Source organism: Mus musculus, chromosome 3, assembly GCF_000001635.26.
Source record: "Mus musculus strain C57BL/6J chromosome 3, GRCm38.p6 C57BL/6J".
Taxonomy (NCBI): Eukaryota; Metazoa; Chordata; class Mammalia; order Rodentia; family Muridae; genus Mus; species Mus musculus.
Window position 1 is genome coordinate 83,678,278 of NC_000069.6, and position 72,089 is coordinate 83,750,366.

General features: G+C 43.9%; 1 long non-coding RNA gene, 1 other non-coding gene and 1 pseudogene across 2 annotated transcripts; 2 read left to right on the forward strand and 1 right to left on the reverse strand.

The window, feature by feature from the left end:
- Nucleotides 8,402–8,877, forward strand: Rpl28-ps2 (ribosomal protein L28, pseudogene 2; annotated as a pseudogene).
- Nucleotides 23,975–24,081, forward strand: Gm24584. The gene has a single exon (XR_003954849.1). It is a non-coding gene; the product is annotated as a U6 spliceosomal RNA (small nuclear RNA).
- A 16,997-nt stretch (nucleotides 24,082–41,078) lies between these two features.
- On the reverse strand, nucleotides 41,079–49,090 carry Gm30293. The gene is made up of 3 exons (XR_867382.1): nucleotides 48,888–49,090; nucleotides 48,322–48,432; nucleotides 41,079–41,451 (listed from the first exon to the last, which is right to left on the reverse strand). It is a non-coding gene; the product is annotated as a predicted gene, 30293 (long non-coding RNA).
- Nucleotides 49,091–72,089: the final 22,999 nt, after the last annotated feature.

The window sequence follows — 72,089 nt, forward strand, 5'->3', positions numbered from 1 at the left end:
TGGAAAGTATATTGAGAGCAGTTATACTGATATATTGAGAGTTGGAATTAAGAGTTCTTTTCTTTTCTTTTTTTATCTTCTTACCATGGTTTTCTACACTAAGCACCTGTTGTTACCTTTATGGTCTAGGAAAAGAACACATGTATTCTTTTTTGAGAAAGAGATGCTCATAAAGGAAAATAAATCATCCCACTAGTCATGCATGCCTAAATTATTCCTGGTAGCAATTTACTAAATCTGCTATGCACTAAATTCAATATACATGTCTCAGGTACCTACTTTGAACACAGCATACAGAATACCAAGATGCACACAACACAACCTGTCAAAGATGTCATCATAGAGTTAAGTAGTAAGACATGTTACCTATAATGCATGCACACACATGCATATGCACATTCGCACACATGCACACTCACGTGTATATGCCCACACACATTCACACATTCATGTGCATGTACACATGTACACACACACACACACACACACACTCACACACACTTCTCACGCAGCTCTAATCTTTCTTCTTTCTACAACTTAGAAACCACTTAGAAGAAGAAGCAGAAGCCAATGAGCGTAGACTGCCCATTGAACTGTAAACTATCAAAGTAGGAGGAAGGAGCAGGGATCTGGATGGCTCCAGAGAGTGCTTAGGAAGAGCAGAAAATTGGGAGAGAAAAATATTACAGACTCTACAAATTTAACTAATCTTTCAGCTAAAAGAATGAACAGCAAGTCATGGTGTATTTCTATTACCATGGCAACCACCTCCTTCGTGACTTTAATTTCAGATACAGAGAAATTTAATTCCTTGAGGTTCTATAGCCAGGACCTACTTGAACTTCATTCGTTGTATTCTATGTACATCTTGTGCACCCTCAGGCCAACTATCAACACTCTAAGCTTCATTTCCCCCTCTAAGGACTGAATGAACAGGTGACACAGAGCACTTCACCCAGAGCCGAGTGGGGATGGTGGTGTGCCTGGCCTCTTGATGTAGTGGCTATTCCTGGTCGTCAACTTGACTATATCTGGAATAAACTACAATCCAGAACTGGAGGCTCACAAGTGATCCTAATCTGGGAGCTGGGAGATACAAGTTTCTGACCTGGATCTTGGCATGGAGATCTTGAGGCATAGTAGCTATAAATTCCAGATTAAGACAGGGAGATCTCTGAGTTCAAGGTCATCTGGGGTTAAAGGTGTGGTGTCACACACCTTTAATCTGGGCTACACCTTCTGCTGAAGACCTACATAAGGACATTGGAAAAAGGAAGAGTCACACTCTTTCTCTCCTTCACCTGCTTGTCTTGTGAGACTAAGCAACTGCTAGATCTTTGGACTTCATTCACAGCTGCTGCTGACCAACCATTGTTGGGAGTTGGACTGCAGAATGTAAGTCATCAACAAATTCCCTTACTATATAGAGACTACCCATAAGTTCTGTGACTCTAGAGAACCCTGAATAATACAGTGGCTGTGCTGAAGGAAGGAACATGGCCTTGACAAGGGTCTCATGCAGCCCTGCACACCAGTCACCTCCATCTGCCATCAGCTCAGCTCCCACACAACTGCCTTTTCTCAACCTCTGTGGGCAAAGCTGTAACTCCACACCATGTGGAGACATTTCCAACATCTGCTGCTGTGGAATGCATACATCTTTACTAACCCATGTTTCTTCCCTCCTGGGAGACCCTGCCTTTGTTTCTCAGATCCTATAATCTCATTTTGCCATTTTGCTTGTGTGCATGGGTGTATATATGTGAGTTTCTGCATATACCCACATCCTGTGCATATCTGCATATGCATATATTTATATGTGCGTGCATATGAGTGCATTGTGTATCTGTACATATGCATGTTTATATGTATATGTTTGTATGCGTGTATGTATCTATGTGTACATATATGCATGTGTGTATATTGTGCATGTATGAGCATGTATGTATATATGGTAATGTATACATGCATATACATGCATGTGTGTATATGTGTGCATGAGTGTTTTATTTGTGTATTCATATGTGTACATGTGTATATGTGGTACATACATGTATATATGATTGCATGCATGTGTGTTTGTGTATATGTGTGTATATGTTTGTATGTGGGTATATGTATATGTATGTTTGTATACATGCATGTGTATGTGTGCATATGTGTGTGGGGGTACTACCAGAGCAAGTAATGAACTTGAGTGGACTCACATGCCCAGTGAGTAAAATATCCTCAGGGGTCCAAGGGCTTGGGAAAAGTTTACCACAAATAGTTCTACTTTCCTTCCACCCTAAGATCTACAGAACAATCCTTTGAACTGATGCCCACCATGACAACATTCCTCCAGCCAACCAAAGCCCCTTAGATCAGTCATTTTCTCAGACAAGAGGAAGCAAGGCTTCCCAATTGTGCCAAGGAATGAGACGGTGCCTGGGTGGAGAGTCTCGGATGTTGGCAGGAGGCAACTTTGAAGGTGACACACAGAAGGCAGGACCCTTTTCCAGGGATCACTTGACCCCAACATTGAGGCTTCAGTATATTTGTAAGCAAGCCTTGCTCTTCCCAGAGTCCTAGAAGAGCAAGCAGAACATATGCTCCACAGATTTCTGGAACTCAGCCTTTCCCTTGTGGGACTACAAAGGTCAACCATATTCTGTGTCCCAGAGGGAAATAGAAGTTTGTGGTGTCAAACCACATGTGTTAGGCTATTTCCTGTGTTTGGATCTGAGACTATGAGGTTGGGAGACACTTGTATAGTAGAGGTGGGTCGTGTATCAATTAGACTCTATTCTGACCCCACTGAGCAAGTCTGGCTGCTCACCACTTACTGCAGTGAACACATCCTTCTTGCTTTGACCTTCCCACTCCAAGCAAAACTCCAAAACTATCATGTATTTTTAAAAAGAAGAAACCATTTTAAGTTTCTGGCCCCAAAACCAAATGCATTTTAAACTCAATTTTAAACCAATGTTGTTTCCTCTTGAACCTATCTCAAAACAGAACCATATCGAGTTTTCTAATGACTATTCTGGAATTAAATTTTTAAAAAATCAAAGAAAAAATACTGTTGTAGGAATTAAATGTGCCAAATCCCAACTCTTCATGTCATTTAAGCAAAGCAATTGTGAAATATCTTCATGTCACATGTTTCCTTTGTAACAGTGTAGACCATAGAAGTCTGAAAATAATTTGATATTACTTGTGTGAAAAGTTCAAAAGTGGTAAAAGATGAAATTTAAAGCCATTAGTCAAAAGTTGAGTCAATGGTCTGGAATAAACCAAATGAGAGCCCAACATAGCCCCATGCCCAAGTTGAACAAGACCATCAACCAACATCAGGTAGGCAGGTCATCCCAGGCCAGACAGAGACAACAGCAAAGACTAGCAATGGACTGGGTAAGCAGGAGAAGACCAGGTAATCATGTAGAGGGCCAACCAAGACAACCTCAGAAGCCTGGGTTTATATCCTGGAGGTTAGCAGGGAAAGAGAACAGTATGAAAGAGAATGAGCAGTATCAAAATGGCATTAATAATACCACAAAGTTCTCTAGGTGTGGAAAGATGAAAGATGACTAGTCTAGACAGGCTAAAAAAGTCAGGAAATGGCAGCCAAAGTTCCCCGAATGCCAGCCTGATATACCAAGGCTTCCAGAGGGCAAGAAGATTCTACATAGAGCACCTGCAGCTAAGACATTCAATGGCTGGATTAACTGATGGGTGGACGACTGGGAAGACGAGTGAGCAAATGAGTTACTGCATGTGTGAGCTTGATATCTGCTCTTGACTTTTCAGGATATATGTAGAACATAAAGCGCTCTCGGGAAAGGATAAGGCTTGAAAAGATGGTTTGCCACTGACCTGGTCCCCCTCCCTCCACCCCTGTCTCTGAACACTAATAATCAGCTATATTCCATCTGATATGTCTTTTCCATGGCCAAGGAAGTGTCTTTTAAGTATAAACTTGAGACAGGTGACCCAGGGATGTTTGCAAGGCAGTATGGCACCCCCTAGCCAGCCATACCTCTTCATGCCAGGCACCATAGTCGCTCATACCTAGGGCTCCTATTCCTATGTGGGTCATTCTTCCTCAGGAGCGGCTAAAGGAACAAGTTGTGGTACCACACATATTCCTGTCCACCACAACGCCTTGTTTGTCTTGATCATCCAATATCTTGCTAGTCAGACATGAGGCCATGCTCGCCCACTGTCAATTAAGTGAGAGCGGTGCTCTAGCATGCCTGTCCTCTCGCCCCACCCCATGTATCTTTCCACTGGCCAAGCAGAGTTACCACCTGCCATACACACACCTCCTCCCTCACACACCTTTGTGTTTCTCCAGCAATTCTCCAGCCTGGAGAGTCACTACCCAGGCATCTTCAGTTGGTTTAAACCCTATCCTTGTCTGGCCTCAGATGGCCTTTCCTGGTTCCTTACTGACATTACTCAGCTGACATTACACACTTTGCTCTGCACCCTTACCCTAATGTATTCCAGACCCCTGGCGGCGGAGCCTTGACTAGTGGTTTTCATTTTCTTCTTCCACCACTTAAAAAAAAAAATCTTTACTCAAGTAATATCAAATTATTTCAGGCCTCCACACTTCACCCTGCTCCACAGGCTGCAAGTCTGTCTCTGGAATATCACTACACTCAAGAAGATTAAGCTTTGAAGCTCTGCCCTGGTAAATTTTCTGAACCCCATCTTCTGGCACAGATGAGCTCGCTCAATCCAACCTCGTTTGGTTTTCAAGAAATTTGCAGTTGTCTGAGTCTCAGGAAGAGCTTGTGATATGTGCAAATAGACAAGAGGACAAGGAAGGAGAAAACACACTTTACCACAGTCCAAATGGAGAACTCCAGGACTCGCGTATGCAGGGGAACCCAAAGGCGGACTCCAGAACATTCTCTGCGTGGGAGCCCAAAGGGGGACTTAGAGATATCTTCAACAAAAACATGTAAGGTGGAGGCAGTACCTGGTTGCAATGGAACAGCACAATGGAGTTCTGGGGGTGACAAGACTGTCCTGTAATCTGAGACCATCCATGCTGGTCATACAAATTCAGAACTGTGTTAAAATAAATAGAAATGGCAGTGTAAACATTTTATGCAAATTGTACTGCATACATTTTAAGTTTTTTTATTCATATTTGGCTTATTGTAGAGGAAAAGTTCTTGTTATAATCTTCCTGCCTTCACTGTCTGAGTACTTGGACCCTAGGTGTTTGCCACCACCTTTTTAAAAATATTACACCAGATAATTTTTTTTTTATTTTTTTGAGACAGGGTTTCTCTGTGTAGCTCTGGCTGTCCTGGAACTCACTTTGTAGACCAGGCTGGCCTCGAACTCAGAAATCCGCCTGCCTCTGCCTCCCAAGTGCTGGGATTAAAGGCGTATGCCACCATGCCCGGCTATACTAGGTAACTTAAAAATATATATATATTTGCCAGAGAAGTCAACTGCATTAGTGATATGTCATTCTTTTTCTGAAAACAGCCATCAGCGAGGGTCTAACCAATGAGTCACTTTTTTTTTCATTTGCTCAGCTCTAAGGAGAAAAAATGGTATCAATTGTGTGTTGTGGATGGAAAATGTCTTATGCTGAACAACACTATGCAGTTCAAGAACATTGGCCTTTAGTAAGTGCAACGCCAGACTTAACTTGCAATTTCCTCTCTAGAGTACCTTAAAACAAGAGCTGAATACAAACCGGGCATACAGAAAACTTTCTTCAACTAATGCGCCCTCACGTTTGTTTCTGTGTATCCTTTTTTATCTGATTAGTTTCGTTATTTCAATTAAACCTGGCTGCAGGTGATGCGAGCACTTTGCTTGAGCGAGATAAAGCTGTGTATGCTTTTATTTTTGCTAGTTTTCCAAAGCACGCAATCATCTCATGATTGGACAAACTCTGTCAGGATCATAACTCATTTCTGGACTTTTAGGGATTCGATGGCTGCGTAAAAACCTGGCTGCGGGGATCTTAACTTTCCTTCCACAGTAACTTTCCCAGTTCGTCTGTACAGTAACTGAATTTCCATCCTCACTGGGTTCTGTAACAATCTTAATTGAAACCCAGGCTCAGGTGAGACAGGATTTAAGTGAGTTCTTAATGGAGGCCAGAGAAGTACCACATTCAAAAGCCACCTAATTCTCATCTGGGCAATGAAAGACTCTCAGCATAGGGAAGTTGCTCTGTCTATGACAACGGGGCTCACAGAGGCCAGAGGTGGCCCAGCCAAGTGTTGCTGTTTTGGGTTCTTGGTTTGGGTTTTTTCCACAGATCATGCAAAAACAAACAGGGCATAAAAGTTCCCTCTTTATTAGTGTTCTGAAAAGCATTGCTCCTTGGCCAGGTTACACACACTGCATGTTTTACAGCGTGCCTCTAGTTTGCATAACAATAATTGGTACATGTAATCCACAACAAAAATGACTGCAACGCAGGGCTGGGAAAAGTCTTAGCCAAGTGTTCATGCTACATTAGTGTCCATACTGAACCAATGTGCTCTCTATGCATGGTCTTAGAGAGGTAAGAGTCTAAGCTTTGGTTTTAGAAAAAGAAGAAGAAAGAGCTCCTGGGGGTGGAGAGATGTCTCAGTGGGTTAGAGCACTTGCTCTTGCGGAGTGCCCAGGTTCGGTTCCCAGCACTCACATGGTAGTTTACAACTATCTCAAACTCTGTTTCCAGGGTATCTGATACCATCTCTGACCTCCTCCAGTACCAGGCACACGCACACACACACACACACACACACACACACACACACACACACACAACACACTGTCTTAGTCAGGGTTTCTATTCCTGGACAAAACATCATGACCAAGAAGCAAGTTGGGGAGGAAAGGGTTTATTCGGCTTACACTTCCATAACTGCTGTTCATCACCAAGGAAGTCATGACTGGAACTCAAGCAGGTCAGGAAGCAGGAGCTGATGCAGAGGCCATAGAGGGATGTTCTTTACTGGCTTGCGTCCCCTGGCTTGCTCAGCATGCTCTCTTATAGAACCAAGACTACCAACTCAGGGATGGCACCACCCACAAGGGGACCTCCCCGCTTGATTACTAATTGAGAAAATGCCTTACAGTTGGATCTCATGGAGGCATTTCCTCATCTGAAGCTCCCTTCTCTGTGATAACTCCAGCTGTGTCAAGTTGACACAAAACTAGCCAGGACACACACATAATACATACATGCAGGCAACACACCTATATACATAAAAATAAATAAATATTTTTTAGAAACTTTTTGTTAAAGATAAAATAGTTTCCTCCATTCTTTGCTTTCATAGTGGGAGCAGTGTGCCATGAGAGGAATTTACTAGTGGCTGGACTAAAGTAAATTAGAAACAGACAAACAAACAAGCAGGAAATGCAGAGCCTCCGATCTTTTAGGTATATTCCCAAGAGTGGTATAGCTGGGTCTCCAGGTAGATCTATTTAAATTTTTTTAAGGAACCTCCAGATTGATTTCCAGAGTGATTGTACCAGTTTGCAACCCCACCAGCAATGGAGGAGTGTTCCTCTTTCTCTACATCCTTCCCAACATGTGTTGTCACCTGAGGTTTTGATCTTAACCATTCTGATTGGTGTAAGGTGGAATCTCAGGATCGTTTTGATTTGCATTTCTCTGACCACTAAGAATTTTGAACATTTCTTTAGGTGCTTCTCAGCCATTAAAGATTCCTCAGTTGTGAAATCTTGGTTTAATTCTATACCCCATTTTTTTTTTATTGAGCTGTTTGGGTTTTTTGGTGATTAACTTCTTGAGTTCTTTATATATTTTGAATATTAGCCCTTTATCAGATGTGGGGTTAGTGAAGATTTTTTTTCCCAATCGGTAGGCTCCTGATTTGTCTTATTGACTATGTCCTCTGCCTTACAGAAGCTTTCCAGTTTCATGAGGTCCCATTTATCAATTGTTGATCTTAGTGCATGAGCCACTGGAGTTCTGTTCAGGATTGGCACAACCCTGTGCCAATGAGTTCAAGGGCTCTTTTCCACTTTCTCTTCTGTTAGACTCAGTGTATCTGATTTTATGTTGAGGTCCTTGATCCACTTGGACTTGAGCTTTGTACAAGGTGACAAATATGTGTCTATTTTCATTCTTCTAGATACAAACAGCAGATCTCTCAAACACTGGACCACCACAGGCTGCATACACTAGCTGACATGAGGCCCCCAACACTCATAAAGTAGACGACTGCTAGGTCTGTGTTCATTCAGAGAAAATGCACCTAGCCCTCAAGAGACTGGAGACCCCAGGGAGTTTAGAGGTCAGGTGGGGTGCGGGTGGAGACATCCACGTGGAGACAGGGGTTTGGCGAGGAGGTATGGGATGTGGAACAGTCGGAGGATGAACCGGTGAGGGGAGTGAATAAAATATGGAGTGTAAAAAAATTAGCTCTTTCCGTCTCTGGCCGCCATAAGGAGAGGAGCAGCTGCCATGTCCGTGCATCTGCAATGGATGGGCGTTCGGAACTGCTCCAGTTTCTTGACCAAGAGGAATAAGCAGACAGACAGCACAGAGCCAAATAATCTGAAGGCCTGAAACTCCTTCCGCACAATGAGCTAATTCACCACAGGACCATCGGAGTGGAGCCAGCGGCTGATGGCAAAGGGGTCGTGGTAGTTATGAAACGAAAATTCGGTCAGCGAAAACCTGCCACTTTTTTTTTCTTTCTTTCTTTTTTTTTTTTTTTTTTTTTTTTTGGATTTTCGAGAACCTGACACTTCTTACGTGAGGACCACCATCAACAAGAATGCTAGGAATTTCTGAGTTCGAGGCCAGCCTGGTCTACAAAGTGAGTTCCAGGACAGCCAGGGCTATACAGAGGAACCCTGTCTCAGGTTACCTTCAGCAGCATCAGGCACATGATCCGAAAGTACAAGTGCTGCCCTGATCTGCATATGGCGGCCATCCGCAGGACCAGTGCCATCCTTCAAAGCCAGAAGCCTATGGTGTTGAAGAGGAAACGGACCCACCCCACCAAGAGCTCCTGAGCCCCACACCCCAGAAGCAATAAAGAGTCCACTGGTTGGTTGACTGCCCTACAAAAATATTAATTAATTAATTAATTAATTTTTAAAATTCAAGAAAAAAAAAGAAATCCCAATGGTTAGAGGCAAGAAGCTTCTCCTACAACATGCCATGAAATCTTTCCAGGACTCACTTACCAAATAGTAAGAAGAAGTAAGAAGTTTGAAGAAAGCTTTGGCCATATACAAATATCACCCTGAAATGAGAAACTCCAAACTCTTCAGTAAATACATAAATCCCTCACCACAGGCAATTAAGGCACCCCTGCTGAGATGGTACATTCCTATAGAGCACACTGGTAAAACCTAATTATGAAATAAAGCTGACATTTGTGGGACGGGAGCAGGCAGTGCCACTACACAGGGTAACTGCAAAAAAAAAAAAAAAAAAAAAAAAAAAAAAAAAAGAGGATCTGTCAATCATCAGCCATCCAGCTGTGAGAACCTGCTGCTGTGTCTGTGGCCTTGAAGAAACCAGGCCATGGAACTGAGAGAGCTTCTTTTATCTTCTTCCTCTTCCCTTCCTTCTACAGGTGAGTCTACTCTCGGCAGAAGCCACTCCGATCTCCCCTAGCAGACTCTCCGGTTCTGCCGCAGATGCAGCAGCACTGATGGACGTGGTCAGATCCATACGTATTACCCTGGGCTCGAATGTGAATGTCTACTGAAGTCATAAGCCCATAAGCCGTAGGGGACAAAAAAAAAAACAAAAAACAAAACAAAAAAAAAAAAAAAAAAACAAAAAAAACAAGGCAGGGCAACTGGCCTGGATGGAGATAAAGACAGACAGAAAACAGCAAAGAACAAAGAAAAAAAGGGAGTGAAAGAGAGGAAGGGAGATGAGTGAAGGAAAAGAAGGAGGAAGGAGGAGAAGAGGGGGAAGAGGAGGAGAATGAGGGGGAAGAGGATGAGGGAGAGGAGAAGGAGGGGGAGAAAAAAGGAGGAGGAAGAGGAGAAGGAGGAGGAATAGAAGAGGGAGAAAAAGATAGAGTCCCAATTATGAAGTAAAAGAAAGAGTTGAAGCCACCGTGGGAAAAAACAAAAGCCAACATAGCATTCCTCCCTCTCCAACCAGCAAGCCTGAGTGCATCCCAGCCCACCTGTTTCCCTGTATGTTTCAAATTCCCACAAAGCCACCAAGGATGCAGCACTGGGCTCACAAGACTAGAGCAAGCCACTCTGTTCAGGAAGGCATGTGGCCAGGGAGCACCCTCTCCTCTCACATAAGCCTGCTTCTGCTTCCTGAAGGCTCGCATACTCTAGGATCTGAGTGTGTGAGTTGGGCTGGATCTGGGATCAATAGCCCAATAGCCACTGACATGTGGAAAAGAGGCAGCTTTACTGCATTGTATTGCTATTACAAATTAACAGTATTCTGTATCTTCAAGACCCAGAAGACCCCCCCCCAAAAAAATAAGTTACTATTTAGGCAGCCTCTGGGTCAATTAGAAAGTGGTCCTACTTTGGAGAGTTTAACCCCATCCCCGGGGTGCATAACAGAGTCACCTTGCCTTGCATGGCTTTGCTTTTTACTAATGTCCATCGGCCACAGCTTAACAAACCTTTTCTAGTCTTTGAGGTTCTAAGTCCATTGAAGTCACCAAATGCTACCCTTCCCGAGACCTGAGTGGGCTTTCCTTACCTCACTGAGAGAGCCTCTGACCTCCACCAGCCTTAGCAACCCTTCTTCACTAACTGCCCTTTCCTAAACGGTGAGGCAGAGAACAGGATCTCAGTTCCCTGGCTTTTTGTGGCTTTCACCCTGGTTCCTCTTAGTTTTAGAATTTCTTGTACATTTTGGTGTGCCCCTGAGGCCCCAGCTATGTTATTAAACTATTATTGCCTAACAATATTCCCATTAATCACCATGACAGGTGGAAAACAGCCCTGGTCATGTTCTCTAAACTCAATGTCAAACACTCCCAAGGCTAACGGAGATGACGCCAGCCGTGAATTAGCCCTAAGAGCTTCTGTTTCAGCTCCGCCCCCTTCCTATTACTCTTCACTGTGGTGCCTTTTTCTTGTCACAAGACTCCATACTTCTCTACAGAGAAATTCCTCAAGGAATTCTGGGAAATGGTTTTCTGTTGACAGACACCATATAATGATGATAAACGATAGAGAAGTCAGACTCTCTAAAAGCCATATTCTCTGAGCAGCCAACTACTAAGGGCATAGAGCGCCCCCCCTCCACCCAGCCCCCCCCCCCCCGCCCCCGGCAACCACAAGCTGCGAACCTGGAAAAATTCTCTATCTGACCTCCTCTCGAAGATTAGGAGAAAGAAGTGATACTAAACAGAAAATGTAAATCACCTGTGAGGTAATATGCCCCAAATGACGCCTTAGGAGTGCTGACGGCACATAAGCAGTTCCTCTACAGAAGAGCTTTGTTTTGACTAAACTATGAAGTGGGTGTTGGTTCTGTTTGCTTTCTCAGAATAAGTTACAGCTTGGAGTGGGAGTTTCTCACAACTGTGAATGCCTTCCTCTGAAGAGATGGAAATTCTAAGTGTGGGCATGCTAGACTGCTCACTAAGTTAAAGCCATTTGGTTTTCTACCCTGTAAGATGCTATTGGATAGATAAGTACACATTGTGTGTGTGAGCACATGCTCTCTCTCTCTCTCTCTCTCTCTCTCTCTCTCTCTCTCTCTCTCTCTCTAATTGAGAAAAAGATTTTTCATACAATATATTCAGATCATGGTTTTCTCTTCCCAACTTCCTCCCAGATCCATCCCACCTCCCCTCTCACCAACCCCATGCCTCTTCTTTCTCTCTTTCTCTTTAGAAAGAAAACAGGTAATATATATGTAATATATATAACAATACTAGAATTTTTTTAAAACACAAGAAACATATGCACATAAACAAAAACCCATAAAATCACAAGAGTAGAACCATAAGATACAGACAAAAGAACAGGATTGGAAAAAAAAAAAAAAGCCCAATAAAGCAAGATGAGAGCAAAAATCTACAAAAATCCCTTTGAGTTCATTATATGTTGTCCATCTTCTGCTTGGCCTGGGGCCTAACCATAATTATGCATGGTTATTTACTCAGTGGAACTCCCCTGCAGAAAACTAACTAGTCCTTTGCAGACATGTGTTAATTGCAGATAGCTTCTTTGTTAAGGGTAAAAAGTTGTGCCCGGTTCCTTCTCTCAGTGTTGGGTCCCTATCTGGCTTGAAATTGTGCAAGCCTTATGTGTTCTCCCTCAGTCTCTTTGAGTCCATACATGTGAATCAGTCCTGTTGTATATGGAAGACCAGATAATGCAATTTTTAACCAGAGCAATACTGAAACTTGCCATGAGAAGCACAAGAAATTAGTCAAATCTCTGCCACATTGCTGAAGGATGCTAAAATCTTTTCAGAAGATGGTCCATCACCAGCTTGTTGAGTGAGTGTACTCTACTCCACTGATACCATTAAAAAAGGAAAAAGAAAGAATTTCAGAAGGAAGACTAGCCCTGAGCCAAGCACAGTACAACATCCCCATAATTCAGCACTCAGCACTCAGGAAGCCGAGATGGGAGAGCCGCCAGTTCAAAGCCACCCTGAGCTACACTAGGTCTTCCAGGCCAACCTGAGCAATATACTAAGACTCTGTCTTAAACAATCCAAAGAAGAAAAAAAGGAGGGAAGGAAGGTGGCTATGCAAAGAGAGGGAGGGGGAGAAAAGGAAAAGGAAGAGAAGAGAAGGGAAACAATAAAAAAGAATGCTCAAAGGTTAACTCTTACCGCTAACACTTCCCACATCTCACTTTTGCTTTTATAAAAGGCCAAATACACCTCAAAGTCTAATTTGATAGCCACTGGGTACATGGGATAGGTTAAATTCTAAATTGCCTTAAAACAAATTCATTAATTTTTTTCAGTCAGCAGTCTTACTTTGAGGATTCAGTGGATACATATGACAAGTGGCTGTCATTTTGAAACATGCAAATAACAGAACATTCACCTTGTCCTGGCTGGGCAGCACCCACAGAGAAAATGGGTTCATTTTCCCACATAGTCATGGTCTGTTTAATACACTCATCACCAAAGCAAAATCTGGAACTCAAGGAGTTTATAGTCCACAAGGTCAAGGCAGACAAGACACAAGTAAATGAGGGAACAAGACTGGTATGCCTCACATTGACTGCTATGAAGAAAATGTAACAAAGGCTGGGGATGTAGCTCAGTTGGTAGCATGCTTGTCTAGCCTTGGATGTGATCTCCAGTGCTGAACAAACCAGGTGTGATGGCACACACCTGCAATCCTAGCACTCTGGAGAATCAGGAGATCAAGGTCAGCTTCAGATACAAAGGAGCTCCTGGCCCACCTGGAATACATGAGACTGTCTGGGGTGGGGGGTGAATAAGGGGAGGAGAGAAGGAAGGGCAGGGGATGGTGTGTGGATGAAGGTTGCTTTTGAATGAGGCCAATGTCTCTATTCCCTGCCACCACCCCTCTCTCAGGAGGTCACACAGAAGCAGAGCCTCGAAAGATAAGAACAAGGCAGCCATGAACCTCCAGGGACAGAGCAGCCCACCCAAAATGCAGGAGCACCTGGACATCCAAGAGATACCTCTATCACAAACAGTGGCAGAAGACAACATCAGCCTTTACCAGTTCCAGCAGAACCTTGTTGGTCACAAGACAGATTTCAGATTTTATTCTCTAAAGAGCCAACCATAAAGTGCCCAGTCTTGGAGAAGTACACACTCTGTTGCTCCCACCCTTGAAGTGATGCTCAGGGCCTAGATTTGTGGGCAGCTGCAGCTAAGAAGAAGCAAAGCTTGCACGTCTCCAGCATTTTCTCTGAAGGTCAGGAAGGATGTATGAGCAGCTCGTGATCTCATCCAACGCTTCACAGGAGCTATGGCATTCATGGGGATAAGATACCTAGAACAGAGGAAACCCCACCCCTCTGCCACCACCACCAACAAAGGCAGCAGGTGGCTTAGAAGGAAAGACATATCCAGTAGTTGAGGTTGTGCAATCCAAGAAGCCACTCATGGCTCAGTGGTGAAGAGCACTGCTGCTCTTCCAGAGGTCCTGTGTTCAATTCCCAGCAACCACATGGTGGCTCACAACCACCTGCAATGGGATCCGGTGCCCTCTTCTGGTGTGTCTGAAGACAGTTACAGTGTACTCATATACATAAAGTAAATAAATCTTTTTTTTAAAAGAGTTAGAAGAAGAAGAAGCCACTCATCAATGACAGAAAGACAGGTCCATTTCTGAAAGAAACGATGTGTATTTGTTTGACTCTGTAACACTACAAGGAAGAGTACTACTCCCAGAGTTAGGAAGATGTTTGTCAAATCTCTCTTTTGCAGACACGGAATCCCAGAGAAGTTAAGCTTCTTCTCTGTTCCATGTGGCAAATAACTTCCTAGTCTTATCTAGATAACTTAGTGCTTGTTCTAGAATAGAGTGGCATTGGGTTTTATTCATGAGTGGAGCAAGCACACTTACAACCTAAAGGGGGATGATTGTTCTCCAGCATCCCCACACACTCTACTGTGGGCTGGGGAGGTGGCTCCACTAGCAAAATATTTGTCTGGCATGCAAGCATGAAGACCTCAGAAGTGACATGAAGTGGGTTGCGGTGCCATCTGTAATACACTGTTCCCGTTACAAGAGGGGAGCAGAGACAGGAAGGTCTGAAAGAGACAGAAGACTAAAATGCTGTGGGCAGCTAGGCTGGGGTACAAAGGACCTGTTTCAAACTAGGTGGGAGATAAGGACTGATGGCCAAGGTCCTCAGGCCTCTACAGTACACCAAAGTACATGTGCATGCCTGTGTATGGTATGTGTGTGTGTGTGTGCACATGCCCGTGTGCATGTGAACACAGGCTGCAGAGATTGAGATTTAATAAAATTATACTTTATGTTTTCCCCAAGTCTACTAGTTGGCAGAATGCTGTTTTGCTCTCTTGGATATAGAAGCAAGCAAACATAGTTCTGAAAATGTAGGGGGACAGAGTGGAAGCCTAAAGAGCCCTTTACAGAGCAGCTGGAACTCTCCTTAAGGCCCACAGGCCCCACCCACCGACCTCGAAGCAGCTTCCACCTGGAGTAGAAAGAAGAAATGCAGGAGAAGTGAGTTCCCTTGTGCCGGCCTTTCATCTTTCTCTGCTGAGAAGAGCCTCATACAATCAAGCAAAGGCTCTTCCTTCCTTGTCTTTTTTCACAAGAGTTTGTTACATCATTCTTCATCTTTAAACACACTTATTACACAGGCTATTTTTAAGCATTTTATATGAAACTCTCAGGTCTGAATTTATAAGAACCTAAAGTAAATAATAAACACTCTTTTCTCTTCTCTTCTCTTCTCTTCTCTTCTCTTCTCTTCTCTTCTCTTCTCTTCTCTTCTGTTCTTTTCTGTGGCCTTGTTCTATTTAGATGGCCTTTTTGGTTCAATATCCTATGTTGGGGAAAAAAAATTCCCTGGTCAGGGCAAGATCTGCCAAAAAGCACAAGTTCGGGTTCTGTGCAACATTCTTCAATATCAGACACTGTTGTTTGCTAGCTACGCAATGTTTGTGGAGACTGAGCTGAACAGGATCGTGGGGGCACATGGTTACTAATGGAAATGGGAGGCTCTAAATGTCAGGAAGCCCCATCCTTCCACAGGCCAACGGCCGTAACTGGCCATGAGGTAAGGTGGTCCCATCACTAAAGAGAAGATGCACTAGCTCATCCATGGTCTACCCACAGAATGAAAGTAATCCTCAAACCAAGATCATCAGAAACGTTACCAACTAGACAAACATGTGTTGTGTTTTTAACCAACAATGGCATGTACCTTGCTAAAAGTACAATGAAATGTAAAGTTCCAAGTTTGAAATTTCAGGAACGTAAGGTAAGGAAGAGGTACTTTTGTAGAGACAGTACCCACAGCTAATACCCCTAAACTAAAACGTCTGCTCAAGACAAACAAGCACCATAAAAATAACCCACCTTCTACTACTAAACACTTGACCAAAATCATTCTGGTTCCCAACGCTGAAATCCTGAGGTCTGGACAGAGAGATGAAATCTTGTCTTTTCCCAAGTTAGGATTTTCCATGGAGGATGTGGTTTTAGCCATTGTCAGACCCAGCTCTCATTGGAACACACTTTCTTAGTTCCCCCAGACCGCTGTCAACAGTTGCCCATGTTGCCCCTTCCTTCCTGCCCTGCTGTTCCTAGTGGTAATTTACAATAAATCATAAATAATTCACTTCACCACTATCTCTGCTCACAAAAAGTAAGCTTCATTTTCCCTCTGTTTTGGAAAAAAAAAAAAAAGTCCTTCAGAATAACAGAGTCCGAAGATCAAAGGGCCGATCGTGTATACATGCCCAAGGCTTCTCTCCACTGACTCAGAGTCACAGGGAACAGCTGCTCCAAGTTCCCTTTCATAGGCTGCCATGGAATACAGCGTGCCAACTGAGTCACAAGAGAAGGAGAGACAAGAGAGAAAAGTCAGGTGTTCAATGAGTCCTTCCAACGACTGTAATCTCCTCTAAGTCATCTCCTCTTTCTGTTTACAATTGAGAGACTGTGGCATCAAAGAGACTTGGAGACAGAGAGTACAGCTCTATCTAAAGCTAGACATCAATACCAGGTTCCCCCACACACTTTCCTCAGCATCCTGTGAGAACGAATCCTAGCATCAAGTGCACATGTCCTGACAGCAGAGCACCATCCCCACCCGGCATGAATCTCCGTCACCCGCCCCCTCCCCCCCAATCCTTACCAGCCTGGTCCTGGAACAAGTATGCCTGGCAGCCCCAGGTTCTGTGTCCCAGCTGACAGACTCCTCTCCGAGTAAGTCCTTTGCTGTCCGTCCTGTATATTTTTAATGAAAAACTCCCTTGCTAGCTTCCGTGATCACTTTCTGTGCTCCATGCCACTGTCTGAACTATGAAAATGAATAAATCATCTGAATGAGATGATCCTCTACAGGAAAAAGAGATGACAGTCTACGGAAGCAGTTCTCAACATATGGATCTCGACCCCTTGGAGGATGGCACATCAGATATCCTGCATATCAGATATTTACATTACAATCAATCTGTAACAGTAGAAAAATTACAGTTATAAAGAAGCAATAAAATAATTTTATGGTCGTGGGGGGAGTCACCACAACATGAGGAGCTGTATTAAAGAGTCACAACGTTAGAAAGGTTGAGAACCACTGTTCTACAGGGAAATGAAACAAACAACCATCTTAATGTGCAACACAAAACAAGCAAGTAAGAAACAAGGAAAGTCGGTGAGTTATTATTACCGGGTGAATGTTGGCACTTCCAAGGTGGAGATCAAGAAATTAGCTGATCAAGAAATTCCAATTAGAGGAAGAACAAGGATGTTCCAGATTTGGAATAAACAGCATCAGCTCCTAATGAAATACCAGAGAGGGAGTACACGTTCAAATAAGAAGCCAGTGAAAGAAATAGACCTGTGTAGACCAAGAGATTTAGGGACAGGGAAGATATTCAAGAGACTGGGACCAGAAAGTTATCAGACTCTGAGGGGAAGAACAATTTGAAGGTGTTTCCAAGCTCTGTGATGGGCATGTTGAGTCTGAGCAGAAATTTCTTTTAAAAGGCAAAAACTTTAAAAGCTATCTTCATGGAGGGGAGAGGACTTGAAGAAATGACAAGAGTAGACATGAAACTTCACTGGTTCATTGTTGGGTCACAAGTAACTGATCTATTTCCTGATACAGTTTAAGTATGTCTTCCATATTTATTTAAAAATAAGTATAACTGAAAAGGGGGAATAAGCAGAGAACAGTTACTGTGGGAGGCTGGAGTTCAGAAGAGAAAGGCCAGTGAGGGAAGGAAAAATTAGAAGAAGAAATATAAATATAAGAACAACAATCTCAGCTGGGCGTGGTGGCGCATGCCTTTAATCCCAGCACTTGGGAGGCAGAGGCAGGCAAATTTCTGAGTTCAAGGCCAGCCTGGTCTACAGAGTGAGTTCCAGGACAGCCAGGGCTACACAGAGAAACCCTGTCTCGAAAAAAAAACAACAACAACAAAAACAATCTCAAAAAGCCACAAAAAAGGAAGTTGTAAAATGCACCAAAATGATGTACTCACTGATAAGTGGATATTAGCCCAGAAACTTAGGATACCCAAGATATAAGATACAATTTGCTAAACTCATGAAACTCAAGAAGAACGAAGACCAAAGTGTGGACACTTTGCCCCTTCTTAGAAATGGGAACAAAACACCCATGGAAGGAGTTACAGAGACAAAATTTGGAGCTGTGATGAAAGAATGGACCATCTAGTGATTGCCATATGCAGGGATCCATCCCATAATCAGCTTCCAAACGCTGACACCATTGCATACACTAGCAAGATTTTGCTGAAAGGACCCAGATATAGCTGTCTCTTTTGAGACTATGCCAGGGCCTAGCAAACACAGAAGTGGATGCTCACAGTCAGCTATTGGATAGGTCACACGGCCCCCAATGGAGGAGCTAGAGAAAGTACCCAAGGAGCTAAAGGGAACTGCAACCCTATAGGTGGAACAACAATATGAACTAACCAGTACCTCGGAGCTCTTGTCTCTAGCTGCATATGTATCAAAAGATGGCCTAGTCGGCCATCACTGGAAAGAGAGGCCCTTTGGACTTGCAAACTTTATATGCCCCGGTACAGGGGAACGCCAGGGCCAAAAAGGGGGAGTGGGTGGGTAGGGGATTGGGGGGGTGGGTTTGGGGGACTTTTGGGATAGCATTGAAAATGTAAACGAGGAAAATACCTAATAAAAAAAAAAGAGAAAAAAAAGTAAAAAAAAAAATGCACCAAAATGTCCAGTCATTTATTTATTCAGCAAATATGTATCGATACTTCCATATGTAAAAAATTATTCTGGTCTGGGTTTGCTGTCTGGTTTTCCCACATACTCTCTGCCGCTGCCCACATGCAATAGCTAGCAAACACTGGCCAGCTGTACTTGTGAATAAGTGATACGAGTTTAGGGAACAAATGTTTGGTGAGGAGGCCCAGAACAATATCTTAAACTAGTTAATTACTAGTTAATTAATTCCCTGAAGTTTGTTTATTAAATAGAAGGCTGTAAGTTACACTAGTCAGAATTTGGCTTTTTTAAAAGAATTAATTTATGTTGCACAGGGTTTTAACAGAAAAGCAATGTGCCATAAATGGATTAGTATAGGCACTGACCTTGTGCAATTGTAGAAACGTTAAAGAATTTAGCAGAAGACTGTGCCTTCGCTCTCAGTAATGAAGCTGAGATGTAGCTGTAATGAAGCACCATGACCAAAGCAAGCTGGGGAAGAAAGGGGTTTATTTGGCCTACACTTCCAGATTAGAGTCAGACCAGGAACCCAAGCAGGGTTCCTAGATGGCAATCTGGAAGCCTGGAGGCAGGAGTTGATGGAGAGGCTATGGAGGGATGCTGCTCACTGGCTTGCTTCTCCTGGCTTGCTCAGCTTGCTCTCTTGTAGAATCCAGGACCTCCCATCAAGGGATGGCACCATCCACCATGGGCCCTTCCTCATTGATCACTAATTGAAAAAATGCCTTATAGCTGGATCTCATGGAGGCCTTTTCTTAACTGAGGCTCCTTCCTCTCTGAGGACTTCAGCTTGTGTCAAGTTGACACACAAAACCAGCCAGGACACTGTCTGTGTTTCTGGTGAACATCTGAAGTTGTTGGAAGTCTGAACACCCACAGACAAAGATTAGATGGGTGTGCAGCAGGGCACCCATGAGGACTGCTCGCCAGCTGCGTATTGCTCTCACCATTCTGACTTCAGCTGAATACAAAGAAAACAGTGACATCTTTGACTAGGAAGCTGACCTGAGATTCAAAGAATCCAAATGGGGAGACTCAATGGGAGATGGGGAGAAGTGGAGTCTGTCTTGTCAAGGGGACATAACAACAGAGCAGCTCTCAGGCAAGGCAGCAGGAGCTGTGGCTATCACATACTACACCATTCCACCTTCCAAACCCCACACACATTTGCCTTGTCACCAACCCTACCATCATCCTAACCCCCAGCCACGAACAAGGAAATTTTAGGCAGTCTGTAACAACACTCCACAATCCTCCCTGGGTGATGTCCCTTTTAAAATGTCCTATATTTGAAAGAAAAACAGTGACCAAGTCACGCTTCTAACTACCCTCAATTGTTCAAATAGAGGCATGAGGTCAGTCCTCCTCTAAAACATACAAAGCTGCTTTATCTACATTGGGATGGTCTAATTAAGTTACAGTCCCTCTTTTGGTCTCCTATAGCTTACCTATTGTGATCAGTTGCAGGGAACTAGAAGAAGGAAAAAATATTCAGGTAAGGAAGAAATACTAATAATGATATAATTCTTTTTACTGATAATTCTTTTTGCTGCAATGAGTCATGTGGTCATAGCTGAGATTTATATCTTCCTTCTGATACTAATCCCACATTTCCGTGACCTCCAGCATGAACTTCAGCTCACAGGTATTCTTTACAGCCCCTGTTGTTCAGCAGCAAGCCTCAATAAGTCAGACTCACTCACCTTAACCGGCTTAGTGTTTCCTGCCTCTGCCCCATGGCCACTATTCCTTATTCAGTCTGGGGCCTGAGAAACTCACGTATCCCAAGACCCGCTGTGAAGACCAGCTGCACAGAACCATTCCTGGGCCCTGGGACTAAGTCTTCCAGCTTTCAGAATTCCAAGTCACTGGAGTAGGATACAGATTTCAGGATTAGAATGAATGGAGCATTCCCATTTCCATTCCTTTGTCTCTCGGATGCTGGGATCTGAGCTAGGAGACAAAACACTATAGATATTACTTGCTGACTTACAGCAGCATCATGATTCTAAGGACATTGCTTCAGCCATGCCGGGTGTTCTCACCCAGCTGGTCCTCCAACTACATCTCAAAAGACCATTCCACCACTCTCTCTGGCCAGCTGCTTCAGGGTATCAGGGAAACTCTGAGGACCAGTGGACTGTGTGAGCAGGAACCTCCCGCCACTCTTCACTGGCTATGAAATGAGTCTGTTGATCAGAAGAAATACTGAACGGAACAAGGCATTACAAGAGCTCAGAGACGGTGATTTTGGCAGAAACATGGAAGCTGAGTCCAAAGTAAGTGTTGCCACTTCCACAGCTGGCACAGTCCAATGTCATCAATGTGCTGACAGTCACCGGCTGGCTCCCCTGAGAAGTGGTGAAATATTAAAGACTGAGTATTGGTCTTCACTGCTGGCAGGTTAGAAAGTCAGCTCTGCCATATCCCCATTCCCTTTGGTGCACGGAAGCTAATGTCGCCAAGCCTACACATGACTTCTTGCTCTGCTTTTGGGGTCGCCTGGTGCATAAAGCCATTTGATAAGGGCAAATGCTAGTGGGGATGCTGATAGAATTGTATAGGATTGATCCCTTCTCCCTGTGAGTAGTCAGGCCATCCTCACTGATGCCACTCTCAGATTACTACACATGGAATACACTCATGCTCTTCCCATTCAGTGAGGCTGATCTCTGCATCTATGCCTCAGATTCCTTGTCACTGAGAACCAAGGACATTCCTTCTAAATCTCTGAAAGTCTGCCCAAATCATTAGACCTTGCCTATGAGTCAGGCCATCTGTTTCTGCAAGCCCAGTGAGCAGCTGTGTTGTGCACAGCGATCAACATCCTGCTCTTTAGCCATTGCCCCTCCAAGTCACCCATGAGTCGGCCCATGCGATGTCACCATCCATGTTCAGGTGATGCCAGCCTGTGGAACAGAACCTTCTAAACAGAACCTTTCTAGCCAGTTTAAGGAGAAAGAGCCTATTTATGACAAGTTATAAAATGCCTTGCCAAATAAATGGGAAGTCTGAAAAAGACAGACTTAAAAGCTCGGCTTCCAGGAATGACTCCCAAAGCCATAACAGAATCAGGCCACCAAGGAGGCTTTTGGCCTTACCATGACCAAGGTGCTATAAAACCAGGAGGTCTGGAAATTATATTGGAAGCCATAACCAGACTACAAAGAGAGCATGGGCCTCCACGGCTATCCTGTCGTGTCCATCTGGTTTCACAATGTTTTATTCCAAATTAAGGTAACTCTTAATGACATAATTAAATTATATTCAAGTTCATGAATACAGGGGTACTCTGGGAAATGTAGTTCTAGCCTCCTAAAATCTATAGGTCAGAAAGGAAATAAAGAGGAGTTTAGGGTTCAGATCATGCAAGCTTGCTGTGTTCTACAAAGCTGGTGGTTTCAAAGTAGCTTCTCCCTTTAGGTGCAGCATGAAAATGTCTCTAGGCAGAGGGAACTGAACAAGGGAAGATCTGATAAGGGATCAATTGGGAGAGAACTGTCTAAGCAATGCATAAAAGCAAAGATGGAGTTAGGTCCAACACGTAGGCAGAAGGTTAAGTTTTATAGGAAACAGAAAATTTGTACCACCAAATAACAAGAGAGCCATCGAACCACTGAGGAGAAAGAAAGATATCCTCTTGAAGTAAACTCTTCATCTCCAGGAAAGATGGAAGGAGAGCACATGACGCTGTTAAACAAATGATGCTTGAGGGTCACTGTGGTAGGAAGGCTTGAGATGGCAGAAAATGGATCAAGAATGCGCCAGGAGTGCAAGGAGTTGCTCAAGCTTAGGAAATGGACATGTGCCCTTTCCAGAAACTTGAGTGTTTAATTAAGGCTGAGATGCTCAGTTTTTGGTCCCCTCTGTAGTCAATAAGGTTGGGTGGATCCCTTCCCAAAGCTGTCTGTATCCCACCATGTAGCAGCATCCCAGGCCACTTGACAATGCTTTCTCCTCTCCTGAGGGGGATGAGGTTTTAGCAGGGAACAAACCTCTGACCACACCTTGGCTAAAGCTAATGTGACACATGAGAAAGGACCTGTGTTCTAAAACTAGCTGGGGACAGATCTGGAGGGATGCTGCCCTTCCAGAGGACTTCGATTCCACACCTAACACCCAGGCAGCACACAGCCTTCTGTAAACCCTGTCCCTGGGGATCTGATGTTGCCCTCTTCTGGTCTCTGGGGGCACTGCATGTACTTGGTACAGACATATATCAAGGCAAAACACCCATATACATCAAAAGTAATTTTATTATTTATTATTATTTTAAAGCTAACTGAGGGGTGAATAGAAAATATCAGGACCCTTTTCAACTGCACAGTAAAGTGTAGGATCAAGAGTCAATAATGGGTCTGAAGAGATGGCTCCAAAGTTAAGAGTTCTCACTGTTCTTCCAGAGAATCCAAGTTTGGTTCCTAGCACCTCCTTCAGACAGCTCACAGCCACATTTAACTGTGGCTCCAAGGATCTAACACTCTCTTCTGGCTTCTATGGGCACCTTCAATCATTAATGTGCTCAAATAGGCACACAGACATACACACAAATAAAAATAAAATAAATCTTTCTTTTAAAAATACTCAGAGGTGTCTCTTTCAAACAACTTCATTTCTACTTGCCAGCAATGAGTCCACCACACTGTGAGTTCACAGCTGCCCCGCTGTGTCCGGCAACCACCATTTCCCTGTACCCATCCACAGCCTCTGGCTCTTCCGCTCACTCCACTGCCTCTCTATGATCTCAGAGCCTTTGGAGGAGGGCACGTGATCCATGCTCCATTTAGGGCTGAGCATCCTTCAGGCTGTTTTTCTGAGTCAGGTCTTATTCTGCACCTTCACCTGGCCTGGAAATCACACAGCCGCATGTCTCTGCCTCCCAGGGGTCTCAGTTGCTTCTTCACTGCACTCTTATGGTTAGGGGACTATCCATCTTTTCTTCCCTGAATTGTTAACTCCTGAAGGGAGTTACTTAACACAATGACCAGCGAAGACTAAGTGCTTCTTGGACTGAACCTAAAATAATTTTACTGGATAAGAGAAAAGTCGCTAAAAAACATAAAGTAAAATAATAAAAGATCGAGACCTAACTTTGTCAAAGCTGTGTTCTCAATATGTCGAGTCAGGTGCTCGCTTCAGCAGCACATATACTAAAATTGGAACGATACAGAGAAGATTAGCATGGCCCCTGCGCAAGGATGACACGCAAATTCGTGAAGCATTCCATATTTTTGCATGGTATTGGTATAGTGACAGACAAGTAGACCAATGGAACAGAATTGAAGACCCAGAGATGAACCCACACACCTATGGTCACTTGATCTTTGACAAGAGAGCTAAAACCATCCAGTGGAAAAAAGACAGCATTTTCAACAAATGGTGCTGGCACAACTGGCGGTTATCATGTAGAAGAATGCGAATTGATCCATTTCTATCTCCTCGTACTAAGGTCAAATCTAAGTGGATTAAGGAACTCCACATAAAACCAGAGACACTGAAACTTATAGAGGAGAAAGTAGGGAAAAGCCTCGAAGACATGGGTACAGGGGAAAATTTCCTGAATAGAACAGCAATGGCTTGTGCTGTAAGATCAAGAATCAATAAGTGGGACCTCATAAAATTGCAAAGCTTCTGCAAAGCAAAAGACACCGTCAATAAGACAAAAAGGCCACCAACAGATTGGGAAAGGATCTTTACCTATCCCAAATCGGATAGGGGACTAATATCCAATATATATAAAGAACTCAAGAAGGTGGACTTCAGAAAATCAAATAACCCCATTAAAAAAATGGGGCTCAGAGCTGAACAAAGAATTCTCACCTGAGGAATACCGAATGGCTGAGAAGCACCTGAAAAAATGTTCAACATCCTTAATCATCAGGGAAATGCAAATCAAAACAACCCTGAGATTCCACTTCACTCCAGTCAGAATGGCTAAGATCAAAAATTCAGGTGACAGCAGACGCTGGCGAGGATGTGGAGAAAAAGGAACACTCCTCCATTGTTGGTGGGATTGCAAGCTTGTACAACCACTCTGGAAATCAGTCTGGTGGTTCCTCAGAAAATTGGACATAGTACTACCGGGGGATCCCGCAATACCTCTTCTGGGCAGATATCCAGAAGATGTCCCAACCGGTAAGAAGGACACATGCTCCACTATGTTCATAGCAGCCTTATTTATAATAACCAGAAGCTGGAAAGAACCCAGATGCCCCTCAACAGAGGAATGGATACAGAAAATGTGGTACATTTACACAATGGAGTACTACTCAGCTATTTAAAAAAATGTATTTATGAAATTCCTAGGCAAATGGATGGACCTAGAGGGCATCATCCTGAGTGAGGTAACCCAATCACAAAGGAACTCGCACAATATGTACTCACTGATAAGTGGATATTAGCCCAGAAACTTAGGATACCCAAGATATAAGATACAATTTGCTAAACGCATGAAATTCAAGAAGAACGAAGACCAAAGTGTGGACACTTTACCCTTTCTTAGAAATGGGTACAAAACACCCATGGAAGGAGTTACAGAGACAAAATTTGGAGCTGTGACGAAACGATGGACCATCTAGTGATTGCCATATGCAGGGATCCATCCCATAATCAGCTTCCAAACGCTGACACCATTGCATACACTAGCAAGATTTTGCTGAAAGGACCCAGATGTAGCTGTCTCTTGTGAGACTATGCCGGGGCCTAGCAAACACAGAAGTGGATGATCACAGTCAGCTATTGGATGGGTCACACGGCCCCCTATGGAGGAGCTAGAGAAACTACCCAAGGAGCTAAAGGGAACTGCAACCCTATAGGTGGAACAACATTATGAACTAACCAGTACCCCAGAGCTCTTGTCTTTAGCTGCATATGTATCAAAAGATGGCCTAGTCGGCCATCACTGCAAAGAGAGGCCCATTGGACTTGCAAACTTTATATGCCCCAGTACAGGGGAACCCCAGGGCCAAAAAGGGGGAGTGGGTGGGTAGGGGATTGGGGGGTGGGTATGGGGGACTTTTGGGATAGCATTGAAAATGTAAACGAGGAAAATACCTAATAAATAAATAAATAAATAAATAAATAAATAAATAAATAGAAAAAAAGAATATGTCGAGTCAGTCTACAATGGTGTATTGGTTTCTGTCATAGTTGAATGCTCCTGTAAGTGGGGAAGGGAGTGCTAGGGCTCTAGAATATGCACATGCTGGCTTTTCCCGTTGCTGAGGAAGCTACATCGTACAAAGCCTTTGTGTGAAAATGTAGTACTCTAGAGAGAGCTGCTCGGATTTACTCAGAGGCTACAGCACTCCCAACTGCATGAAAGGATCCCAGACTCATAGCAGGCACACGGGCAATGGGGACTGAATTAAACACAAATGAACTAACTGTCCAAAGTATCCCATAACCATTTTAAGGTGTCCTTTGCTCTCTGCTCTCGCTCACCTGAAAGCTTTGTGGGCTAGCCCATAATAATCACACGGGTGCTAGTGAAAATGCAGGCTCAGAGTTCCACAATCACTATACTAATAGAATTCTCCAGAGAAACGCCATATGGAAAGTCGCCAGACTAGAAACTGAACAGAGTTGACTCTGCAGGGTGGTTCCAGGAGACTGGAAATTAGGGCGGATATCCACACTTTGCTCACGAGGTCAAGGTTCTTCTCTCCCGCAAGCCTCGGGTCTTGCTCCAGTCGGCCTAATCTGATAGATCTGACTGGATCGGTACAGCCGTCCACATCATGGAAAATCTGCTTACTCAGAGTCTACTAATAGAAATGTTGACCACATCTAAAAATATCTTTCCCAGTGCATAAATTCTGCAGATGATCTCCAATTTGTGACGGTTTGGATCTTTCCTCCTTCAAGAGGACGTGTGTTGGTTAGAGACAGGAGAAGTAAAAGCTTCTGAACATTTCCTAAGCCAGCATCACCTACAGCTTCCTGATGCTGCAAGGCAACACTGGGATAACTGATAACTGATGTGTAAGAAGAAAGGGGCTATTTTGTCTCTCAGCTTTGAAGGTGCAGCACATACTTGCTTGGCCCCATTACTTTGGGCCTGTAGTGAGAGAGCCTAATATGGGAGAAACAAGTGGGAGAGCAAAAGGCTTACCTGAACCAGGATACAAGCAAAAAAAAAGAAGGTATAATCCCACTCCCCCACTTCAAAGTCATTTCTCCAGTGACCTAAGGGTCTCCCATCAGACCCCAACTCCAAAGGGTTCTATCAGTTGCCATCGGTGCTACCCAGGGACCAAGCCTTTAATGCATGCGTCTTGGTGAGACATTTAGGATCTGAATTATAGTACAGTAGAGTACTGTCACACATCCTGGACAGGAGCCAATGCCAGAAGCCACAGTCACATGATCACAAGGAACCGCTTGGTTAATCTCTGTGCGCCAGGTTGCTAGACTATGATAATTAGTAAATCGGGTCTTTTGAATAAATGCTTTCCAGCTCACAAGGGGTTGGCTGGGATAGAACTCCATCACAAAGAGAGGAGCAGCTGTAATGTGATGCGTGCCCACATCACCATGGTCTGACCAAGTCGGTGTGGCTGCTTGATGGCTCAGCAGGTAAAAGTGCTTGCAGCAAGCCTAACTAACCAAGTTCAATCCCTAGAACCCAGGTGAAGGTGGAAGGAGAGAACCAGTTCCACAAAGTTCCCCTCTGACCTGTACCTGTGAGCCGTGCATCTACATACACACCTTACACTACACACATTACACGCACGATAGATAGACGCATACGTGCATACATCAGTGATAGATGGATGGATGGATGGATGGATGGATGGATGGATGGATGGACGGATGGAAAGATAGATAGATAGATAGATAGATAGATAGATAGATAGATAGATAGATGACAGATAGACAGACAGACAGACAGACGAACAGTGAGAGGGCCCAGTGGATAAAGGTGTTCACCTGATGATGTGAGTTTGATCTTCAAATGCACATAGAGATGGAAGAAGAGCTGTTTCATCTAGAAAGCTTATTTAAAATGCAGTAAGTTTAGAAGTGGGACCCAGGAATGTGCCTTTTTAAAAATAAGGCAAGGGTTTCTACCCAAGTATTCTATGTAATTACAGCTATAGTGGTGGGGGAGGGAGGCTTACATGTTTCCTTAGTGGTTTTTTATTTATTTATTTTATGTATGAGTACTCTTCTGCATGTATACCCACACACCAGAAGAGGGCATCAGAACTCATTATAGATGGTTGTGAGCCACCATGCGGTTGCTGGGAATTTAACTCAGGACTTCTGGAAGAGCAGCCAGTTCTCCTGCCCATTTCTGTGACTTTCAAAGCACCTATTATCCATATTCTAGAATTTAAAGGTTGTGGCAAGAAGTACAGCCCAGCATAACAGACAGACCGACACGTCAGAAAAGTGAACAAACTGGTTGCTCTTTTAAAAGAGAGAAATTAATACAGAAATTCTCTAAATAGATACTGAAACCTCAAAGGAGAGCCCAGGAAGCAGTTACAAGAGGAGACAGTCGCCACGCCTCAGGTTGCAGGAATACAGAGAAGTAGCTGGAATTGTTAGAATTAGTTCCTGGAAGCCTGGAATGGAGACACCACAGAGTAAAGATCCAGATCCAAAAAGCAATGTGCTGCCTAGACAGTGTGGCTCTCACCAGTGCTAGGAGGGAGGCAGACGCTGTGGTTTTGTTTAGAGAAAGCATCTGAGCCTGGAACGACAATATAGGCCTGAAAAGTGGGAAAAATATAACAAGATGCTGATTCTGACAGGAAGACATACATCTCCAGCATGAATAATGACTTCCTCTTCTGGGACTGCGTTCTTAGGCACAAGGAGACCGGAAATAGACAGGAAGGAAGTCTTTACCTTATCCATTCCTGCAGGCTCCTTTTACTGCCGCCTCCCGGTAGAACGTAGCAAAGCACCAACAGGAAAGCCAGAAAGGCGTTTCCAGTACTAGCAACCCATGTGTAGCTGTGAGTCCATAGCTCAATAAATAAGATGCTGACGTCACTAGGGGGAACCCATTCCCAGCCCAGCACGGATGAGACATCAGCAGCCAACGGAGAACAGACAACTTGGACCTTCTCTCCTGCCTTGGCAACAGATCTCCTGTTTTCATACATGTACTGCCAGATCTTCAGTCCAGTGATCCACAGCATAAATCAACTTTTTGTAATAAAAAACTATGGTCAACGTAAATAAATGTGTGTATAGCGTTGTCTGAATGGAAGCATGGCAAAGCCTGGAAGCATTCTAAAACACTTGATTTTTCAGAGGGTGTTCTCACACAGGTAGGATCCATTCGACCTAGGAATTTACTCCCCAAGCCTACTAAATCAGAAAGTCCGTGACACAGCCTAGCAGTCAGAGTGCTGGCCGAGAAAACAAACCCCTCCACACGCTGTGTCCAGCTGAGTGTGTCGGGAGCATAATTCATCTGATCTTTAAAGTGAGACTTTCTGACTGCAAGGTTCATACATGTATCTTCTCTGGTTTTCATGTATGTACACCCTTTCTCATCCTGCCACAAACAAATGACTGGTAGTCATAGACAAGCAGAGAGTAAACTATAAAAGTGCTCTCTTTCGTGCCGGGCGTGATGGTGCACGCCCTTAATCCCAGCACTCAGGAGGTAGAGGCAGGTGAATTTCTGAGTTCGAGGCCAGCCTGGTCTACAGAGTGAGTTCCAGGACAGCCAGAGCTACACAGGGAAACTGTGTCAAAAAAAAAAAAAAAAAAAAAAAACCCGCTCTCTTTGCATTGTCACATGTATCCATCTTCCCTGTTTGTATGTGTAATTATGTTTCAGGCCCATCCTATGGTACAAGGATCCATTTTTTAAGTTACTGTTTTTTACTCTATTCTTATTAATAAGCAATGTGACTAAGTCCTTTCTGGTTCCAAGAGCAATGCTACATTTCAGAAAACTTTAAAGTGAGCAAGGGAACTTGCAGCATTTCATGTGGACCTAAGAGAATCAGCTTATAAAATTAAAGTCCTGGCAGGTCGCAGCCCTTAACACGATTTAGGAAGACTAAATGTGTTACGGTGCTTCTTTCTCCAGCTCTTCATCTTATTTTCCATGTTAACATTTTTTTTCCTGTGGTTGTACAAAAGGGGTCAGGATTCAAGGATGGGAAAAAAAAAACCTAGCCCTTGAAAGAAATATTCTAAATCACACATGGTAATTTGGTGTCTAAGAAGATAACAAGATCAGCCAACATATTTTGGTGAATGCTTACATAACTGCTTTCTTGTTTGTTTGTTTGTTTGTTTGTTTGTGTTTGTTTAAGTCCAAAGAATCAATGCAATAATTTCACTATTTCTTGACTATCTGCAGGAGAGTAGGAAGTAAAAAAATGAAAGCTTGCATTTCCTGCAATAGTTATCAAAGTTCTTATTACAATGAAGGATACTTTTGGTCTTGGATTTCGTGTTCATTTATCTATTGCATACTATATTTATTAGCTTGCTAAGAATGGCATATCCTGTATGTTGACCACATTCATCTTCTGCTTTTCCCCCTAACTCCTCCCAGATCCACCTTCACCACCCCACTCCTCTTTCTAATTTCTTTTTAAATCCTTCAACCCATATACTCCTAGGCTTAGGGCTATCCACTAGAGTGTGGTCAACTTCACCTTAAAGGAAACTCGTGCTCCCTGCGCTGGAGGCCTTTAACTGTCAACAGCTCCTTCGTTAGATAGGCGTGGGAGCTCAAGAACTTCTCCCTCTTCCTCCTAGAATGTTGTCTTTAATATTTTCCAACAGTTCAAAATTGGGAAATTTCACATAGAAAATCCAGATTCTGGGTGGCTTGCGTTTATTTGCTGTTTTGTTTGTTTGGCTTTATTTTGTTTTGTTTGACCCAGAAACATTGGATGTGCATTTTCCCACGATGAACATGTCTGGAGCTAAACAGCAGCTGTCCACAGAGAACATGGACTTGGCAGACTTTGGGAGTCCCTGTCTGTCACCCTTACTGACACCACAGCATGTGATGCCTGCCTTACATCCTGACTGAAGGCTTCCCAGGCTGGAAGAAAAGTGACTCCCTGATCCCAAATGGGCCATGAAACAAGATATAGCTCCGCAGGCCAGGCTCACCCAAGCCTGCTTGCCTGGGCAATGCTCACCCTCTGTGAATGACTGGCATGCTCATTTGAACCCTTGGCTCTCAATGCCTGTCCACTTCCCCCCGCCCCCCCCCCCCCGCCTTGACTTATCATCCTTTTCTTTACTGTTGGAACATTGGGCAGAGTTTCAAAGCTTATAAAAATGTGTTTAAATTAAAACCCAAAGACCTCCTTTAACCCCAAGATTTTGCAGCCAGCAGCCAGCCTGTCTCTACCCTTTCATCTGTGCTCACTCTCCGGTCGTGTACCAGCCAGCTGCAGTCCAGCTTCGATGTCCAGTACCCCACTGAAACTGCTTAACTGATGATAAAAGTGTCCCCTGATTGCCAAATCTAATGAACCTTGTTTTTTTAATTTGTCTCAGCCCTATCAGACTTCTGGAACCTTCCCCATCTTTCAAATGTCAGCTGGGGTTCCCTTATCTGCTCTGAACACTCCCAGGGGTCTTGTTAAGTGGTAGTATTTCATGCTGTCTTTGAATGACATCCTGTTCTTGTCCCTGCCACACACAGCATCTCATATCCGATTAATAGCTCCATCTTCACCAGTGACAGAGCACACTACTACATCAGTTGGTCCACCATGGGCATTTTATAAATAATAAGGAAATGGTTGGATGACTGTGTATGTGAACCAAGAACTAGCTTTTAAAGTTAAGGTAACAGAAGCAACCAAAAGGTTTACAAAAGTCTGTTTGTCTGTCTGTTTGGTTCCCAAATATTAACTTTATCCATTATTACATAATGAAAATTATATGGGACTGGGAAAAATATGTCCTTTTCTCACTAGATGTTTATACGAGTTGGGGTTAATAATGTCCTTCAGTGTTTACTGGCATTTTTAAAGAGACCGTCCCCAACTGTTTTACAGCTCCAATTACACAGTGGTGGAAGGACTCAGAAAGACTCCTTATTTCAAATAAAGGAAAGGTCCTTGCCCCAGAGACATGGAGCAAGAGAGATAGCCTGAAGAAATAGTAAGATAAGAATGAAATGTGTGTGTCCCCAAAATCCTTTAGGAAGTCATTTGTGGGTCCACAGAAGCAACAAGACAGAGAGGCGAAGAGCAGGGTGGGTGCATTGCTCTGTGGCACTTTTCAACCCCTCTGGGCCTTTCTGGGTGGTTCCATTGCTGGCGATAAGCATTTTCTGAGTATCCTGATCAAAGCATTCTCCCTGCCTTCAGTGCGGTTTGCTACCATGGTAACGACATTTCAGTTGAAGCCTAAAACAAATATATATATATATATATATATATATATATATAATGTTCACTGATACGGAGTTTGATTTCCATGGTCTGTTAGCTACTAGAAGAAAGTGTTTAAATACTCATTAAGTTTCTATTCTGTAGCTTAGGTAGAAACTGGTGTGGTTTTTTGATAATTTGTTAAAGTCAGCAGGAAGCCTGTCTCCAACTGGTAAGATTGTTCCTTTGCAGCGGTGAGTTCCAGGGTTGACTTCTCAAGCTGTCTTAGCATTGGGTTCTAAGCATGTAACTGACTCCTTGAGTCCCCCAAAGCCACACTCTTCCTTAAAGCGCTCAGGGGAAGAGGATGGGGAGATTAATGAGTGTTCTCCAGAGATTCTGCCAACCTGAGTTCTGGCACCTGCTCCAGTCCTGTTCTTCGCCACTCCAGAGGTCACATCACCTGCGGTTTGCTAGGACATTGCTCAGCATCACCGAGACTCCCTCACAGCCTCGCTTTCTCAGAGCAACACACACTATCTCTGCAGCACACATTCTCATTGGGAGTTTTCTGGATGCAATTACCCTTTCCGACTAATAAAATAAGATGTAATTATAGATGTACTGTGAGCAACGCCACTTTACATTTAGGCTGATATGTTTGTGGCTGTCTGGAATTCCAGATCTGAGTGCTGTTTATTGCTTTAACCCACACATGTTATTTCTGGAGATGGTGTGGCTCACGGAGAGACGTCTGGGGCAGCCCGATCACACTCCTTCAGGGGCCCCTCTGCCTTTTTTGGGCTCAGAGCTCTGAATTGCACTTTTGACCTCCTCCTGAACAGCTTGCAAGGCACAATTGAGCTGAAGCAGGACCCCCCCAGTTGCTGCTCTGAATGTACGGTCTGTGGCCTGACTTTCCATGTCAGTGTAGTGTTCGCTGGTTTGAACGAGGTGCAGAGACTTACATGAAGGGAACTTCATAAACAAACGTTCAGAAAGAGGACACTTAGACTTGCAGGTGACAGGGGCCTCTACAGAACCCATCCGCATTCTCTACAGTGAGCATGTGTATTAACAATCACAAAAGAAGAAGCGGGTAGAAATGAGAAGAATCCAGCAGGAGCTGGGGGGACAAGCGAGAGGTGTGAGGGGTGAATGTGACCAGAATGTGTTGTGTACATGTTTGAAAATGTCATAACGAAAGCCATTAGTATGTATAACTAGTGTACGCAAATAAAAGCAGACAGAGAAACAGAGAAAGGACTTCAGTTGTTGTGAGTGGAGTCAGGAGAAAGGCAGAGCCTTCCTTTTGTTGGCAGAGTTGGGCAGCGACCTATTGTGGGGTCCATGGACTCTGGGAGAATTTTTGTTTGGTTTTGGTTTTGGTTTTTCGAGACAGGGTTTCTCTGTTTATCCCTGACTGTCCTGGAACTCACTCTGTAGACCAGGCTGGCCTCGAACATAGAAATCCACCTGCCTCTGCCTCCCAAGTGCTGGGACTAACTGTGCACCAGCACTACCTGACCACTCTGGGATATTTTAAAGGAGATTTGCTTCAACTTTCTAACCTAGTTCTCATCAAAGACTATGCTTGAACATCAATACACACACACACACACACACACACACACACACACACACACACATACATCAGAAGGTCCCACTTTGAGCTTCTCTTGACTGATGTCTGAGAAGCTTCAGGAAATAGCCTCAGCATTCACTACAATTACCTCTTCAAAACCAGAGATTGGCTCTGCACACACTAAAACCCAAGGGCCTTACACAAGATGGGGTTATATTCTCATATGACCTGTGCATATTCCCCCGTGTGCTTTAAATGGCACCTTGAATGTTAAATGCAGTGTGAACACTACATAAACAATTCTTAGACTGTGTTGCTCAAGCAATAGTGACAAAAAAAAAGACAACTTTTTCCAAATATTTTCCACTCACAGTTGTTGAATCTAAGGATGCAGAATACAAAGCTATAGAAAGCCACTTACACATACACACATACACACACACTCACTCACTCACTCACTCACTCACTCACTCATTCACACACACAGTTCTGTCAAGGGAAGATTCAGTTTTCTTTACTATTCACAGCTTGCCACATGAAATCTTCCGGCCAAGCAATGTAATCTCGTGGCTACTTAAAACAAACAAACTCAGACTAAGGGCTCAGTGCACACATGGCAAAAGGGAGTCAGAGACTCTGCCCCAACAGAAGGTCTTTCTCACTGGCTAAGCCTGGAAACAGTTGAACCATCTGAATGAAAACAGCTAAAGGGGAAGAAAGTTCATCCTAGAACCATCATGGAAGTCCTCAGCCTAAAGGATCCCAGGGACAGAGCAGGACATGGGTAGTTAGCACAGCATCTCTAAGAATCCCAGGGATGACTAACTGTAACCAAGAAGCCAGGGGACATGTGCCTGACCACCTCATTCACATTTGCAGGGCCGGAGAGGGGAGGAGACACCCACAGAACAAATTCTAAACCAAAATCCAACTTCAAGAAGCTCATCTTCAAGGAAAAGTACTTCTTACTCTGGGAAAGCATTGGGTTACCATAAAGATGATGTTTTAGGTCAGTTTTGTTTTGTGTTATTTTTTGATATCCCATACCTCCTTGAAGTAATCTCTAGTATCATTCACATACAAACCACCAAAGAAGAAAGTGAACCCCATTTGTGGTGCACATACCGTCCTCTCCTTCCCACTACTCAAGCATAGTTGTCATGGCAACTTCAGAACCCTTACCTTAGGACCACAGGGACTTTCCATACTCATCCTCTGAAGGCAGCCCCTTACCTTCCTGGCCTGAGGAGAAAAGGGAAGGGCATCCTCTGCCTCTTCCTATTAAGGAATGTCTGTGCATACTCTTCCACGGACTTCAAAGTCATGGTTGAAAGGTAAGGTAAACTATCTTATTCCCAAGACATCTTCTAGATCATTCTTCTTCCTACTCTGCTACAGTGTTTTCATTCTACCCACCATGCTTCCCAGGTGCCCCGCTCATTTATCAAAAAGTTTAGCATTTGGTTCACTGTCCTAGGTCTAACTTCATGAGGAGGAGTCTCGGTTCCTCAGATTTCTCACTCTGTGGGAAGAGGCTGATTCCAAGACCATGATGGATTTTTTTCTAGACAGTTTTGGTCTGATCATCTTGAGCTGACAGATTATACCCATAGAGAATAATTATCTTTATTATCATTCCACCTCTGCAATATTTCATGTAAGCTTTCTACCATCTTCCCATAACCCCCTGCTCTCAGTTATCTCCAGCACACCTACCAGCACCAGCTGCCCTTTCACACACCCAACTTCTGTTCTCTGTCTGGCCATTCTCTTGTAGATACCTTTACCTCTTTTACCCAGATGGCCTCCTTCAGCGCTCTCTGGGGAGCCCAGTTCTGTGTATAACTACTCTTCCTCCTTTTCCATGCTCTCTGCTTCCTCGATAGCACAGAGGGATACCAAACAGGTAAAACAGTGGGATGGCAGTAGTGAATGCACAGTGGTAATAACTCTTACTATGTCTGCAAGCCACTGCATGTTCTCTGCTGCTGTGATAAACACCATGACTGACCAAAACCAACTTAGTTTGGAAATGGTCTATTTCAGCTTAGAGTTTATCTTCAAGGGCATCCAAGTTAGGAACCAGGAGACAGGAACTGAAGCCGAGGCCATGGAGGGATGCAGTTCACTGGCTTGGTCCCCATGGTTTGCTCAGCCTGCTTTCTTATACCACCCAGGACCACCTGCCTAGGGATGGCACTGCCCACAGTGGGCTGGTTGTCCAGTTATTTAGCCTGTCTTCTTCATTTTGTATATCCTAAGATCCTGTCTCTCTGAGCATGATGGTTTTATCCCAGGCAGGTACTGACTGAGCATGCGCACATGCTCAAAATCATCTACAATCAGATCGAGTATTTTGGGGGGAAATTAAGGAATCTAGACCTATATATGCATAAGTATTTTATATATGTAATATCTTACAGATACTCATATGTAATTACGCATATATTATTGTTTCCTCTAATGTCTTCTTCAATGAAGTAAAGTATAGTAATCACAAAGAATGAAATCATATTCTTGGATTCTCTATTGAAGTGTTAATCGCCTTGTAGCAATCCTCACTATTTTTTAATCCATCGGGTTTACTAATAAGAATACTTTCCCAAGAGATGGATTTCAACACAGCATTTGTGTAAATGGACACTAAACCTACTGGAAGATGCCAAAACTTGCTGGTGATGTGAACTGGAGTGGTGCAGATAGATGAGCCCTGCCCTGCAGTGCCTCTTCCCATCCTGGAGATGGCGCAAGAGACAGGTAATAACAAGTGTTTCAAGTGTGTCGGTTACGTTTCTGGAGTGGTGGTAAAACATCACAGCCAACAGCAGCTTATGGGAAAAAAAAAGAGTTTACTGAGCTTACAGTTCTAGAGGGAGATTCCACAATGGGAAGGGATGCAATGGGTAGGTAACCCAGGGAGACAGAGATCACATCGCCAATCAAACAGGGAGCCATAGGCAATGGAGGAAGGCTAGAAACATCAATGCCTACCCCTAGTGATGTGTTTCCTCCAGCAAGACAGCACCTCCTAAAGGTTCATTACCTCCCCAGACTCTGCTACCAACTAGGGAACAAGTGTTCAAATGTGTGAGCTTTGGGGGATATTTCTCATTCAAACAACCACAAAATTATAGAGAAACTTGAGGCCTTTCTTTATCCTATTGATACTGTCATTTTTATAAACAATGTAGATTAATACTTCAAAAATTTGATCATACAGCTGTTATTTGACATAGAAATTTTGTTTTTATGTTTGTATCCAAAAGAAATGCATATATATGTATATATATATATATACATATACATGCACATATGTTGTGTGTGTTTATCTCAACAGAATAACAACAAAAAATCTGTATATATGCTTTCATACACACCCAGATTATATAGTCAAAAACTGATGAATGAATAAATTATTTATATATATATGTGTGTATATATATATACATGCATATATATACACAATGAAATATCAAAATCTAAACAAATAAGTTAAGTACTGATACATGCCGTAGCATGGAAATACTAAAACTTATACTAAGTGAAAATAAAGCCCATGCCTCATGGGCCATATATTGTATTATTCCTTTTACATGAAATATCCAGAAAAGTTAAATCTACAAAAGCAGAAAGGAAGTCCATGGCTCCTAAAGGGAGGAGGTGATGGCTGGGGGGCACCAGACTTCTTCTTCTGGGGATACAAGGATGTTTTAAAGCAGATCCTGGTATAATTATTGTACAACTTGTGAATGTACTCTAACCAATAAACTACTTGTTTGCAATGAGTGGATTGTTTGGTAATTGCTTTATTTCAGCAAAGGTGTTACCAAAAAGCAAAAGCAAAAACACAAACAAACAAAGAAACAAACAAACAAAAACAACAAAAAGCAGTTATCCACTTGCCTGTCGTCCACGTGCCTGTCATCATTTCCATGCATATTTCACGGGAAAGGTGAGTGAGCAAGGAACTAAAGACAAGCGTGGGCTCTGCTGGCCTCTACTGCAACTGGCTGCTCTTTCAGGAAACAAGTCAAGAACACAGCACACGTTAGAATCACGGCTCACATCTGGACAGACCACACCAAGCCTATACAGTTCCACATGGGGTTTATTGTGGGGGAAGGGGGCAAGTCCTGGCACCAATGATGTAATCTAAAAAGAGAAAGAGAAAGGGGGATATGTTCATCAGAGATGGGGGGAGGGGTGGTCTCAGTAGGCTGGTCCCTTCCCCCTGAGGGACCAGCCACATGACAGTATAGTATAGAATAGAGTTTATCCAGGGGAGTTAAGAGAGTAGTAGAAACAGAGAAAGGCAGAGAGAGAGTAGAGAAGTAGAGACAGGCCATGAGCACGTGGAGAGAAGGGGAAAGGAATGGAGTGAGAAGGTGGAAAGGGTGAGGGGACAGAGTGGGAGCCTGAAGACTAGAGAGCAAGAGGGCAAGAGAGGAAGGAGGGGGCAAGCAACCCCTTTCATAGTGGGTCAGGCCTACCTGGCTGTTGCCAGGTAACTGTGGGGTGGAGTTTAGACAGAATGCTAACAAATGGGAGTGGACCTGAAGGATGTTGTATTAAGTAAAGAAGCCAAGTACCACATGCTCTCTTTCTTATACAGAAGTTCAGAAGAGAGCAGCCAAATGAAGAACAGCCGTAGACTGGGAAGGCTGGGTGGAGAGGATGGGGAGAATGGCTTTATTCATGGTGTGAAATAACACACAGAGGCACATTAACAACTACAATTAGTATACATTAACAAAAACAAAGTAAAAGAGCCACTGTATGGAGGAGTAGCGGGGAAAATGAAGATTTCAAAGGTTCTTGAGCAGACCCTCACCTGGGTTAGCAGTTGGAACACCTTGTCTAGTGACAGGTCCTCTATATTAAATCTTGTACCTGAAGCACATAGAGGCACATAGAGGCACATAGAAGCACATAGAGGGATCAAAGCCAGCATGACTGCTAGCCATTTTCTGTAATGCTAATGATCTAGACCTGTGATCAAGTCTGGGTTCCTTTAGGGAACAGGCACAAAATAATTGTGTGAAACCACCTGGTCTTCCCATGTAGGAATTAGGATGGGCCCATTTCTGCCAAATACTATGTTTTCTAATGGAAACTCAGTAAGAAGTTTTTAGGCCAAAGTAATGCATTTCTTTTCCCCTTAATTAAAAATACACACACATGTGCACACACACACACACACACACACACACACACACACACACAACTAACAAGTAATTTCATACAACACTCCTAATGCATACAAATGTTTGTAAATATGTCCATATTTAAACTGAATATAGCTTGGTGTTAGGCAGTCTTTGTCGTCCTTAATCCCTTATGACCTAGCCTCTGCCCTCAGCCCTCTGTAATGAACAAACCAGTCTTGGGAAATGACACAAGTTGGGTTGTTAACAATGGTCACACAGTCTTCCCTCACATTTTCAGCTGGCTTCTAGGAAACACATAAAAATTAAGCTTCCCTCTCAATCCATAAATGTAATTTTACTCGAGTGTAAAAATCCCTCTACATCAGCTGGTGCATTTCAGCTCCAGTCCAGCTGCATTTGGGAGATTTCTATATGGAGAGGCAGAGGGCCCAGTTTTAACACTTTGAACTTTGGTTAATTAAACTAATGATAAAGTCAACTGAAAATCATGCTATACAAAATGCACTATTGATACAGGTGGGCAGGAGACTCTGCCTGCTGGGGCTTGTTGATTGTTCCTGCTATTTAGTTGCTGTGGTTTAGAAATGTCTAAATAATCGTTAATACGATGTGAAGTCTGGTTAAAGGGTTGTGTATGGAGTGAGACCACTGTGATGATTCTAGATGATTTTACACATGGCAAAGCTACAAAATAAACAGAGGCCCCTCCCCCACACACCTTAAATCCCCAGAGTATATTGAATTTCCAGAAACATCTGCAGCTGGAGGTCCATTTCAAACTTCTTTCAAATGGCACTGTGACTTCCTCGGAAGGACAGCTAGCAGTGCTGACCCCATGCTGACCCTCAGGGGACAGTCTGACTGTTACATCACCGTTCTCCCCCCGCCCCTCCATCCGGCTTGATTCAAACTGTACACAGTGAGCAGATCGTATTGCAAAGACATTGCAAAGGAACTCAAACAGTATGAGTTTACAGGAGAAGATCAGGAATGTATCATATGGGGCAAAACCAATGAACAGCTCTTGGACCAATATGAAAACGAGATGCACTTCTGTCCATGCACACTCCAGTGAAATAACTTTCAACAATACCAAGAAGTCTGCTGTGTTTACTGTGGCCATTCTGATACCTAAGGTCCCTAAAGGAAAACAGAGCTTCTATTAGGTCCTACTAGGTGTCCCAGAGGTCCTACAGAGTGCTGGATAGGTATTATACTTTTTAAGCCCATTTTAACTCACTTAATCCTTTTAATAATATTCTTCCTAACTCTTTGAGAATTTTATAGATGTATACAATGTGTTTTTATTAAATCCACTCCCTAGTGTCCCTCCAACTATTCATTTAACATTAATAAAACCCTGGGAAGTACTGTAAGTACTCACTTAATTAGCACTATGCTAATTGCTGTTGTATATAGGCAAGGAAGGTATAATGTCACTAAATAAATGCTTAATTAGCATTAGTCAGTGTGAGGCTATACATGGATTCTACTAAATACCCAAACAAGTTAACATGCAAGCCACCATGAATTCATCATTTCCAGCGTGGGCTAGACACTGACCTCATTTGAATGCCTCTTAAAGTTGACTTGTTGCTTCCTCTTATACACTTATTTAAAGGTTTTCGTTTAATTTAAAGCCCACTAACCACAGGAAACAGTTGCAGGGGACTGAAGAGATGGCATGGTGCTTAGATATGTGTACTGCTCTTGCAGAAGACTGAGCTCAGATCGCTGCACCCATGTTAGAAGGCTCACAGCCTTCTGTAACTCTAGCTTCAGGGGATCCTCCTCGGAACAATTTTAGTACCTGCAATGTACATGTATGTGTCCCCCACCTACACACATACATACCTAATTAAATGTGAAATAAAATATTTTCAAAAAAGCAATTGTAGGCATTATGGAGAAAAAAGTCCCACCAGAAGAAAGGAAAAGATGCAGCAATACAAAAAAGAGGAGAGAGAGAGAGAGAGAGGAAGGGAAGAAGGGAGGGAGAAAGAAAGAAAGAAAGAAAGAAAGAAAGAAAGAAAGAAAGAAAGAAAGAAAGAAAGAAAGAAAGAAAGAAAGAGGGAGGGAGGGAGGGAGGGAGGGGGGAGGGAGGGAGGGAGGAAGGAAGGAAGGAAGGAAGGAAGGAAGGAAGGAAGGAAGGAAGGAAGGAAGGAAGGAAAAAAGAAAGGAAAAAGGAAGGAAAGAAAGCTTCAAAAATGCCCAGTATTGGTAAACACAAGTTTTTAGTTTCACAGAGGAACTTCTCTAGCTTTTAAAAATACTAATAACTGATTCCAAGCCCCCAAGAGTTTGACTTAATTGGTGTGGGATGAAGCCTGTGTACTTACGTTTTTAGGAGCTCCAGGTTGGCTGTATTGTGCAGCTGAGGGTGAACAGCCCTGCCTGGGAACACAGCAGAGAATCAGCTGACTGGTGTGAAGGCAATGGCTGCTGGGACACCAGCGAGAGCACTCCATCCCTTGCTATCATCATGCACTGGGTAGCATACAGACAGAACCACGAAGGGAAACGGCTGAATACTGGGGATGGAGAACAGAGAAAAGTGTCCATGAAGAAAAAGCCAAGCAGAAAGGAAAGGGTGTGGGGAACAATAGGGAGCTCCCACGGGACTTCTCATTCAACATTCGAATGGAGCACTGACTTGTGCAGGTAAGGGAGGACCGTGAACTAGCCAAGAGGGATCCAGCGGCAGAGGATCTGAGGCTATAAAATTTGGAGAGGATTCCAGAAGCAATTTTCTAAAAAAAAAAAGACTATATCTGAGCCTGGAATGGATAGAATCCAAATAACTGTCATCTCTGCATTTGGAAATGAGGAAAATTCCACCAGAAAAAAGAACTGGTAGAACAAAGAAGGGCCTGGAGAAAGGGCCAGAGCACTCAGTGAAGCAGTGGGATGGGGCTGAGGAAGCAGAAGTCAATAGCACACACCGCACTGGGACAAAGGCAGAAGATGGAGGCTAGATCTCAGCCACACAGTGATGGAGGAAATGATTGGCCCTAGGTGGATGGTAGGAGACGAGAAGAAGAAAGGCTCCAGGATGGCTCACCCTCTCTCAACACTATCAACAGAAACAGGGCTCAGAAGGCGGATGAAGAATTCCATTCCCACACACGCAGCTTCAACCGCTGTCCTGACATCAATTCAGAAATCTTCAGGCATGAGTCTGGCATTAGCGACTCAGGGATGGTGGAAGTCTTCAGGGTGAAGGCAGAAACCTAGGTGCTGTGTCACAAACGTAAGTCAGTGGAGCAGAAAGACTGCAGGTGGGTTCCCTGGGGATCATAAAGGAGACAGGGACACACCTTCACATAAAGCGGGCTCTTGAAAGAGACAGGGAACAAACCCTATGGTTCCATTATAAGATTGAATGAGAAAAAACTCCTGCAGGCATGATTTAATCTGGACCGGAACAATTCAGAAATAGCCATGCGGGAGGATGGAGAAGTGGATCTGGACACTGGTGACTGTGGTGGGCTGAATAAGAATGGGCCCCACAGACTTACGCATGTGAATCCTTTGTCCCCAGTTGGTGGAATTATTTGGGAAGGATTAGGAGGTGTGGACTTCTTGGAGGAGTCTCCAGTGCCAGTCTTGCCTGCCAGCCTGCTGCCATGCTCCCTGAAGTGATAGTCATGAACTCTAACTAACCCTCTGTAAGTAAGCTTTTTCTTCTATAAGTTGTGTTGGTCACGGTGTCTCTTCACAGCAATTAAAAGGTAACTGGGACAGTGACCAAATCAATAAGGACAACTCAACATCGAAAACGGAAGCCGGTGTGAGGCCCAGTGCGTGGAAGGTGAAAGTAAGGGAAATGAGACAAGAGGTAGGGTCTGTTGGCTTCAAAGAAGAGAGGTGCATTCAGATCCAAGGAGCAAGTCATGCCACAAGTAATGTGTGGGAGCTTTCCGTGGTAGAGAGGATGCCAGGAAGAGCTGGAGTAATCTCAAGAGGATGGGTCAAAATGCTAGCAGAAGGTGAGAAAGGATAGAGTGAGACTCCCTGGGAAGAAAGGTGGGGCTGTTTTCTTGGAAATGGACGGACCACAGGTAAGATTCATAAATGTATTAGACTTTTCATTACTGTGACCAAACTCCTGAAAGAAAACATTTGAAGGAGGAGAGATGCATTTTGAGTCACACTTTCAATTTTTCAGTCTTTTATGGTGAGGAGAGTGTGGTAGAGCAGAGACGTTCAATTCGTGGCACCAAGAGGCAAGAGAGAGGAAGAGGAGGGAAGGGCTCAGGACTCCCTGGAGCTCTCTTCTCAAAGCAAAGTCTTTCCAAAGAGCTAGCCTTTTTACCACAGTGGGTGGAATCTAGCCACTTCTCAAGATGGCCTCAGAGCATCATACATCAGTGCCTTGAAACCCAGTGTCTGGCTTCTGTTTAATGGCCTGAATCTCTTCAGTAGCCACTTGTCTTGGCCCCAACATTGCGTGAGTCTCTTTTCTGGGCAAACTGCAATTTCATTTCATCTTTCCTTTCTGATTTCGTTCACAATTTTTTACTGTAAACTTGGCACTAAAAGCAGCCCACAATGTGCAGGCACAACCTGAATGCTGGATGGCCTTGAAATGTCCTATCAGATCAGTTAGTCCTTATGCTTTAAATTCAGCCTTGTGCAAGGTCTCAGAGCATGGACTGTATGGCCACACTCAATTCCCAGTAGATTTCTCCTTCCCATTTGAAGGCTAGTGGGCACAGTCTTTTCTATCAGCTGGCATTCTTCTGGGCTCAACCAGACTTGCCCATTAGGCTCTGCTTACCACATTTTAGGGCTTTTCCAGACCACATCTCCATGTTTCTCCAAATCTCTCCTGCAAGCCAGGTCGAAAGACACCAGAGCTACATAGTCTGGATCTGTTACTGCAGCAGCCTGACACTCTGGGGTCGGTTTTCTGTGTTAGACTTTTAGTTGTGACCAAATACTTAAAGGGGGCAATATAAAGAACAAAAGTTAGACTTTAAGTCATGTCTTCAGGGAGTTCAGCCCATCATGGTGGAGGGAGCATAGAGGACTGAGTAACTTCTATCCTGGTGGACATGAAGCAATTAAAATCAGAGACTGCCTGTCCTACTGAGTATAGTCCTCTTTCTCCATTTATGCCATCCAGTCTTCAACCTATGAGATATGCTCCCCCACTCCGGTAGACCCTCTCCTCTTAGCTAACCCTCTCTGCAAATACCCACACAGGTGCCCAGAGGTGTGGTCTACTTGTTCGTTGACAACCACTAACTGTGACAGAAGTGAAGTTCAGAAAAGGAGAAAGGGAGAAATTAAGCACCCCCAAACGCACAATGACCTACACTTTACTAACAAAATAGAAAGCAGGGCCACTTGGATTCAAAATGTGAGAGGATTAGTCTGAGTGGAGACTAAAACACCACAGGGCTGGAAAGCAAACTGAGATTCTAGTATTGACTCACTATATATAAGGTGGCCACTTGAAGTAGCCAAGAGACCTGGATGACAACAGGCTTTTAAAAATCACCACTTAAAATCACTACCACCCCTAAAACAATCGGAGTTTACAGGCTCTTCTCTGTACATCGCTCCCAAAAATGTCTTCAACCAATCAGGCTTTCCTTAAAACCCTGAAAACCTCAGCCCCAGTCCAGCTCAACTCAATCCTACTTGGCTCTCCCATTGTCATTTCCACTTATAAGTCTCCCTAGGCAGAGCAGACAGATTCCCAAAACAGGCCTTGTCCTCCCAAGGGTCCCAGTAAGGTGGTCTTGTCTCCAGGACAAAGAGCTCTTGAGGATTAAGCAACAAAGGACCGAGGGATCTGCAGGGATGAAGCTACAGCAGGGTCCCATAATCATCTCTGCCTGACTGGGCACTGTGCAGTTCAGCAAACAAAAATGCAGAGTCAGGCCCTCCCAGGTGCCAGAGACCCGCAGAGACTGAGAGCTGGCCAAATGAAGCAGAAGACAAGAGAAAATTCCTCAACAAAACAAGGTGGGGGGAAGGGTACATAAAAGAAAAGGGTGAGGAGGTGAGGCCATCACAATGTGGAAATCCTTCTAGTCAAGGAGATCAAGTTTTCTTCTGGGTTTCAACAGGCAAATGCTCACATCGAAGGATGCGCATTGACTTGAAGCCATCTAGGAAATTTAGCTTATGGAAATAAAGGTCTCAAATATACACGGTGATGTCCCTTCTTTCCGATAAGACCCACTGTGGTCCACTCCAAGGTTTTTCTGAGGAACTATACTCTGTTAGCAGTTTATCTCCAAGGCAGGGTCACAGGTCATCCTTGTGCTGCTCAAATACAGACCTGACTCCATGTTAAGTCCTATATCAGTTCCTGAGTTGTTTTTATTTTGTTTGGGGGGGGTGGTTTTTTTTTTTTTTCAAGACAGAGTTTCTCTGTATAGCCCTGGCTGTCCTGGAACTCACTTCGTAGACCAGGCTGGCCTCAAACTCAGAAATCTGCCTGCCTCTGCCTCCCAAGTGCTGGGCTAGTTCCTGGGTTTTTAATCTTAGTTAACCATCTCACAGACTTTCACCAAGGACCTACTGTTACAACTTGGATGTGAAATATCCCCTGCAGGCTTACAAATGCTTGAACACCCCAGTTCCCAGATGGTGGTGCTGGTACTGTCTGCAGACACTGTTAGTCTTTGTCATGTGGAGCGACATTGGATCATGAGCAGCTAAGATCAGAGCTTCCTCAGGATAGCTCAGTCCTGTTTCCAAGACTCCCTCTGTTGCAAGTTTGCCACTAGAATGTGAGAACCCTCAGCCGGAAGCTCCACTGACCTAGAGCAGACCTATGCCTTCCCTGCCATGGCTGGCCACTCTTAATCCTATCAACTTCCAGTTTTCTGAGTTCTGCAAGTTCTAGGGCTTAAGCTGCTTCTGGTGGGCACAACAATTAGAGAAAATAATGCCAAGAAAAAAAAAAGATGCCAAACCAGTCCATCTTCTTTACATCCCCTTGATGCTAGCTCATGAGTGGTGATATTCTAAAGACATACGTCCTTCAGGTGGGTCGTGCTCACAGTTGTAACATAATCCAATGAACCCCAATGCCACTCTGGTTGGTGAGGCCATATTAATACTTTTCCTGCTGCTCTGGCAAAACATCTTTTAAGAACAACTCAGGGCTTTATCTGGCTAAGGGTTAGAGGGCACAGCCTATCTTGACAGGGAAGCTATGGTTACGGGAGCTTGAGGTGGTTGTTAACATTGGGTCCACAATCAGGATGCAGAGATAAATGCTGGTTCTCCTCTCGTTCTCTCTTCTTTATTCAGTTTGGAACCTCATGATGCTGACCAAATTCAGGGTGTGTCTTCTCCCCTCAGCTAAACCTCTCAGGAAACACCCTCATGGCATGCCCAGGTGCACATCTCCTAATGACACTAAATCCAGTCAAGGTGACAATGAAGGTTAACCATTATGAGGCCCTAAAAGAACACTGTAACACTATGTATCTAAATGGGCCTCCGTCCCAAAGATGGTGACTCTCTAATCTCTCTGTTCCTAGGCTTCTAAGAGTGTGTTAGAGTTTCTATGGCTGTGATAAGACACCATGACCAAAAGCAACTTATTTCTTCGTATAGTTTGCAGTACATCATCCAGGAACATCAGGGCAGGAACCCAAGGCAGGAACCTAGAGGCAGGAACTGATGCAGAGGCCACGGAAGAGTGCTGCCTACTGGCCTGCCCAGTTTGCTTTCTTATATACCCCAGGACCCATTGTCAAGAATGATACTGTCCACAATTAACTGGACCCTCCCACATCGATCATTAATCAAGAAAATTCAACACAGGCCAATCTAATTTGGGCATTTGCTCACCTGTGATTCTCTCTTCCAAAATGACTCTAGTTTGTGTCAAGTTGATGTAAAACTAGTGAGCATGAGGAGGCTCTAACGTGGCAAATAGGATGGAGCTTTTATATATATATATGTGTGTGTGTGTGTGTGTGTGTGTGTGTGTGTGTTTGTGTGCATATGTATATATAATATATTGTATATGTGTGTGTTTATGTATATATGATGTAAAAATGTATATGCATATGTGTATATATATATGAACAATTGTCTGAACAGCCTAGCTTCATGCCTTACCTTTCTTTACCCTATGACTCAGTTTACCCTGGGCTCCAATACCATTGCTATTTACAATGTCACAACCCCCATGCTGCTCTGATATTGCCACAGGCTTCATTCTGTACTGCCAGCCACAGTCATGTCTCATGGTCTCCATCTTCCACCACCCCAACTCTCCAGGTAATGCAGGAAGCATCATTCTTTTAATGTCCTCATCACTCAGACAGTAGGGAGCATTCAGCTAAGTTATGGCTTCATCATTTTGCTTCTTCCCATATGTTGCCCTTCCTCACAAAGCACACAGGCAGGATAAAGAGGGATTCAGCCATTTCCATTGGATCCCCAGTGCCTTCTGATCACCGTGCCTCTCCGTGATCTGATCTGACTCCTCCTTTCCAGCTCCATGGTCATGCTGGCATTCTTCTGAGACTTTGCAGGCAATCTTTCCTAAACCAATTATCCTTGAAAAAGTCACACAAAGTGGGATGGAGAGATGGCTCGGGGGTTAAAAGCAATGGCTGCTCCTCCAGAGGTCCTGAGTTCAATTCCCAGCAACCACATGATGGCTCTCAGCCATCTGTAGTGGAATCTGATGCCCTCTTCTGTCTGATGCTTTCTTCTGCCGTGCAGTCATGCATGCAAATAGAGTGTTCATAAACATAGATAAATTTAAAAAAAAAAAAAAGAAAGGAATTTTTTTTTGGGGTATTAAATACAATTCTTTTATTTAGGATAATTTTTATATTTTCATCTATCTGTATATTAAGGCTATATTATATATTAATTTTGTATGTAATAATATAAATATGTAATATATGATTTATTATGTATAATTTATATATTAATTTTATACAGACATGCAAATACATATGACCGAATCTAGATTCTGTTTGAATTAATAGCTTATTTTCTTTTTTTTTCTTTCCATTTTTTATTAGGTATTTAGCTCATTTACATACTCTTTTGTGTCTCGTGAACCGTTGAAGCTTACCCTTTTACAAAGGTCCCTGAAGAAAGACTCAAGCCCAGGATCTGTTGTCAATGCGTGGCTCACCATGGAAGATGTACATCCTTGGCATCATTTCCAGAGAAAGTACACACTCTGACAGTGCCATTCTGAAGGAGAAATTACAGTGGCCAGCCCTACATAAAGCTGCAAAGGCATCTCCTGCAAGAGGACCTAACTGAGGACTGCCTGAGAGACCAATGATTGCTGGTGCAGACAATGCCTCCAATCAGGAACTGCTGCTTAGAAGAGATGCTTTCTTGGGACCAATGGGGCATGGGTGGAGGGTATTAAAGGAGCTTGCAGCACAGTTTCTCACCTGCTCCCAGAGTCTGTGTCTTTGATTCTGCACCACCTTACCTCCAATCCCAAAGGGCAGGTAGGGTGGAATGGAGAGTAGTCCAGGACACAGGCAGCACTGTTTCTTCACCTAAGCAAAGTATTTTAATTAATTACATTAGGAAGAATAAAATTTTTCATTCATGGAGTCTTGTACGAGGTCCTAGGGGTGTGTCCTCAGAGGTGATTGTGGGACTCCCAACCTGTTCTCATTTATTTTTAAACTTTCTATCCAGAAAGTATGCAGTTTTGATCATCATGTCCTTCTGTGGTGATAGTCAACCTTGCCAGGGGCCCAGTGGTCTTACATTGAAACTTCCCCTTCTTTATGAGTTGACCATATCTTTCTTATGGTGACAGAAAATTGGCACAAGTGGGTTAATAAATTTCTGTAACTCAAGAAATAGTCATCTGGAAAGTGAGACAGACTGGTTTTCTTGATACCTAGTGTATGAGCAGTCTCCTCAAATGCTGCATGCATTTCTCTCCCCTGGGTGCACATGTGCATACATTTATGTGCATAAATACATGAATATATGTACTTACCTACAAGTACTGCCCCCTGGAATAACACAACTGCCATCTTTAACTGTCTGTCCTCTGCCTTGTCGGTCCTTCTGATGCATCTTTCAAAGGACTAATCTTGTCTTGCCAGGCTGAAAGTGGTTGGAGGGGTTGACAGTGATACAATCCATTTTGCTGTGCTCTCTGAGTGCAGTCTCTGAGTCCCTTCTCTTCAAAGCAGGACATACTTGTTTTGTTCTCGGCTCTGGAATGGACTGAAGTCAGAACAGTGGGGTCATCATGTTGACTTGTGAATTTGACTGAGTACAAAATGTTAGAGTGGTCAAGAATTGCTTCAAAGTAGGGTTTCCTAACCGTTTCCAATTGATATTATCCAGTTGTATATGCACTTCACAATAAGAAACTAACGTGCAGGAAGGAAATTACCAAGATTTAGCAAAGCCTGGGGGCCACAAAGATGTCTCAGTGGTGCAGAGTTCTTATCACTCCTGCAAAACACATGAGTTCAGTTCCCACTTCTGCTATGCACGACAGGAGGCTCACAACTGCCTCTAACTCCAGCTCTATGCAATGTTCTCATCTAGTCTCCATGGGCAACTACACGCACAAACACACGCACACAAATGAGAATAAAATAAAATTTTAACAAACTACCAGAGAGTCAAAAGAATAAGAAAGACCTCCCATCTTGGCAGTGCGTCAGAGTAATTATCCCCCTCGTTTGAAAATCAGACTTTTGTTTGCAGATTTTATTCTAAATAGTAATTGTTTTGATTGCTCTAGAGATTTCCAGAAATTGAAAATCAGGAAATTAACCTTTGTTCTTTCACGTTAAAATTTAAGGAAAAATAACTATAAAATCTAGTAGTTGAATTTGTGTGCCTGTGTGTGTGCGCGAGTGTGTGTGTGTGTGTGTGTGTGTGTGTGTGTGTGTGTGTGTGTGTGTGCGTAGTGTGTATATTTGTAAGTTGATCTAAGACCTTTCTCAGACTAAGCCTATGTTCTGTCACTGAGTTCTACCTCAGCATAAACTATCCATTTTTAACGGCCTTCTCAAGTCTCTCAAGTTATATATAAAAAGAAAAAATCCAAATAGATGAAAATGCTTGCAAACCAAAGATAGCATGCTAGTTTGCAGCATCCAGAAATGGTCACACAAGATACATCTGGCTTGACATTTAATCCCTACTGTCATATTTTTGGCTCTTTATCTTTGACCAATATTTTACATAAACATTAACCCAGAATGTCGACACAGTAAATCAACTGTATCTTTTACTCTGGATCTTTTTTTTTTTCAGACTTGGCAAGGTTTGACACAGGGACTTGAGAGCAGTGGCGCCTGACAGTCCCACAGTAGACTCATCCCTGTAGCTTTTTCCTCTAAAATGGAGGTTAGCCACCGGCATTGCTGAAACATTGTTGCTCACAGGAGCAATTCCAGTGGCTGCCCAGCTGCCATCACCCTTCCTCCTGCCTGTCTAAGGAAGCAGGAGTTCTCTCAGCACCCTGCCACCCCAGCTAAGAGCCTGGTTATTAGCTGCCCTTTGCCCTCTCCATTTCCATTGACCTCCAATCCATGGTCCAGAATCCATCAAGCCCATCCTAATAGGCTTACCTGGTCTTTTAAATTCCCTCCATTCCTTGCTAGGCTGACCTCTCCTCAGTGTGGTCTCCTAGTCACCCATCCGTTGGCTGTCACCTAACTCTGAGTATCAACCATCCCTGGGTATTACTCAACCCTGGGTTTCGTCCAAGAGTAAAATTTTGTTCCCTCCTCCTGTAGCTCTGTATTCTGGGAAAATATCAGCGGGTCACTATCAGGTTAAGATAGAAGTGGGAGACACTAACAGGGTCTCCCTGGTCAGCTCAGAGTGATATTTAACAATGAAGCTTGTTTGCCTTTATCTGGCGCTAACCTTGGCAGATACCTGAAGCCCTTCTGTGATATACTATCACTATGCATATGGAGCTCTGGCCCATCATACCCTTCACACAGCCCGCCCAGCCATTTTACTTCTGAAAATCTTACAAGAGCCACCGTCCACTCGCTGTCAGCTCCTCCTTCTCTGCTATTCCCCACCCATTCTCTCCCCGGAACACTGCCTCAGCTGTCACTCTACCCTGCGCTCCCTCCTTTAACTTGAAGCAAAACTGTTAAAGTTTCTAGCTAAGCTCTCATCCACAGCCTCTCAAATGAGGAAAGAGACTAGATTCTCCAAAGTAAGTTCATAGCTCATTCCTCCATCACTGACTGAGAAGAGCAAAAGAGGCAAGACAGAGTTCATTTCCTTTCCTTTCCTCTTTACTGTGGCAAAATTTCTTGACAAAAGCAATGTGAACGGGGCGTGCTTATTGGCTCACAATCCTAGATCACAACCCATCGTTGTGGGGAGGCAAGGAGTGAGTCACGTGGCACCCAGAGTCTCTAGCAGACTGCAGTGGATTGACGCATGCTTGCTTGCGTGTGCTCAGCACCGTCTCTCCTCTTCATTCAGTCCATGGCTCAGTCTATGAAGTGCTGCCATCCAAATTCACCTCAATTAACACAATTAGGGAAATCCCTCACAGGCTTGCCCCCAAGACAGCATAATCCAGACAGCTCCTCATCAAGACCCACTTTCCTGATGATTATACACTGTGTTCAGCTGACCATCAAAATTAACCATCCAGTGCCCATTGAGTCTTGAGAGGCCCAAACCAGGTGTGTGTGCATGAATACATATGTGCAGTCCATGGTAGTACTGATTAGCTGAAGGGTTACTAAGTTCAACACATGGACGGTCCATCTTTAATGTTGGTGACTTCCAATAGGGAAATATAAACTTTACATGAAGGAACAGTACAAAAGGAGGAAATAGAATTGGTTTCAAAAGGAAGAATATGCATTCTGCTCATTACAAGTAAAGTTTCAGGAAAATAAGCAACTTCAAGTACAAAATTAGGAGGGGAAACAATGTCTGATATGAGAGCCTTCTGAAGAGCAGTCTGGTAAGCTAATGGCCTTGAGAATGTGTGTTCTCCAATAATGACCTTCAAAGTAAAATTCTAGGTACAGAAAATTAAAACTATGACTTCGAAACCTTCACAAGAGCAGTGCTTCTAACACCAGGGCAATTTAAAGACCCAGAAAGGAGAAAACACTTCCTGTGAAATACAATACAGCTTTGGAATAAACTAGTGGGCAAAAAATAACAAAACAAAACAAAACTCAAATTATACAAGCAGATGGGGAATGCTGGAGAAATAGCAGACCAACTAAACTCTCCACTTCCTTTGCGCTAGGAGATCAGGGCAATTGTAATTCTGGGGCCTGACATTTTCCATGTTGGATAAGCATTATATTTAGAGTGGTTTTTTTAAAAGCCTATACTGAAAGCGTTGGTAAGCAAAAATCCACTTGTCAGGTTCATCCTCAACTTTTTCTTTTTTTTAAGTCTTTCTGGTTCCCACCTGGACAATAAAAAGCCACTTTAGAACAGGATACATAGGTCAGTCAGTAGAATACGTACTGGGCATGAGCATAGCTCTGCACTCAATCCTGTGACCTCAGAGCATGGCGTAAGCCTTAAAAGGGTCAGAAGTTCAGGGTCCTCTGCTAATAGTAGTTCAAAGCCAGCCTGGGCTAGAAACCCTGTCTCAAAAACGATTAAAAGCCTATTTAAATCACAAGCCAATTTAAAGCATAATGAGTAACGGAGCCATGCACAAACCTGCCTTCCAGATGAGGAACCTGACAGAAACTGTTCTGGAATGGCCCCTCGGCTCCTCTCCCTGACCTAGGTGCCCAGCTGAGTGTGGTTTCTTAGTCCCCCTCGAATTCATCAGGTAGACATGACAGGTAGACATCAGGTAGACAGTCTCCCTATAAAGTTCTCTCTGCTCCCCCCTTCTTCCCCCACCCCGTCCTCTCTTCCTTCCTTCCTCCTGCCTAGAGTTGAAGGACCCAACACCACCACAAGGACCCCCTAAAGCAAAACTATCAGGCCGGACTTCGTGTGAGGCAGACACGCCCTTGGTGTGTGGGGCCCCTGAGATTCTGGGGACTCCTCTTACTCCAGCACAGGCTCACTTACAGTGTCTGACCCACTATAAAGTCTTGTGGAAAGTAAAGATGTCCACACAGACATGAACTCAGACACATTTTAAATCAAGAGAAGAAAGAGGCAATTGGATGACCAGGACAGAGAACAGCAGCCCCAGCGGTACAGGATGAAGCTGAGAGGGTGGTGGGGAAAACCATCCAAATGACACCAAGGAAGAGAAAGGGGGTGGGCAACGGGGCTTAGGACACTGAAACCACTGTCCTTTGTAGATAGAAAGCTTGGATCTGTTATTCTGGTAGTAACAGTTGTCTTCTGAGAAGGAAAAAAAATTCAGCAGCAAGGAGAAGGGGCGCAAACATTAGAAGAAAGCTGGGTTTCCCATAGGAAAGAACAGAGAAAATGGACACAAAAAACTACTCTAAAGTCAGTGAACAAATCTCCCCAGAGCTTCCGAAGGCCAGCCACATCAGCACGCCAGTCGGCTCATAGGTTTTTGTTCTAAATGCTTTTTGTCCTAAATCCTCCGTACTTTGCACTATTTGCTTTTGTCTTTGCCTCAATGTACTTTTTACTTTAAACCGAAAACAACAGAAATAAATTATGACTTGTGAACAGGGGAAAGGCACTGCCCTACTTCTACAGAGCTGTTATTTACAGAAGCAAATGGCACACATTAACTTGGGATTATGGACTTTCCGTTACTGCTGGGGTAACTGGTCTAAGTCTCTCATTTACAGATACCCCATGAATTCCCTAGAACTGATGTAGGCGTCTTTGGTTCTCCCCTGGACCCACGGTGGGTCGTTGGCAGGAACAGGATGAAAATCTAAATAAGCATCAGAGTGTGATGGTGTGTCCTGCAATCCCAAGCCGGGTGACCCGAGTTTCATCCTTGGACTTGGGAACCATTTGATGGAAAGAGAGAACTGACTCCTGAGAGCTGCCCTCTGCCCTCCACATGCATGCTGTGGCAGGTGCATAAACATGTGCGCGCGCACACACACACACACACACACACACACACACACACACACGCTAAACAAACAAATTTTCTGGCAACTGAGGCATTTCAGGGGCTCATAAAATTCTCACCCCATGAAAGAAAATAGGCTGCTTTCTTAGGGGGGAAAAAAAAGCAAAGGTCTTTCCATCAAGGAATTTGAAGAGAAATACACTTGGGAAGAACACTCAAATGGAAGGGGATTGAGAAATGCAAGGGAACTAACTCCTCTTCCCAGCAAACAGGGACTCAGAACTTCCCCTCTGGTGATGGTACTAACCACCCGATACACTCAGCAAGCCGCCCTCCATTCAATGCTTAACTTTGTCCTACCAGATTCTTACACGTACCTGATCCTAGTACCTGGCTGTTGAGCTTATTAACACTTCCCTTTCCTGGTCTGAAACCTCAAAAAGTCTGCAAGCCTCCCCGCTGTTGTTCGTGAGCATGCGTGGGGTGTGATACCTGTGTGCGCATGTGTGGAGGCCCACGGCCCACAGCAGGTTGCCTTTCTTCAACTGTGCTCTGCCTTGCCTTTACTGTATCATACAGGGTCACTCAGTGAAGCTGAGAGTCCTTGATTGGGCCGGGCTGGCTAGCCAATGAGCTTGAGGTACATCTGACAGTTACTAACCCTTACGCGCCTATGGTCACAGGCACCCAAAACGTGTCTGGCTTCTGATGAGCATTCCGGAAATCCAAACACAGTCTTCCACAGAGAGGGCTCTACTGACTGAACCATTTCCCCAACCCCAAGTCACACTTTCTCCGCTGTCCTCTTTGAAGAAGCAGGATTGACAGTGGGTGACGGCTTACAGGTACAAATAAGCTTTCTCCCCACTGTCGGCCACAGGGCATACTGTGCACCTCCATGGGTTTGACTCCCAGCATCCTGCAGTCCAGACTGTCTCACAGGACAGCCTGTTCTGACTCATGTTTCTGAGAAAGCATTTGAGGATGATAGGGAATGTAACATTTGTTTCTCAATGGTAATAACTCACAACCCCTGCCTCCCTTCCTCGGTAACAAGAATTTCATCGGGGCTGCCATGGGAATACCCGGGGGTCTCCACATGAGCTATATCAGGCACACAATTTGATACAAATGCATCTGTCCTGATGTGCACATCTTTTTATCATTAGAGAGGATATGGCAGCCGGTGCAGACCTCCTTAAAGTTGTAAGATTTCAATAGATTTCAACTATTACTCCTGAAAGAAGGAAGGCGGAAACCTCCCTGGGAAAAGAGCTATGCACAATGGGGCTTGCGTTGGCTTTGCTAGATTCCCATGCTGAATTAATTGTGTTTCCAAACAGTCTTGCCTGAACCACGTTTCAAAAGGCTGTGGGCTGCAGAGGACACAAAACCCCTTTCACACACAACAAAAATCAGAAGAGGCGCCAGATTCCCCCGTGGGATGTTGTTTCTTTTCCATTCACGAGAAACCTGGCCCAAGATGCTGCATTGCAGGGAAACTGGGGATGAAAAGATCACAAAGGGGGGAGATATTCAGCCTAAGGGCAGACAGGTGTGTGTGTGCATGTGTGTGTGTGTGTGTGTGTGTGTGTGTGTGTGTGTGTGTGGTGTGTGTTAGGATGAAGGGGGAAGGGGCGACCCTAAGGTGAGAGAATGGCTCAGCTTTTCTTCCTATCTACAGCAGAGACAGAGAACTGTCCCTGAAAACAACACCACAAAGGGGAGAGGAAGGAAACCTGGATGATGCTTGATTGCGTCCTCCATTTGGGCCAAAGGTTCACTTGCATTATTGAAGTTTGTGGAGAACCGAACAATCTATACATAGACACAAGCTTTAACAATGGCTTAGAAGTGAGGACACCCCAAAATGCACTTCCCACATACCCTGGGATCGCAGGATACAGTCAAAGTTACAGATCTAAGAAACAGTTCAACCGGAGAGGTCAATCCAGCCCTGTGCATTCCGCGTCCGCCCAACCATCCAAGCCCCAGCTGTCTAGAAGGGATTAGGAATCTGCTCTCCTTCCAGTTCTGTGAAAGGTCCATATTTCTGTGTAAGACAAAGCCATTCTCTGGAGGACGATGCTTGCCAACACTCTGAAGAAATAATCTCTCGAAATTCTTGCAGCCCACTGTGTTATGATTTCATCTCATGAAATACAGCACCTTACATTAAACCCCATAAAATTGAGGCCCAGCGGAGGGGCCCCAGACTCAGAGTGAGCAGCTGGCAGGTGATGCCCAGAAAAGTGGATCGGCCTCTGCTCAGAGAGCTGCTTCCCACCCCTGGGCTCCTTCTGCCCTAGCAAATCTGTTTTGCTTCTGCAGATCACTCTCAGGGAATCACACCTGCACACAGAAGACCATGCGCATGCCTTGTGAATGAGCGAGGACGTTACAGCGCTGCAGCATTGATCCTCTTGCAGAGGAACTTCTAAACGGAAACACCCAAATATCATGCTGGTTCCCCAGTCTGCAGATATCATCTCTGCTTTTGCCTATGGATGCTCCAGCATATCAATATGAGGGTCAGAGAAGACTAAAAGGATCACTCTTCTAGCTAAAGAGGAATATACAAGAGTTTCTGTTATACACTGAAGATGTGGGCCCTTGATAAAATAACAATGGCAGAAAGTAACACACCCATTCCCACAGAGCCCATCTGTCTCTGCTCCCGGCAGCTGCTGTGCACCTCTCAGTGCTATAATTTTAGGCAATAAGGTTTCCTTTGGTAATCATCTTAATAAGAAGTTGATCAATGATCACTGAGGCAGAGGCTCATAACTCGGGCCTTTGTGTTATTATTGGAATCCCTTCCTGGCACCCATATTTATCTTCAGTACTTTCACTGGCATCAAAGGCAGGTCAAGTATTATCAAGCGTTTATCTCCACCTCTATATTAAGAACACTCAGTACATATCTTCCCACATCTAGCATTTTTATTTCAGATGTAAAATAAAGCTTACATGTCATTCCTATGGTCTCATTCTGCCCTGGGTATCACCCATTCTTGAGTATCATCCACCCCTAGGTACCACTCATACCCATGGTCTCATCCATCCCTGGGTATCACCCATCCCTGGGTATCACCCACCCTGGGACTACCTATCCCTGGGTATCACCCATCCGTTGGCTGTCACCTAACTCTGAGTATCAACCATCCCTGGGTATGAAACCCTGGGTTTCGTCCAAGAGTAAAATTTTTCTATAATTCAGAAAATGCCCCTTGAGAGAAAAGCTAGTTTCTTGGTTGGGGAAGACTTTTCTCTTGTTGGAATCTCATGGTAGCAGGGAGTTCTCATTCATCATCGCTTGTATAACTAGAGAGTGCCTTCCTTAACTGGAAAGGTCACAGTGATACCATTCACCTATGGAATCTCTGTTCTCTTATCCAGTGCATCTTATAACAGAGATCACATAGACCTGGCATCTCCTCCTTTGCTATGTACACAGATTTATAAGATTCAAACTCTCAATGTTTCAGAGTTCAAGTCTGAAGTGGGGCCTAGGGGATGGCTCTGTCAGTGAAGTTCTCACCCGGCAAAGGTGAGGGCCTAAGCTGGGACCTATGTAAGAATATCTGGTGTGGTGCTATGGTGCACACGCTCACAGCCCCAGTGCTAGGAAATTAGAAACTATAGGGTTCCTGAGGCTCGCTGACCAATCAGACTAACCTAAGCTGTAAACTTCAGGCCAGTGAGAGACCCTGTCTCAAAAGAGATGGACAACAGCATCCTCTTGTCTTAGGAATTTCAGGAAAATATTGATAATTTACCTCCCATGTGGGTTTTCTCACATGTGTAAATTCTTCTACCTCTCCCTCCCATGGACAGCAAAGGCTCCTACTCTAAGATGTTGTGGGGTGTCTATATTAGTCTCTGTCCTTCAAATGACTGCATGAACCACAATACTTATGGTCCCCTGACCTGGGCTTTCCTGATGGTATTAAACCGCCAATGCCCATGCTGTAAATTAATACGAAATATCCTTCAAAGGATCAGTGATTTCCTCCTGTGTGTGTTGGCATTAGCTGGCCTGAGAGGCTTTCTACACTGATCTCCTGAGCTGTACAATTGAAAGACAGCGTGTGAGCTCATGCAAAGCTGGTAAGGAAGCCAGAAACCATTCTTGTCAATGTTAGTAATCTTTTCACACAGCTCTGACACAGCACATAAAACTACAAAATAACCACATGTTCTCTTACTTGTTTCTTACACCATTAAACCGTTTGCCAACCTTTCAGAATCTGGATGTATGAAAAGTATTAAATACAAAAGTATTAAATGACAAAGTATAAAATGATCAAAGCTCAAATTCTGTCATTCTGGTATAGAAGACCTTAAGGTGCCCAGCCTCGCCGATCTTCCTTGGTCATCTAATCAATCCCAGCACTCGGGAGGCAGAGGCAGGCGGATTTCTGAGTTCGAGGCCAGCCTGGTCTACAAAGTGAGTTCCAGGACAGCCAGGGCTATACAGAGAAAGCCTGTTTCGAAAACAGATAAACAAACAAAACAAAAAAAGAATTCCATTTTAGCAGCTTTGTGATGCTTGAATGATTGCATTGCCTATGAAGATGCTTAAACAACAGCCGTGGCTGCAGATGTTGGGGTCAAGCTCAGCCTCTACGTCAAAGCCATTCATTCCCATGATCACTCATTCACCCTACAAGCACTAGACATCCAATAGTGCCAAGCATGCTGTGGACTGCCGAAGGCAAAAAGCAAACACAGCATTGGCCTTCCTGGAGTTTAGAGTGGTCTATGTAGCGCCGGGTAAGGACAGTGACTTATTAAGTCTCTGAAGGAGATGGACATTATGATGAGAATGTGTCACAGGGGATGGTGACCAGCAGAGGCCACTGTGGCTCATCTACTCAACAATAGATTGGACACAGTAATGGCCACACCTTGGAACATTACTAGGATTATAAAACTGACACATGATACCAAGCCTGGGGAAAGGAAGAGAGCTATAGGCATGGACGCAAGCACTTTAGCATCATAGGAAGACAGTGAGGACAAGGTGTAAAGTGTCCCTGCAGGAAAGAAAGGAGGGGATGTTAGAGACCTTGTAAGAAGGATGATTTAAGACTCTTCAATGATGCATAACAGCTCCTCGGGCCACCTGCGGAACAGAAAGCACTTCTTAATAGCACAGTCTTTCTCAATGGCGTGATTTAGTGCCTGGTGGGACATTTGGCAGTGTCTAGAGACATTTTTTGTTGTCATAACCTGGGACGAAGGGTGGAAGGGCAAGGGTCTCGTGTCATTAGTGGGCAAAAGATCACCATGCAGCTAAACATCTTAACTGCACACAACCCTGGGGTTGGGAAAGTCCCACCTACAGAGGAGTTGGTCAACGAGACTTCCCTTGCCGTTCACTGGTGCTTGTCTGAAAACCAATGCCAGGATAGGAAAAGTAGTTCTCAGAGCTGAATGCTCTTCCCTCTCAGAAGTTGCCCAGGTCTCTGTGGAAAAGATGTTTAAGGAGCAAAGGGAGAGTCTGGAGAGACAGCGACAGCTCAGAACCTAACAACACTTGTTATTCTTGCAGAGGAGCCAGGTTCTATTGCCAGCACCCACACAGAGGCGCACAACCATCTGTACCTTCAAGACCAGCGAATCCAACAGCCTCTTCTGACCTCCAAGCGCACTAGACAGCACACGTGGTGCTCAGATAGACATGCAAAACAATCGTACATGTAAAATGGTTGTTGTTTGGTTTGTTGTTGTTTAAGCAAGTCAGTGGAAATGTCCATAATGCAATCAAAGTGCGCACACAATCGTGAAATAAAGCTGAAGCTCTGGGAGACGAGGGCACCCAGAGGAGCCCAGAGAGACAGCACCATGGAAGAGGCTGACAAAACGGCAAAGGGAAGGGGGAAATAGAAAATAAATGGTAACAGGAGGAAAGTAAGACTCGGAGAAGGAGAGTGGAGCCCAGGGCTCTTTACAGTATTGTAACAGTGGTGTGTGCCCTTGTGCCCTTGTAAGCATAAACTAAGAGGGTAACAGTACCATCTGCACAAACTACAGGGAGCAAAGGAGCACATGGAAGCTATACCTGTGAGCTCTCTTAGTAAAGGCAACTCCCACATCTCACTAAAGAAGCGTCTATGTCAGCAGCTGGAGACTACCACAAAGATGGATGGTCGGCCAAATTGCAGAGATTATGTGCCTGACATTACAGTCCCCAGCCCCAGATTGGACAGTGATAACACAACCAGCACACCTCAGGTTCAGGGAACCTCACAGAAGAAGTGGCGGGACGTGTATCAGAGCCTTAGGACCAGGAAGCCCCACTGCGTGACAGTTTCTTCTGGACAAAACAGAGGTGTTGCGTCCATGAACTCTCAGTAATATGGCTGCCTGCGTGAGACTTGCAAAGTCCACACACAGTTAACATGCCAATGTAGATGAAGGAAATTTTGCAAGACCCACCCATAGATAAAGTTCTACAGGCAAGCAATGGGTGCTAAAAAAAAAAAAAAAAAAAAAAAAAAAGGAACTACCAGGTTTTCTTTATCTTATGTTCAGGGACAGTATTCTAATCCTAAGAGGTCAGGGCTAATCAAGTGCAAAAAAAAAAAAAAAAAAAGCTAACACTAATTGAACTCACTAGGAGATGTATATGTATTTACATCTACAGGTAGATATAAATATAGAAGATGAAATGAATCCAAGAAGGGTGGTTGAGGAGGCACAAGAGCATTTGGTGAGAGAAAAATGGGAAGGATGCATAAAGTGTTCTCATGCATAAAATTCTCAAATTAAAAAAGCAAAAAGGTTCAAAAAAAGAAAGAAAGAAAATTTAAAAGACAGGGTACAGAAAGCCATTGCCGAGAGAGCTGTGAGTTAGTTTTATGATACTGTAGCAACACACCTGAGATAGTCAGTGTATAAAGAGGAAAGGTCCGTATTGGCTCATAGACTTAGTCCATGGCCACTTGGCCTCTCTGCCTTTGAGCCTCTGGTGAAATAGAACATTGTGGCAGGAAACATGGGGTATAGGAATTTTATTCTATGGCAACGGGGCAATGAATGAGATGGGAGGGGACCAGGATCCCATTCATTCTTTCAAGGGCACATCCCAATGACCCAACTTTTCCCCCACTGTCTTATCTCTTAAAGGTCTTACCATCTCCCAATTATAAATAGCAAAATCACTGTGTTTCCCCTCACCATTCAGCCTGGCCCTTAATCACAGAATCCAATAGACCACCTCAGCGTGCTCATCAGGCTATCGAAGGCCGCCTGATGCAATACAGATTCATGGGGCTAATTAAGAATTCCTAGGGCATCCCCCATGCCTTGCCACTGTGCCCACTGATTTTCCTTATGTGTACTGCATCTCCTCTCCATCATCAGCATCATTTCCTAAGATGTCCTACAATCTTGGGATCTTGGGCTCTTTACCAATAAAGCATCCTAAGAGAAATTTCCCCATCCCAGAAGTAGGATCTGCATGAAGTCCCCTCTTGGGAGTATCTTCTCTGCAAAGACAGTGAGACAGTACATAGACATCACTTCAGCTGAGGAGTGAGCCTTCTGGTCAGGAGGGTTTCCCTTCTAACATCATGGAGAAGGAAACAAGCCAACCAAACAGTGTTCTCCGTGGCATGGAAAGTTCCAGTATATATCCTTCCCCAAGTCAAAACAACCTCAAAAGATAAACTTCCACTCTGAGGTCAGTATGACTCTCAGCATGCGCCACCATTGGGATTCATCATATTTTTTAAAGCCCTCCTGTTTATATAAAAGAAAGATGAACTTGGGCAATCACAGAAAGACTGTAAACAATCTCTGAAACAAGCAAATGCATTCATGTGGAGTGAAAATTATTACCATCAACTTTCTATCTCATATGCGTGGCAAAATTTAGTCGAGAAAGATGACATCCAACGAAGGTAGAGGAAGGCAAACATTTGAAAACTACATCATCCTGTGTGTGTAGAATGAACAACAGATAGACGTTTAAAGACCCAGTGCATCTTATTCCCACACCTAAGCTGTCTTCATCTAAGGGATTTAACAAAGCATGTCATGGAAGGTTCCACTAGAGGGCTTTCCAGAGGGAGATTGTCAGCACCACAATAACGAGTTGGCAAGCTTCCCCCAAACTCAGCCCTGTGCTATGACACTTGTAGTTGTTTCTTCTTGAGCCTCAGGCCAAGTCTGCTCAGATTAGAAGTGCCAGGGATAGACCTTGGGACAGCCTGAGTCACACACCACACAACTAAAGCCAAGATGGGGGTCGCTGCAAAGCCCTTGATAATCACTTCTTGGAAACAAGAAAGACATTCAAGGAGAATGAACAATCCTGGGTGTCTCCCAAGCCATCCTCCTGGGGATTCTCTAGGCCAAGGACAACCAGATTTCATCCTGCCCTCTCTCCCCCATCACCATTCTGTCATCAGGCATGACCACAACCAAAGGAAGCTGTGTGAGAAGTGAGTTGGCTGGGCACACATCATTGGTGTGGACTTTACTTTTCTGAGCCAGGGAACTAGAAACAAGACAGTGTTCACTGTTGAATTTAAATCTAGAACTTTGGACTCAGAATATTGCTCAGTGCTAGCAAAGCAAAGGGTACCTGAGCTCTACGCCTAGAACCACAAAACATAGGAGGATGTTTGACCTCCGTAGGTCATTTATAAGTAATAGGATTTGTCATATGTTTTGGAAGCTGGAAGTCTAGGATTGGGGTTAGGTGAAGGATATTCTCTGATGGTGCCTTGATTCTGCACTGTTCAGAGAAGACAGATGTTGTCTTCACCTGAGAGGAAAGCCAGGGGAAAATGAGGTTCCTCCTCTAAGCCCTTTATAAAGAGGCCAGTTCTATCCATGGGAGTTTTGCCCACATTACTTAATTACCCCTTAATGCTATCACACCCATGAATAAGTTTAAGCACATGAATACAAATTCAGAACATAGCAAAGAATAATCACATCTTAAGTTCCTAATATATATAAGCCAGAGTTTATACCAGGACCCAATGGATAGTCCCAGCCCTACAGTCAAATGGATGGTCCTTGTTAAATACTACAGTGGATCACAAAACAAAAGACCATGAGTGTATGAGGGGGATTTGTAGGGTATGAGAAAAAACAGCAGGGGCCAGGGAGATAAGAGAGTAAGTATGTGGAGTGAGTATAATCTGAAGGTATTATACACATATATGAACAAATTAAGTAAGCTTTAAAATTAAGTGGGGATAAGGAATACCAGTATAAAACCAAGAAAGAGTTCAGGGGTTCCCTGCTGACTTAGACCCTTGGCTACATTGTTCCCAGACCACAGAGGAAGGCAACACAAAAAGACAGCTGTCTGTGACTCTTAAAGCTATACTGCCTATAAAAGGTGGAACTACTTGTAGCTCTATGGGCTACTTTGTAGTTGAAAGTATACCACTAACATCTCATTGCACAAGTGGTCTTTATGACTTCAAAAACACATAGAATATACATACCCTCCCTTGGGATGGGGATGCAAAAATATATCTATATAGTGGCAAAATTGCTAAGGTTTATAAACACCATCTGGAAAAAATAGTGCCAAGTGTTGGCATCTGTCACAAACTGACTCTAGTACTGGTCACATATCACTTCTCCCATTATAAGTTAAAAATCTGCTTACAGGAGTGGGGCAGTTTGCATAGGAACGGCCTCCATAGAATCATGTCTTTGAATGCTTGGTCTATAAGGAGTGGTACTATTAGGAGGTGTGGTCTTATGGAAGGAAGAGTGTCACTATGGGGACAGGCTTGGAGGTCTCAGATGCTCAAGCTAGACCTAGTGTGTCATTCATTTCTTCTGCCATGCTTCCCACCATGATGATAATGAACTTAACCTCTGAAACTAAGCAAGCCCCAATTAAATGTTTTCTTTTGTAAGAGCTGCTGCGGTCATGATGTCTCTTCACAACCATGGAAACCTGAACTACAATAACAAGGGCATCTGCTTCATTTTCACACGCTCTTCTGTCATTCCTATGGACAGCCCTAACACATACTCATTGCTGTGTGTCTTTTCAGTGATAACTAACATGGGATGCAGAAAGGAAAGAGACATCTAAGCCATACCAGGTAGGCATGTATTTAGGCATAAATGAATTTAAGAAATAAAAATTCTTCACTGAAAGACCAAAAGTGATGTATATTATTTCTGTCTCTGGCGACAAGTCTAACTTAGGAACAGCAGAATATCTCTGCAAAGTACCACGGCGGAGTACCTCAGTGGAGTATCTCAATGAAGTACCACAGCAGCGTACCTCAGCACAGCAGAGTATCTCAGAGGATACCTCAGTGGAGCTCCACTGCCAAGTACCTCAGAACCCCACATGACTCCGTTCACTGGGTCTGGACAGGTTATGCCCCATATTTCGTGGAAGAAAGTAGAAAGCCTAAAAGCCTTGTCTTGACGCAAGGTCGTGTTTTTGCACGGGGAGGGAGGCCATCCACTTGCATAACTGGCTACAGCTGCACCTAGAGCAGGCAAGGTTGGAAGCTGAGCAAGAGAAAATGGGTAGACTTGGGCGTAGGAGGGCACTCACGAGCTGTGTGCAACAGCTCCTTTCCCAAGAGAAGTGCTTTTCTCAGGTCGTGCATGTCATTGTCTGTTTCGCCTGGTTTCTATGAGTTGGTTTTTGCCGGCCCTTGAGTTTGAGGCTATTCTGCCCCTCCTTGCTTCAGTCTCGTAGAACCTTGTCCTCTGGACCTTGAAAACTATTTGAAGTTGAAGTGAACCGCTCGTGTTTTTACTTCAGACTTCTCTCCAATTATAATCATTTCCACGCCAGATTTTGCAAGTCGATTTATTTTGCTAGTAACCCCACTACTTTGCTGTGTTTAAAATAAAGGAGTTTGAGCTCAGACTCAAATCATGTCTGTATTCGGTATTTTTAGCTGCTTCTGTGGCCCCTGTGGCAATAGGGATCACACACACACACACACACACACACACACTGCCGCTGGGAGGATTCCAGATTTTGCTCTGAAGTCTGAGTAAACTTTCTCACTGAGTGATGGACATAGAAGAGTAACCTGGGAAAATAGTCACAAAAATTGTAACCCAAGGACACAGTTGTAACTTCTCTGACACAGTTATCACTGCTACCACACACTATATACAAAAACCACTGCAGGCCAATGAAAGGTTTAAACACAAAAAAAATTGCAGGAAGAATATTGGGATATTCTATGAAATGTCTCAGGAACAGCACTTAAACAAGCCATAGAAGCAGATACCATAAAGAAAAATATGGATAGCTCTGTCTAAATTATAATTAGTACTGAATGAAAAAAAAAAGACTATAAAAATAAATAAAGCTATCAGGGCAAGACTCCGATGTAGTAGAGATATTTGCAATTCATGTGATTGATTTTCTTTAAATATGTCATCACTAATATATTTTAAAATCTATAAATCAATAAATAAAGTGACAGAATAGAGAAGAGCATTCAAACTGCCAGAGGAGACATCAGTGGTGGCTCACACCTTTAATCCCAACACTTGGGAGGCAGAGGCAGGCGGATCTCTGAGTTCGAGGCCAGCCTGGTCTACAAAGTGAGTTCCAGGACAGCCAGGGCTACACAGAGAAACCCAGTCTCGAAAAACCAAAAAAAAGGGGGGTGCTATAAATATGCACTGGTAATCAGGGAACTGAAGCTATTCCCATGATGCTTACTCACACCCCTTAAATTGAAGACACTGCACGGTGCGTGTGTCAGTCCTAACAGGTAAAGATGCAGGAGAATGAAAGTCTCAGGAGAGTCTCCATCAGAATGGCCACCGTGGACTCTCTAGGCATAGCCTATGGCTCGGAATATCTCTTCCCCATCATAGTTCCCTGGGAAAGTCTTGCAAACAACTAATTATTCATACAATGCAATAGAATGAAAATGGAAAAAAAAACCACTGTGAAAATAAATGAAATAAGATCCTGTCTCTCCACATGGATAAAGAAAGGCTTGCGGCCTGCTCTCCATTTCTCTTCTATCCTTTTCAAACCACTCCTCCTTCTCCTTCAAGTCTTTTCCTTTCCTTTTCTTTCTTTCTCTCTTTCTTCCTTCCTTCTTTCTTTCTTTTATTTACTTATTTATTTTTATTTATTCACTTTACATCCTGCTCACTGCCCCCTCCCAATCACCCCATCCCACAATCCTTCCCCCTTCCCCTTGTCCTCTGAGCAGGTGAGGCCCCCCTGGGTATCTCCCAACCCCAGTACATCAAGTCTGAGAGGTTAGACACATCCTCCCCCACAGACAAAGCAGGCCGGATAGAAGCAACAGCTTTTGGGACAGTCCCTGCTCCAGTTGTTTGGGACCCACATGAAGACCAAGCTACATTTGTACAGAAGACATCTGCTACAAATGTGTATGGAGGCCTAGTTCCAGGCATGTATGCTCTTTAGTTGGTGATTCAGTCTCTGAGAGCCCCAAGGGTCCAGATTAATTGATTCTGTTGATCTTCCTGTGGAGTTCCTATCCCATTCAGGGCCCGCAATCCTTCCTCCTATTCTTTTTCCATAAGAGTCCCCAAGCTCCATCCACTGGCTGTGGGTGTCTGCATTGCTCAGACAGGGTCTCTTTATGTAGTCCTAGCTGCCCTGGAGCTCACGATGTATACCAGGTTACCCTCACAGAGATCTGCCTGCCTCTGCCTCCTGGGTGCTGGGATTAAACACGTGCCACCACACCCAGCTCCTTCAGGTCCTTCCTAATACATTCCTGCCGTGGGGGATTTCCCTCTGCCTTGCTCTGTCCCCCAGAGATTCTGATTTCTCTGTCTTAATCATCATATACATTGCCAGAGCAGTAACAGCCATGGGCTCCCTAGCAACAGTCACTCCAGTGCATTCCTTTCTGCTTAACCTTGTATAATTTCATGAGGAAATGATCTCACTTTAATGTCTATTCGGTTATTAGTCCTGAGATTGAAATTTTCACGCGCTGGTCACTTCTTTATGCTTTTTCAGTTGTCCTCATCTATAGCATCTGCTGCAGCCCTTTCAGATGGCTCCTTGCACATTTGAAAAACAATAGAAAATAAATTCAGAATTCAACTGAATTGAACACTAAGATTTCAAAATGAATGGATGCAAATATTGGAAACAAAATAAGTTACCCGAGCATAATCTGTGTCCTTCCACTGTGAACGCGTCTGTGTCATCAGTACTGAAAACTGCATGCTGAGACACTGCCCTCATCGGCGAGTCAATCACATGCCTTTCCCGATTAGAAAATACTGGGTTCAAGGCATCCCGAGGGCAAGAGAGTATGTCCCAAAAGCCACTTGTGCTCTGCAAAGACCATAGCATGAGATACTCCAGTATGATACAATAGTTCTGCAAACATACAAACTTGCCTTTCAGCCAACATCTCCATCTTTGGAAAGGTTCTTATTCACCTTACAAACACTGAGACTTAAAGCTAATGAGAAATGAATGGCTGATAGAGATAGTCACTTTGCCAAGAAAATGTAATTGCTCTGTCTGCCCCCCTCCCACACACACACACACACACACACACACACACACACACACACACACACACGTCATGCTTTGGTCCCTGGGTCTTCTACCATCCCTGAAGCAGTTAGTTTTCATTGCATTAATTAAACAGCATGGACAAAGCGGTGTAAAGAAGAAAGAGTTTGCTTTGATTGACAGTTTGTTCTGTTTGGATGTTGTTGTTGTTGTTGTTGTTGTTGTTGTTGTTGTCGTTGTGTTGGTTGGTTGGTTTCTTTGGTTTTGTCTGCTGTTTGGCATGTGTTGAGTCATTTCTTAAGAGAGATCCTCAATTGAGAAAATGTCCCAACCAGATTGGCCTGGTAACAAACCTGTGGGATATTTTCTTGATTACTGATTGGTTTGGAAGGGCTCAGAGCCCTGTGAGCGATGCCGTTCCTGGACAGGGGTTCCTGGGTGCTATAAGAAAGCAAACTGAGCAGGCCAGGAGACATAAGCCAGTAAGCAGTACTCCTCCATAGCCTCTACATCAGTCCATGCTTCCAGGTCCTGGCCCTGAGTTCCTGCTCTGACTTTCCTTGACGACAAGTTATAATGTAAAATAAATCCTTTCCTCCCCAGGTTGCTCTTCGTTATGGTATTATAACACAGCAATAGAAACCCCAACTAAGACATAGTTCTGGGGAGAGAATCCATAATGATGGGGGAGGCACAGCAGCAGGCAGCTGAAAGGGAAACCTGAGATTCACACTTTTAACTTCTAACAACAGCAGAGAGAGCAAAATGAAAGTGAGACTATAAACTGACAGTCTGAGTGGCATACTTCCTTCAGCAAGGCTGTGCCTCCCCAAACAGGGCCACCAACAGGGGATCAAGTGCTCAAATGCATGAGGCTCTGGGAGCCAGTTCTCATTCAAACCATGACAGTTCTTTGGCAGTGTCGTACAGCTTCTCAGGGCCTCATAGGCTCAGTTCCCACTAATAGTGTTGTCCTAGTTAGGGTTTCACTGCTGTGAGCAGACACCATGACCAAGGCAACTCTTATAAAGACAACATTTAATTGGGCCTGGCTTACAGGTTTAGAGGGTCAGTCTATTATCATCCAGGCGGAAACATAGCAGCATTCAGATAGGCATGGTGCATAAGGAGCTGAGAGTTCTACATCTTGTTACAAAGGCAAACAGGAAAATACTGACTTCTAGGCAACTAGGATAAGGGTCTTAAAGCCCACCCCCATGATGACATACTTTCTCCAACAAAGCCACACCTACAAATAATGACATTCCCTGGGCCAACCATACCATCACAAGTGTCTAGTAACTTGATCTTAAATTCAAATTCAGAAGTACAAAATGAGAAAAAAAATTTGTATGTGCATGTACATGTGTATGTATTTGTGTGTGTACTGTGTGTATGTGTGCATGTGTGTGTACTATGTGTGTATATCGTATGTATATACCTGTGTGTGTACTGTGTGTGTATGTGTACATGTGTATGTGCCTGTGTATAGTATATGCATGTGTGCATCTGTGGGTATACTGTACGTATATGCATGTATGCAGTGTATATACTGTATGTGTATGTGTGCATGCATGTGTGTGTATGTCTGTTTGCATATGTAGCTAAAAGAACAACTATTAAACTAGAACTACCAAGATAAGAGCCTGTGATGACCCTGCAACAGTTTCCTCTCTTTAGGAGAAATTCATCACTGTCAGGATTTTGACAGACAGCTTCAGGCAAGCCAGAGTTTGAAATAATGCTTGACTCCTGGCAAGCTGAGCAGACAGGCTCTCTTCCTTTGAGGATAGGCAGGCTTAGGAAACAGGGCTCTAGAACTCCGCCCACTCATGATTTAGCCTGCACCAAACCCACTGAATCGAATGGTTGACTCATTTTTATCAAGTTTCAAGGTTGTTCAAGGACATAACAGTAACCAGAGTGTGTGCGTTTGTCCTGTTTTCACTATTACATCTATTGCCTTATGATCTCACTGGAAAGAGGGCTGGGAGGGAACTCAGTGGCAAAACATTTGCGCAGCACACACAACACACACACACACACACACACACACACACAGCAAGAGTGATTGCTGGAATATGCAAACTGTGACACGGCCTGCTCTGTGGAACATAAGGTGTGTTTGAGGTGTTTCTCCTTTAACTCATTTGAAATTTTGTTCTCAGTGTCACAGAAAATACCTTTGTTCTAAATTTACAATTATCTTAAGTAAACATCTCACAAAGCTTATTAAAAAAAAATAATAACCTAAACCAGACTTTCGTTTCTACTAAAAGTTCCCAGGGGAGCGGGGTTTCACATCTGAGACCCTGAGTTAGCTAAAAGATTTATAAGGACACATGTAGAAATACAAGACCCTATTGGGTGCTGAAGCAGGCCTGAGACATAATTATGGTTGTCTCTGCTCTCCATTCCACTGGAAATTGCTCCCAGGAGCATGGGGTGAGGTGGTTGGCAAGGAACAACATAAATGCTCCACATAATATGACCACCTGGTCCCCTTTCCCAGCTCAGTCCAAAGACCACGAGAAGACTGCACAATACGAGGCTGACATTAAACTAGGGAGAATATTTTCTCCATTCAGAGCCAGTGTCAACGATTGGTTTGCATGACCTTGGGGCCAGGTGTAGATGAACTGCCTCTGTGCTGTCATTGTTGCCCAGGAGGCCTGTCATAAGTACCATGTCCGAAACAAAAATCTGCGCATCCAAAAAAGATGTGCACTACAGTCCGGGAACAGAAAATTGACATTTTCCTTGTAAACACTGTAAATGCTTAATAGTTTGCTGAAATTTCTCAAAAGTGAAGAAACACACTGGGAGGACTGAGCTTAGCAGCCTCTTGCTTTTGAAAATGTTCCCAGATCTTCTTTTCACGGGACAGGGTGGGGTTGCATGTTCATCTTGCCCTGCTCCCCACCCACGAGGGAACCACTGGTTCTTACAGGCCTCTGCTGAGTACAAGAGGTAGCGGACATTTCTGCTGTCCTTGTCTCTGCCATGATTTCACTATCATAGCACCAAACCTGGCCATCCAGAGGACACAAGTCTTCTATAATTAATGGTCAGAGTCGAGAACACAAGGGTAAAATGTCAGAATTCAGTCATGGAAGGAAAGCAAGATTTAAAAGGATGCTCAGAGGAAACACTCACGTAGCTGTTCCTTTTAAGGACCCTCCAGTCATCAGCACAAGCCAGTCAGACACACTCACCTCTGCCTAGGACAGCTGCACGGCTGAGCAGCACAAGCTCTCCACCTTCTAACACTGCAGTCCGGAAGCCAGAGGCAGGAGCCACTTGCTGAGCCATCGCTCACAGGTGAAACTCAGTTCTGCGCTGTGGCTTGAAGCTGGGAGATTCCGCTGCTCAGTAAGAACCTATTGTACCCACGAGTTTGCAGATACATGACCTGAGAAGTGAAAGGAAAACCATTAGAGGAGCATGCCTCGTCAAATGCAAGCGCTCCAGAATAGAACAGCCCATCCATGGGCCACAACTCAGCAATGGCGATATTTGTCTGCACAGAACAAAAGAGTTTCGCCATATAGAGTGAGCCCGTTGTTTCAGCTGTCTGCGGTTATCTACCTCTAGCTGGCTGGAAACGAGGGCGCATCACAATACAATCGGCAGTGGTTTCCCACAGAAACACCTCTCGGATGCAATGAAAGCTTACTGTGTGTTATTGATAAATATGAAGTTCCAGAAGACAGGACATGCTTAGCTATGCCTTGTGTGATCATGATCTCAGCCGCACGCTAGTCTTCAAATAGCAAAAGAACCCAAGTGTCGAGGCACCATTCTGAGACTCTCCTCTCATTTCTGTCCAACCATCCGGGTCCTGCTCTGCTTAGCTTTAAAAAAGAAAATCCCTCTGCATAGAAAGATCCCCTGTACATCTCATTATCAGGCATGTGGGTACCGAGTAAACACAGACAGACACCAAGCTACACACTGACAGGCCAGAACGGAAAGGAAGGATTCCTGCCTTAAAAGTACCATGAGATGTTTTCAAAGCTTGAGTGTCTCCATTTTTCAAGCACACAACACACACACACACACACATACACACACACACACACATACATACATCTGAAGCAAACACAGGCTAGACAGCTTAAGTGTTGCTCATTCACTCCTTATGAACACATTCCACTCTAAGAAGAGGGCTACCTAAACCAAAAGCTACTCGCCTTACCCACTTCGGGTTATAATCAAATCGACTTCACAATCAAAGGCCCTAAGAGGACAGAACCAGATAACCCAGTCAGTATCTGTGACCTAAATAAGACCTCCCTCATAGCGTAGCATGAAAGATCAATAAATACACAGGATTAGAACAAGATGCCCTATTATGAAGATTGCAAAAGGACTTGTATAATTATTAGAAGCTATTTCTAATTTTAAGTTAACATTCTCTCCATATCTTGAACTAAAGGTGTAGGACTACCTGCCCAGACTGTTCAGCATTTGTTCCCTGTGCTTTGCATGTTGTTCCCTGCGGCTCTATCTCATAGGGGAACAGCAAAGCAAAGCCACAAAGCCACTCTTAGGATCATGCCAATGCCTTATTTGTATGCTTAGGTAGCGATACAGTCCATTTTCTTCTCTTTCTGCCTACTATATTTTCCTCAGTGAAATACAGCTTGCCCCTGACATAGCTTCAGTGTGCATGACAGGCACACTAATATTACTTCTACATCCCTCTTTTCAGG